Raw genomic sequence first — 70,447 nt, 5'->3', positions numbered from 1 at the left:
AATTTTTCATTGGTACTCATACTTGTGTAATTGCAAATATTAAATTACATTATGTTTTGTCATTGTAACAATATAGGCTACTCTTGTCCCAAACATTGTAAAAATAAAAAGCTGATTGCTTCTGACACACCAACAATGTCAAACAGAGGAAAATATCGCGGAAAATACAGACTTGGTTAAGTATTGTTTGTTTCTCAAGTAGCTTATATACTTTTTTTGATAAACAGTAAACCTTGGGTAAACCGATTAACTTGGATCTTCGGCCAAAACTTGAGGTACAAATGATTTGTAATGTGGTAAGGCGTTAACTAATGGACATCGGTTAACCCGTATCTTCGCCTAATCCTGGCAAATTTTTGGTCCAAACGGGTCTGGATTAACTGAGATTTACTGTTTGTTTGTTAAGTGGTTGCTGTGATTTACACCCATGTATTACATCATGTTTAAGAGATGCTCGAAAAGCAAAATTTCCCCAAATATGTTTGATACTCTCAATTGCCAGATAATTATAGCAAAGTTAAATTTAGTGGGGAATCAAATCCACCTACCTAAAAGTAATCTAAGATAGCTGATTTGGACTGATTTTTTGTTTTAGTGGCTTTTAGGTGTACGTATGACTTTTGAAAAGCCTGTTTGGTGTTGAAAGTGTAATTCTATTTTTTTTCGTAAGAGGTAGTTTACCAAAAACTAAACATTAAGAAACGGAACATCACACATATCAATACAATAAGGCAGATTCAAAATAAGTGTTATAGATTAAGTTTTCATTTTTCTCTCACAAACTCATACTTGGTATACCAATGGCACAGAAAGTGACAACTATGACGACAGCGGAAACCGATATTCTCAACATGACGACCGGACAGGCCCCATAAAGCGGGGCAGGGGTGGTCGCGGCAGATCTCACAGGGGAGGGGGTCGCAGCAGTGGTGGTGGTTACCGTGGAAACAGTCACCGCTCTGATTCTGGGTATCGGGGTAATCGAGGTGGCAGGTATAATAATAACAGGGGCCGTGGGTAAGTACTGAATGTTTAAAGTTGCTACAGAAATGTTTAAATCAACCCCCTTTGTTACCGATTTTGTTCTTTAAAACTATTTCAGACAAAACTAAAAACATGTATAGGGGATTTTAGGCATGTTTTTTTGCAAAATGTTAACAATTTAAAGTCTGTTTAATATGTTGACAATTGACACAAATTTGCTATTGTTTGTATATTATAAACATGAAGGGTTAATGATAGGCAAAAGATTTGCGAAAAGACAAACTAAACTAAAAGTAATAGGACACCTGGCTTATTTAAACTTTTGATTACATTTCGGCTCATAATACAATGACTAGACACAATAGCAAAAACATACTGCAAACTTCACGCATAGTTAGTAAATTTAATAAAACAAAAAAAAACCTCACCAAAATTCATTTTTTAACATTAAAACACCAACCAAAACTTGTTCACACTATTTAAATGTAAAACAAACACACAGTCAATTTTATGGCCAACCCCCCATTTTAACCTGCTCCAATTGGGGTAAAAATTAATTCTCCAGACAGGGAAGGGGCTCGTATTCTCGATACAACAATGCACAAGATGATTACAACCAAGAAGATGAAGACGGAGACGTAAATATGGATGGAGGAGATTCAAAACCAACCAGATTGTAAGTATCAATGATTTTGTGATAAATTTCAATCAATCATCATAGTACGTCAGGCCTATTAAGTCGTTGTACCGAATCAGTTGGTCTCCCAAGCATTCCCATATGGCAAGGCACAGGCTAGAAAATCTAGCCGGCGGTGAGATTCAAACCCACGACAAGAGTCTTTCCGGGACTCGCACTCTACCAACTGAGCGACACAGGCTCAGTGGAGAAACCACCGCAAGTCGAATCACAAGGACTGTTGCCTGCCTTGTATGCTGCACATGTCAGCTTCGTAGTAGGGGATCACCTGTTCAACCGTATAAGCTTTCAATCAAGATATATTTTTTTACAGTTTGTTGTACTGTTTACCAACTAAAGTTGAAATCTGTGTTATTGATCATTAAACAAAATGTGTGATGCCTTGTTGTTCAAAACTTTTTGATGAATATTTATTTGTGTTGTGCCTGCCCAGGACATGGTTCTGTAGTTTGCTTGAATTGAGTTTTAAGCCACATTGCTGCATAGAACACTTGCCTACTTACTGTGTAAAGTTCTGTGCATATATATTGTTTGTTAAATTTTTATATATTTTAATTTTTTTAGCAACCCCTATGCCAGACCTAATAGACGAGGTACCAAGAACCGATCAGATTCAAACAATAAACCACATCAACATCAGAGGCAGGAAAACTGGTACCAAATCACAGTAAGTTACGCAGCATTATTTTAGATTTTTTAAATGGAGTTGCTCGGACATATTGTTTCTGACCAAAAAATATGTCATGTGATATGTCATGGCTCAGATAAATGCAAAGATTTGTTCAAAAACGTTTGTTTCGTTTTGTATGAAAAATTAATTTTCGGTTTTCGTTGTTATGGGATCTATACAGATGGCAACCCTGGCTATATGATACAACAGTTCACACATTTTCTATTGTTTTAGATCGTTGAAGGGGAACATATAGACGAGGGGTGGTTACATCAAGAACTCCAGACTGTCAACATGATACAGTACCAACCAGTCCAAGTAACTTAAATACCAAACTACCAACAACCAGTGGTGGGGTGTAAATTTTTTGTCAGCCAGTTCTGTCACAAAAAGTCCATTGACAGTAACCAGTAACATTTGCTAACCGGTTGGCTGATCTCATAAAATTTCGTGAGACGGTTCTATAGAACCTGTGCGAACAGGCTCAATCCCACCACTGCCAACAACCTATCTAAAACTAATATCTTCCTTATCAACACTCATTTAGCCAATATTCATTTGTTACTAAGGTTTTTTGGTGATGTTAACAGAGCATTTTTCATGTTACAGTATCATTTTGATGGCAGAAATGCTTCCTTCTTTTTGAACGATCGTACCGCTGCAGAAGCAATACGTAACTGTACAAAAAAACTCACATCACCAAATGGGGAAAAGGTATGTTCTAAATATCATAAAAATGCAAGTTATGTTACGATCCTGACTTGATCAAAACAAACCGCACCACAATCACAATGTACTAATGATGACAACATCAAATGTCCAAAAGTTCACAATACAATGTTTTCACTATGTACCAATTCTGTTATGTATGTAGGCTGTTGGGTTCTTGATTAATGTAGATTATTGTACAGTAAATCTTGGTTAAACCAGATTTGGTTAATCCGGATTTTTGTCTAATTGGGACAAAACTTGAGGAACAAATGTTTGTAACATGGCAAGGCTTGAACTATTTGACTTCCGGACTATTTTTTTGACCCTAACTAGTCCGGATTAATTAAACTGAACCCATACTACAGACCAAAATTGTATTGTTGGATTATAATGTTTCACCATTAAAAAGGGCATTTTTATATGTTTTTGACTTTTTTATTTCCCTTTTTCAGATCACGATCATAATGAGACCCTCCATTTACCCTCCATTGACTGAAACCCAAATCACTAAAATTAAGGTTTGTAAATTTTAACCTTTTATGTATTTTATGTGATTCGATTTGAAACAGCCCTACACAGCTGGTACCCTGTGTTGATAAATAAAACAGTCACCTTGTTTGTTAACAAAACAATTTATGAGGCAAATGTACACAATGTCCTTTGAACTAGAGCTATGAAATTTAAACTTTTTGTTAAATGGCTTCCACTTTAACAAGCAGTTCTCCTGTTTGGTTAATATTTTACTTAAATAATAAAACACTACAATAAACATGAGTGCTTTTTATAATGGGTACAATAGTTTATTGCCCAAAGCATGTCTAGTAGCTGCAAGTAAGGCCCATGTATTTAAGTGAAACATGCATTTTTCAATTTTTATGTCACTTGCAAATGATTACATATCAATACCCTGTAATCCCATAAAATCACAGTTTAGGCGGCAAAAATTCGTAAAAATTTAATTGTGGAAGTATGTTTCCCAGTCTGTTGCTTGTTATGGGTCCCCTTCCCTGAAGGGGACACATATTGTTTTTGTCCGTATTTTTTTTTTCTTTTTTCTTTTTTTCTTTTTTTCCGTCTAACGCGGATTTGTTCCCACGTTTTGGTCAAGAAAGAATGGTTCGAACTTTTTCAAATTTACACACATTACAGATATTGGTCAAAAGATGGTCTATGTGAATTTTGACCCCGTTTGATCCGCCGGTTAACCCACAAGCCCCCGAAACGTAAAATTTTTAACGCTGGTTTTTATCGCTCGTGTGGTAAAGAAGGAGTGCTACAAATTGATTCAAATTTGGACATATGTTAGTTATCAATCTGAACTTGATCCTCTAGAAGTTTGACCCCGAATTACCCAGCGTTCACCCACAGGCCCCCGAAACGTAAATGTGTCTAACGCTCGTTTGGTCAAGAAAGACACTGTAGGCAGAAGTACCAAGAGAGTAACTCACTGGTTTACGATAGCGGGAGGGGTCAGCTTGACGTCGGACAGACGTTTTCCGAGACGTCGTTTCAGTGATTAGAAATGAGCTGTTTTGCACAGCAATGCTATGTCGTTTTATTAAGTTATCACTCACATTTTTGGTTTTGGCGAAGGTTTTACACCTATGACGTGATTTAAACCTAATAACCGTGCTTCGGTTTTGTATATGTCAAGCAAAACTTTGTTAATCAAAGTAAACATGAAAAAATGAACTTGACTTTTTTGCAAAATAAATGTTTTTTTAAATGCTCGTTGTCAGGTTGGCCGTCGCATGATCACGGGTTACTTAAGGTCAACTAGTAGGTATTACAAACACTGTTGAGAACTTTCTTTCGTCATAAGGTAGCGTTTTTTTTTTTTACAATCAATTTAGGAGTCAATGCTCAAGACATGTAAAAATTAGGCTTAACGGTATTGTTGAACACTCAGGACGGCGTGCTATTGAAAACGGTGTCAAAAGATCAAACAGTCGTTTGGCGTGTGCACCCTGAGAGGTTACTACAGGTCAATGGTACTTGTTTTGACAAACAAAGTTAAATGAAAAACAATTTGTTATGTATACACTTGTAGCAAATTGCTTTTTAATTTAAAGTGTCTGTAACACAACTGTTACAGCTTTCTAAAAAAAATGTGTTCAAGTATTTGTTACGTATTTTTAATGTTTTTGTAATAAAATGACAATAATAGTGCAAAAAGGATACGAACAAATTTTTTTATTGTTGGGTTAATGCTTTCTAAAAATTTGTCCTTAAATATCTAAGAATCACCGCAACATTTGTTTACTGTCAATCCGCACAAACACGCGTGTGGGGACCCATTTGTTTTTGTGTACAAAAACAATCATACGTGTAGATCAAATGATGTGTATAGTAAATTGGTAAATATCATATAGAATATATAAAATGGAAGTATATCAGAAAGCCACTCTTCTAGTTGTATTTGTAGTTTCAACACTGTGTACTGTGCCCACATTTCCCCTTAAACTTTAAAGTGAAACCCTATTACAGGAAGTATTAAGCCGACGCTTCGATGCTACTACCCATCATCTCGACTGTACATCATTTGCTCTAGATCAAGAGTTACGGGGAGAACGGATTCTAGTAAAACTTTCAGATGCATCTCATCTTTACGTTGTCACAAAAATTATCAGGGACCACATTTCATCAGTAAGTTCATGTTTGGATTAAAATTTTGCTTTTGTTTTGTATGTTTTTATACCAAATTAGGAGATTTTTATATTAAAGCATTGAGTAAATACATGACAAGCTGCAGACAGTGCACACTGTTTTGACCCAAAAGATGTCATCAGTGCAGCTGGTGTCACAAGATCGGTTGTATTAGCTAGTGTAGCCATTTAATTGCACTCCTGTTTGTTAGGAGTAACAGGCTGAAAAGCCATGCCTCTGTTCAAGGACACAAGAGATTTTTGCTTTTAAAGATGAATTTAAGTTATTAAAATCCTTTTTGACACAATCCTTTTTGTTGTATATATTGAGTCAAGTTGCAAAAATTTTGTTGAAAAGCGATACAGCAGGGTGATATGGTTTAAAACGAATTCCGCAACTTTTGTATATTGCATCATTTTTTGAAAAAATTATGTTTAAAAAAAATACCAAGTAATTTGCTATTAATGCTTTACAATTTTTATCTAGCTCACTTCACTGGATTTGTCAAACAACCGAATCGTTCGACTTCAGGGTCTCAGCCAACTTACTAAATACACTCCTAATCTCAAAATCCTGAATCTCTCCAAAAATCTGGTCAGCATGAACTTTTTTATGTTACTTTTTTGTTTCGCTGGAGATCAATCTCGTTAAAAAGCATTAATTTAGTTCTGAAATATTTTAATGTAACCTTTTATCATTCGTGACATAATTAATTGGCCTTTTCTTTTTATCCTTTCTGTGTATATAATCGCTTTTGTTGCAAAATTTTACTCATAAAGACAAACACTTTTGTCTAAACCAGTGATTTTCAAACGCGGCTCTCAGGGCCGCATGCGGCTCACAACTACTTATTTTGCGGCCCGCAACAGACCTCAGAAAACCAACGAAGATTGCTATTTTAGCTTTCAAGGAAATAATCTTTAGTGATTTTCTGAGGTCTCATTTTTTGCGGCTCCTGACACACTTAAAAAACTACCATTTGGCCCCGACAATAAAAAAGTTTGAGAACCACTGGTCTAAACCTTTAACTCCTAGAAATTAGATCTGACTCTAAATGTCTGCATAATAAAAAGTTTGTGTTTCATTATACATTACCAGCAATTTTGTCTTTAGTAAATATTTGAATGTTACTTAAAATTAAATTTTTGACGCAGGTTAAACATGTGAAAGAATTTGAGGCCATGAGACACTGTGACCTTTCAGAGTTGACCTTGGATCAAAACCCGATGTGTAGTTACTATCAATCACAAGCAGAATATATCAAGTATGTTGAAAAGCTGAAATACATTTTTTTAGTTGAAATTATGTAACAAATGTCACTTTTAAAAAGGAAAATGTTACATACATATAACCAGTGGTGGGATTCAAATTTTTTGTCAGCCGGTTCTATCACAAAAGTCTTATTTTTCAGCCGGTTCTGTTACAAAAAGTCCATTGACTGTAAGCAGTAATGCTAACCAGTACGCTGATCTCATAAAATTTCATTAAACCGTTTTATAGAACCGCCGCGAACAGACTGAATCTCACCATTGCATATAACCATTGTATAACTTGTAGTACATACAAAACTGTCTACATATAGCAAAGTTATAACTCATAATTTTTAAGTGTCATTTTTTTCTATTTTTAGTGACATCAGAGAATATTTTCCCAACGTTTTAAAACTGGTAAGTTTATAAATTCGTAATCCAAAGTTACATAAGCATTTTGCCTTGCATTATACATGTCATGTGTTATGCAATGGCTGCCTGGTCACCAGAGGTATTTTATTACTCATCGGCACAATTTTCCTGCTTGGTCTACTTCCTTGTTGGCATCTTTCCCACTTTCCAAAACATACGTGATTCAATTATTTGTTGCTTCTTTACTTGAAGCTAATTAGTTTACATCCAAACTGCAAAGAACGTGGGAAAAGGGTAACTTTTACCAAAACTAAACTTTAATTTTCTTAAAATTTGTTTACCTCAATTACAACTTTAAATTTGAAACCCGTTTGAACTAAAAAAATTCTGGATTAGACGAAGATCCAGATTAACCGATGTCGATTAGTTTAAGCCTTATCACATTACAAATCATATGTACCTCAAGTTTTGTCCAAATTAGGCAAAGATCCAGATTAACTGAATCTGGATTAGCCGAGTTTTATCGTATATTAAAAAGAATGTGTGTTTTAGCTGCTAATGTAGTTGTGGATGTTATTGTACGTAATACCTTGCTCAATAAAAAACTCTTTTATTTATAGGATGGCCAGACTCTGCCACCGCCAGTTAAATTTGATGTTGAAAATGAAGCCTTGCCTGTATCACTGCCTAATTTTCTGCCTGCCCATGGATTGGAAGTCATTAAGAACTTCATTGAAACGTACGAAAATCTAATTTGGGATTTTTATTGTTGTTTCGTCACTACCATATTTATTCGATTTTAAGTCGCGGCTTATGAAGTTTTTTACCCTATGGTTTGTGCAGCTTAAAAGTGAGAGCCTTTAATTAAGTGTGTCTTGTAATCGAGGACGGCTTACTTTTTGATATCATACCAATATTATTTCTACACCTTTGCTTTTTGTTTTCTTCGCGTTCAAAATTCTGTTGCGTGTTGGCTTTACACATCAACATACACTCTGAGTAGAATTATTTGTGTGACTGACAATTGTTGACAAATAGTTGCACTCTCTAACAGCACCTTAACATGCAGCTTACAATCAAGTAAATAGGGGACATAAAGTTGGCAATTTGAATTGCACATTGTTGCACTTGTTAGTCAGTGAATTTGTTAAAATGTGTTTTTTTACATTTTGTGTTTTGGTTAACATTTGGTGTTGGGTTGTGTGCTTACGAAATGCGTTTTCACTTTCAGGTACTTTAAATGTTTTGATACATCTCGATCCAACTTATCCGAGGCATATCATGAAAATGCATTGTTCACATTGAGTATGCCGACTTCCCCAAGAGGTCCACCACTGCGTAATTATTTCGAACTTTCAAGAAATCTTAAAACGATCAAAAAAGCAAGTATGTGAACTTAGCGTTAAAGTAAACTAAAAACTAAAATTCACAAAATGATTTAAAATACTTTGCACCAACCAGGAAAGTATGAAACTCCTGGATGATGTACTTAAAACAGCTTAAAAAAGCCATTTCTAAAAGTTTTGGGGACCAGTGGGTGAATTGCTGGGTCATTCGAGGATTAACTTTGAATAACTAACTAACATCTGTGTAAATTTGAATAAGTTTGAAGCACCCTTTCTTGACCTAACGTGCGGAGCAACCCACTGTTAAACGTTAAAAGATTTTTTTTTTACATTATGTGACAGAATGCATCTTGCTACATTTTCACACTACTGTCAGTATTTTTATTTTTAAGCGTTTCTTAGTTAAGATCTGTTTATTTTCAGCCCTAAAGTACTCGACTATTGCATGTACCCAGAAGAATGTGATTGCAAAGCTGGAAAAAATACCAAAGACAACCCATCATTTCGATTCTTTTTGCATCGATGTACCGCTTGTCACATCATCTATTGTGCATTTTGTAGTGCGAGGAACTTTTAAAGAAGGTACCACCGAGATAGCTTAAAAAGTGCATCTCTTGTGTGTGCTTTTCAAAGGTTTTTTTAGTTGTATTTAAATATGCCTGAACACTTTTAATTTTATTAAACTTGGTGTATTCAATTGGTAATAATCTTGCTGAACTGACTTTTCTGAAAATAGGCAGTCAAAAACGCATACAAGTTGGGGTAATTTTATGTAAGCAAATATAAAAAATCTTGTTCAAACCAAGTAATATAAATGTTTTACAGAAACTTCAGAAAGCAAACCTTTTTGTGAATGCCCATTTCCGGTTTTATTTAATTGCCTATTTCCAAATTCATACTCAAACAATGTAATTTTTACAGGCGGACAGTATGGTAACATTCGTTCATTTTCAAGAAGTTTTATGTGCCAAGTTGCAGAAAGCAGGTAAGTTCAATTAATATATCCAACATCTGCATTACTGGGCAAAATTCTTAGAAAGGCCATAGTTGTGAGCATGTGTTTTTCAATTCAGTTTGAAAATCATCAACGAACAATTTCTAATACGGAATCCGGTTGCAAGTGAATTGGCTGAAGCGAAGAAATCAAAACCACTTCCCAAGCCAACTCCTACTCCTGCTCCTGTAAGTTTCTTGTGATCAGTAAATGCACAATTTAAAGTAATCACAGTACGCCAGGCCCATTGAAGGCGCTATACCGAATCAGCCGGTCACCAAGCATTCACCACCATATGGCAAGGCGTAGGCTAGAAAAATCTAGCCTGCGGTGGGATTCGAACCCACAACAGGAGTCTTTCCGGGACTCGCGCTCTACCAACTGAGCTACACAGGCTCAGTGGAGAATCCGCCGAAAGTCGAATCACAAGCACCGTTGCCTGCCTCGTATGCTGCACATGTCAGCTTCGTAGTAGGGGATCGCCAGATTGACCAGTATCAGTTAAGATGAACATAAATTCATAACTGGGATCAGCCCTGAAGCGTCTATGCAGACCAGCGATCACGGCAGAATTTATGTTCAATTTAAAGTAATGGATTTTAACGGTTGAGTTGAGTTTATTTCGCTTGGTGATAGAAACCTAGCGAAATAAAAGCACTAAAACAATCACCAAGCTGTGCAATGTTTAAACGTTATGGAGCGCTAAATAGTGGAGGGCCCCATTGGTGGATAATAACTAAATGATGGTTTGCCTTAATGCGTAATACTCTGATTGAGCATAAAATATATGTTCTGTTTTGAAAAACATTTGGCCTTTGAGATTTTAGAAACTGAACTGATTTTAAACTCGTTTATGAAGCTAAATTTGTTACCACAAGTTTAGAACGAAAGGTTTTTAGTCAAACCTAAAGAAAAATAAACTTCTAAAAACAATAAATAACAAATAAAATAAAGTATCACAAAAATGTCTAAAATAACTGTAACCATTATGTTTGTGTTAGGTCCTATCTGGTAGTAAGCCACCGAACCACACGCAAATGATTGCAGCGTTTTCCACTGAGTCAGGGATGAATCTTATGTTCTCGGAGCAATGTCTGGCTGAAAATGGGTGGAATTATCAGAATGCTGGGCAGAAATTTCTGGAACTCAAGGTAAAAACTCTGTTTGTTGCTTAGGCATTTTTTGAAACCACACCTAAAAAAGTTCCCGAACTTCACCTAAAATAGGCTATTGAAGTTAAGTTAGTCTTTGTAGCTATTAATTTAAGTCAGTGTGTCCAAACCGGACCACACGCAACACAATTTAAAACAACAGCCGCGGGCCGGCGGGTCCCACTTTGGACACTCCTGATTTAAGTGAAATGTTTTTAACTGATAATATCTAACAATGTTAAACCTTTCAGGAACAAGGATTAATACCCCCTGAAGCTTTTGTAAAGTGAGTAAAGAAGAATTGAAGAAAAAAGAAGATGTGAAAAAAACAATTAAAAAATCTTGATTCAGAAGAGCACCAGGATGAAGAAAGAAGAACCATGTAATGAACATTAGAGCTATTTTCTCTGGAATATTGTAAAAAATATTTGAAAGCTGTCATTACAGGCAAAGAATTAATGTGTTAATTTTTGTTTGACTTTTTTAAATTGGCCTTCTACCAAAAACCAAATTTTTAGGTTACAATACATTTATTCTTTGCCTGCATATTGGTGAATTTTTTTGTTTGGTGTTTTTTTTTTATTGCCAATGGACACTGCTGTTATTTTAGTGAACAATTTGGAAAGCTGGGAAAAAACTGTTTTTTCGATAAAACGCACAAAACACAAACAAAACATTTCTATTCATTTTCCACATATTTCCCATTTTTTAAAAAAAATATGTAACTTTACGTGCTACACAACATTTTGCTGTGGTTAGATTCAAACTATCTGTCACACATTGTAATGATTAGGGCTGGGTGTAGGTTGTATGCCAAATGCCAGATGCACACAAAAAAACTGTAAGAGCACAAAAGTGTCTGCCACATGGTGGTAACAAGACAAAATAATAACAAATGGCTTTACAGTATCCTATATATTCACAAACCCACAAGATGGGTCACTGTTCTGGCATGTATGGCAAGGGTTTGTGACTATGTGTCACTTGAGGGCTCTGAAATGTACAAAATTCTTTGAGTGTTGGGAAGCCACTTATTGGGGAGGATTTTACGGTAAGAGGGTAGTTTTCAAATTCTGTGACAAGATTGTATAAAACTAACTACAGCAAAACTCCAAAAAGTCTGGTTATTGCTGGTGTAATGTTGTTAAAATTCTTATTGTTTTTATTTTTACTGTCACCAAATGTCATTTTTTTGCCAATGTGTCTTGTCGTTTTTGGTTAAAATTGGAACCATTTTCTTACATCATATCATACTTACAAAACAAAAGATATGTTTGGATTATGTAACAATACTGACAAAAAAATATGGCACGGTCATGAAAGATCAAAGTATAAGTTTAAATCTTGGTTTTGAGTGGTGCCCAGTGAACATATACTGAAACGCTTGTTTTCATTGCCCCAAGTTGGATTTATGGTAAACTGTTTATATTAAAGTGTAACTAGCTAACAACAAAACAAACCAAAAAATCATTTTGAAGACTTTTGAAAACCTATCAAAATACAGAAAACAAAATGAATATTACTTTTCCATATTTGCCACATAGTCTACCTGTTTGTTCATACCATCATCTAATATCCCAAAGGTTTATACGCTACAAAACCTTGAAGTATTGCAAATGAAACTAAAAAAATGCAACTGTCATGCAAAAACTTGTCAATTATTGATTACCATTTTTTGAATTGTAGTTCGTTTTTTTACACTGTACATCTAAAAAAATCATTTGTATGTCCAAATTAATTCGTACCTTTTTGGCATAAACTTGCATTGCTGTGTTGAATTTCGATGACTTCGTTTTTTAGTGCGCAACAAAAAAAATCGTGAAAAAAATTCGAGTCATTTTTGTGAAGTCACGCGTAACGAGTCGACCTTTGGCCGGGATTTGTAAACAAGAAGTTGAAGACAAATTTGTTGATAAATTCTTTACAAGTTAGGTTAGCGGGAAGCATGCTTCGATTCGCCGTAAGGAGTCTGTCTAAAGGTAATTTTTTGCTTGTGCTAAAGTTGTTAGTGTGAAATATATGTCTTTTAAAACTTTTGTTATTTTTTATATTTTAAAATATTAAATGTATAAGACCAAAGAATGCCGAGCAAATCAAAAATCTTCCAGTTTAAAACGTATTAAAGGGTTGTAGTATTTTAAACTGTTATATTAAAACCAATAGTCAGTTAGACTCTTGGTGTTTGTTTACTATAGATTTGAGTCATTAAATCCTGTCAAGCACCCAATTAGTTAAATTTTGCTTTTATAGTGTTTTTTCGATTGTATAGCAGTACACAATTACAGACAAAGAAAATTGGATGTACAGGAGAATTTGGTTAATTTCATAGGAATAGTAAATCTTAATCTTTCAATTGGAAAACCTTACGCCTACATTTAGTCGTTTTTTTGCTTTTAGTTGCATACTCAGCTTGGTAAATCAGTTATGTGATTAACTAGGTTTATCTGTAGAACCGAAATGTCTTTGTGTGCACTAAATGTGAGTAAAAATGCCAGATAAAAAAAAATCAATAAAAACAAATTTGAACTAGACTGAGGTATTTTTTTAGATTGTTTTCAGCTAATGAAGTCCATTATTTTTATCTTAATTATTGTGTTGGATACTTTTTCTAAATTTAAAACTTGTTATGTAGTGCTTATGCCTGTATTTCATTTTAGCACCTACTACGTTTGCCAATATCACAGCAGCCAAGATGTCATGCGACACAAATGCTTACAAATTTGAAAGCCTTGCTGTCTCTTCACCAAAAGAGCATGTGCTCCATGTGGAATTCAACAGGTTGGACTTTCCATTTTGCTAATAAACCAAAGTTGTTTGACTAACTTTTTAGTTCAAACATCACCAGTTTAAGAGGTTGGCACAACTGTTTTCCAAAGGCTTAAATCAGTTCAAAACATGCCATACTTTTTAAGCCCAAAAGCTTATGCATCATTGCCAGTGTAAAACCAAGATATTTTATAGATTTTGGTTAATCACATACTTAATATATCAAGTTATTTTTATGCAACTGACTGACAGTACATGATGGTGGGATTTTATATTCCTATGTAGTTAGATAGAAATGCATTAACCCGAACGCCTATTGTTTAAAGTAAGCAAACTATATGGCATTTTTAATTTCTACTCAATTATGTGAAAAATGTGTTGACCTGAATGTCTACTGTTTCAAGATTAGCAAATTATTATCTTACACTAAAAGTAGGTCCATAAAAAAAACTACTCAATTTAGTTTTTATCGAATTGTTTCATATTTTATGTGTTTTCTAGGGAAAAACAATTAAATTCCATGACTGCTGCCATGTGGTCAGATATGATAACTTGCTTTAACCAAGCTGCAAAGGATGCAGACGTCAGATCAATTATTCTTTCCGGCAGAGGACGTGTGTTTACAGCAGGTAATACATTTACGGACTAGAGTGGAATTGTTTTGAAATTGGATGCTTACAACTTATTTGCTGAGTTGAATTTTTGGCGTTCAGATAGGATGCCTAAATAAAATTAATACCACACCTTACCCAATGTATTTGTTTCTTTCTAATTAGCTGCAACTACACATGTTTTGCATATATTATACAAGCCTTCATCAAATGAATGCAAACTTTGTATAATTGTTAACAATTTTTAATACAATGTATTTATCATTCATACAAGTTTACTTAAATAACCAGAGAGTTACTTAGAGCTTACCTAAAACCAGAGAGTCCAGTTTTTGGTCAAGCTGATTTTAAATTCTTGTCCATTGTTTTACAGTCAATGCCAAGTATGTGCTTTAGATTAAAGTATCTAGTTATTGTGGAATACCACATTTAATGTCATTTCAGGACTTGACCTAATGCAGGCAGCTCAGACTTTGCAACCAGCTGGTGACAAAGATGTTGCAAGGAGAGCTTTTGAGTTGAAACAGTTCATAGAACTAGCTCAAAACAGCTGCACTGTCATTGAAAAGGTTCATCTCTTGTTACTGTTTAATGCAAATTTTGTTGTTAACAAGCTTCCTGTGAATGTACATTTAAAGTAGGATGTGTTTTGATGCACAAACTTGTACACTGGCTGTGTATGAATATATTACACAACAAATATATTAAAACTTGCGGTTTTATTCACAGTGTCCAAAACCAGTATTGGTTGCAATTCACGGTGCCTGTATCGGTGGAGGAATGGACGTAATTACTGCTTGTGATATCAGACTATGCACAGAAGATGCTTATTTCTCCATAAAGGTATAACTTGGAATATGTTGCTGTTGACCTATATGTAGTAAGGTTGACAGTGTATTCTGAAATATTCAAACGGCTATTGGTAGTGGTGGAGTTCAGCAGGTTCGCACCGGTTCTATAGAACCATCTCACAAAATTTTATGAGATCAGCAAACCAGTTAGCATTACTGGTTACTGTCAATGGACTTTTGCAACAGTACCAGCTGAAAAATATGACTTTTGTGATAGAACCAGCTGACAAAAAATTTGAATCTCACCACTGGCTATTGGTATAAAAACATAATGTTCTAATATCTAAAAAGTACCGATAAGTCTTCTCAGTTCAGCTGTTGGCATGACAAACAATGTGTACTGTCTGCAGCTAATCTAAAATTTGATTTGTGAAAAGCATTACCATTATTCTGCAAGCACAGCATTGTAGCAAACAGTTTGGTAACAATATAATGTGTGTGTGTGTGTCACCTTGTTGTGGTGAAGTACGACAGCAATGACCTTTTTGAACCTAGGATATCAATATTTTTTTGTTTGTTTCAGGAAATTGATGTAGGTCTTGCAGCAGATATGGGAACATTGCAGCGAATGCCAAAAATAATTGGCAACGAGGGTCTGGTCAGGGAATTGGCCTATACCGCGAGAAAAATGGGGTCTGCAGAAGCAAAGGAGTGTGGCTTGGTCAAGTAGGTTTGACATTTGTAGATTCTGCCATGGTCATCAGGTTATAACATTGTCATGGAACTCAAAATTATGTCAGAGATGTTTAGATGGAAATCAAAGAGTAAATGTTTCATTCAATTAAATTGCTACTGTTTACCAAGGACATTTTCTGACCGAAATTGTCAAAGTGACCTGTTATATAAACATGCAGAGAGCTTTTGTCTAAGACAGGGGTGTTTACACTTTTGTCAAAATGTGAGCTACTTATAAAATGACCAAGTCAAACTGATCTAGCCTCTACTAAAATGCAAAACATACAATGCATGTTGATGTACTTTGCATAACTGGTCTGTTGTATCACCTGTTTGAAAAAAAAAATTGGCAATGCTGCCCTTGTACATTAAGTTACAGATTAGATGATTCTGGTGTTACATATTTAATGTCATATGAACTTTAGAGATCAACTGGTAGATTATGCTTGGTGTATTAAGTCCATATGGTCTGAGCTACACATGGTAGTGTAAATGTTACTGTCAACACTTTTGGTCTGTGACTCTGTGTGTGTAGGGTTTCTTGGAAATTGTAACATTAATTCCATTATCGTTTGCAGCAAAGTATTTAGTGACAAAGATAAGCTGATGGAAGGTGTGATTGAACTTGCCTCGATGATTGCAAGTAAAAGTCCTGTTGCTGTGCAAAGTACAAAAGTGAACATGAATTATGCAAGAGACCATTCTGTGGCAGAAGGATTGGAATATATGGTAAAGATTGTTGCTTAACTGATATTTTAAGTAACTTAAATACAGTAACCTCAGGTTCAGACCTGTTCAAAGCAAAAATAATGTCCGGATTAACCGATGTCGATTAGTTGAAGCTTTACCATAATACAAATCATTTGTACCTCGAGTTTTGCCTGAAATATACATATACAGATCAGTGGCATTGGGTTTTGAGTTGAATCAGCAAGACCTCTCAATGGGCACCTTAAAAATTCTTACAGTATCTCATAACTTCTAGTTTATTACATGCACAGTATGCATGTAGATGCCTTATTTTTACTTTGTGCTTAGAAATCTTGGAACATGTCGATGTTACAAACCGAAGACCTCATGAAATCAGCTCAGGCCCTAATGATGAAGAAAACACCAGCTGATGTCAAGTTTTCAAAATTATGATTTTCCATCCTTTTTTTGCTTGATATTTAATTTTTGACTTTTTTTGCAATAAACAGTTCCAATTATGGAAAAATATACGGAGGATGCAACAGAAAATTAGTTCAGTTTTTGTAAATGTTATTTTTTCTTTGTTTTTTTACGCCAGGTTACTTATGTGATTTAATTCAGTTTCTTCAAATTGAAATTTGATTGCCACAATATCTCATAATGTTGTATTTCATTGCAAATAAGGTGCAGTTTAAAAAAATACATTCTACAATACACATTTCAGAATCAATGATCCATTATATTCCACTTTTCAGCTTGCGTAGGTTGTACTGGATTGCATAAGATCTATCTAAATAGCTCTCCGATGCCGGTGTAGTCTTTAATCCACCTTTCAAATTTGCTTGTCCAGATTTTAATTGTAAGCTTGTAAGGTTTTCTTTGGGGCGTATTGACGACCGTAGATCGAGGCAAGTGTCAGCCTAATGTCATGAAAAAATTTGTTAGCAAATTGTTTTCCAGAAGTTAAAACAAATTAAGAAGATCTTCATTATTATTACATTTTTTCTGTAAAAAAACAGAACTGCAAACAATGCATACTTCATGCAAAAAGAGTCACAACTTCAATAAGTAAAATAACGGCCGAAATAGATGTAAAAAGTGACGATTTATTATTTAAGCATTTTGGCCAATGCTCATGTTATTTTGCATAAATGCAATTTAGGGCGGTATGTTTCGCAGTAAACTCAAAACAGATCTGTGTATAGCCTTCCAAAGAGTCATAATGTTCATGAAAAATTTATAATTTTTGGAAAAAATTGAGTGTTATGTTCAAGCAAAAGTTTAACATACAGTTTAAGCCAGTGGTTCTTAACTGGGGGGGCGCCAGACATTTCCAAGGGGGGCGTGAGCCAAAAGTTAAATAAAAAAAAGTATTTAACTGTACACTCACCTCCCCCTAAAATTAATTTTGCAAGTGTAATGTATTGTTTGTGAGCACATATGTTTTTAAAATAAACGAATATTATAATGCATTACCTTATGGCGTAAGACAAATTTTGAATATTGACATACATGACAAAGTTTTTAGTTTGTCAGTTTAAAACAGGGGTCACCAAGTTTTTAAACTGCGGGTCGGATAATTTTATTAATCATGCTCAAAAGCTGCATGGGTTACAAGGCCTGACGCAGACTTTCCCAAACTGGAACTCGCGAGGCGACTTTGACGAGACCGCAAAGGGATGTCTTCCCACGATCTAATTTGTATTCAGATTGTGCCGCTGTTTAATTGTAAAATTATGAAAAATATAGAAGTGTCACATACCAACTAATGTATGTTTATCTACCACAAAGAACTAAAACGGCAATTGTTCGCAAACAATTACTATTATTTGCTTTGTCTGTGACGTAACAAACTGCTTTTGGATGATACTTATGCCTTGTAATCCTGTTAGACCAGGCAAAATTGTTACTAAAATGTATTCTGCATGTTTGCACAATCTTTAACGCCCCAGGCCTGTAATTAAATGATACCTGATTTACAACATAGGCAAGGGAAACTTCTGGTAGTTCCATTGCTGCATGTGTTCGAAAAAAATGTCGTTTTTTGCCTGTTTCAGGGGGGCGTGGACAAAAAAAGGTTAAGAACCGCTGGTTTAAGCTTTAATTAGTAAACATTAATGTTATACCTCTGACTTGGGCACCCTCTTTGGTACAGTGTTATGCCAACCCAGTGCACAGTGATCTGGAAGAGCAAGAGAGTCAGCTCCATCATGATGTTTTGATCCATGTTTTGGTCTGTATCTAAATAGTAAGGTTGCACACATTGTGGCACATCTTAATTGACTAACACTAAATCAAGGTACTTAGGCTAGCAATTTACATGCAAACATTCTAAAGATTGCAGAAACCATACAGCTTGATAAAAATTTTAACTTTAAAGTGGAAACTCATTTCAGGCCATAGACCACCATTCAATTTGAAAGAATATTGTTAACCATTTAATTTTTAAGTGCTGTTAAAAAACATACACAGCAAGCACGATGGCTTTATACCAGGGGTTCCCAACCTGTGGTACGCATACCACTGAAGGGTTTTCAGGTGGTACGCGAGTAGCTTCTGTTTTGTTTACAAAAACCTCGATTTGCAACTTTATATTTTGTTTATCTGATTTTGTTTACAAAAAAACATTCCCCAGGCCTATTGTCATTGTTATGTAACTATTCCTGTTGTTTCGTATCATTACGATCTTCAAAATACAGATCATGTCAATTCTCAACAAAAATGCTATGAAAAGCCGAACAACGCTGCGGCACAGTGGGCATTAATTATGTCAAATGATTGCTCTTGATAGATATCAATTATCATCTACTGTTTTGTAGCTTAAGCTAGTGTTGAATAAAATATGATTCGAACAAATTAGTTGTTCTGTAAGAAGTGGTACCATAGAGCACAGTGGTACGCGTTGCAGTGCAGAGCGTCCAAGGGGTACGGGATCGTAAAAAGGTTGGGAACCCCTGCTTTATACAGTGGTGGTATTAAAATGTTTTTCAGCCGATTTTATCACAAAAGTCATATTTTTCAGCCGGTTCTGTTACAAAAAGTCCATTTCCAGTTGTTGTTTTTCCAGAACTATTTCCAGTTTATCATCAAATATTGCCACCCAGAATGATAAGTTATCATGATTCAGTTAAAAAAAACTGCCTTAAAATCGAAAAAAAAAAACACTGTAACAAGCAGCATACCTGTATGGGGATATAAGTGATGCTTTGGGAATTGAAACTCTGATGTATCGAGGTGATGAAGTAGTTCCAGGTCTGCCACAGTCATTAGGATCCACTGGAACAGGAAATAATCGCTTGTTTATTGTATAGTTGACAATCCGTGAATCTCTTGTATCACTTGGATCTGGGCTTCTTGCTGACTGCCCCTGAAAACATACAAGAAGATTTGTGATGGGACGGGTACTCGGTATCGCACGATTGTAGTGGTATCGATACTCGGTATCGGAATATTTTGTCTCAGTTTTCAACACCAACGTGCGAGTAGCGAAGGCCGATTTACACCATAAGAATATGGGCAACTTTATGCCAATATTTGCTTCGGACAGTACAAAATTGGAAAAAAGTTCCGCCAGTTTACGTATATCTTTTTCGTTATCGTGTAGAGATTACACTTTTCGGCACATGTGTGTGCCCCCCGACCATGGCAGATAAATTAGCCAATGATATACAACTAAGTACAACACTACACTTAAGTACTTGGTAATTGTACTCGGTATCGAAGGTATATACATGTGGTACTCGGTATCGGTACTCGCTTCAAAACCTGGTACCGTCCCATCACTAAAGAGGAACCTGGTAGATCGCAAGTCCAGTTTGTTAATCTGTTTTATCCAGTAAACCAGAATGTGTACAAGATTGTGGAGAGCAGGGATGTGCAACAATTTTGAAAGGGTCACAATTTGCATTTATAATAATGCTGAGGGTCAGTCAATAAACCGACACATACACTTTGAGGTAAAATTAAAAGTATAAAACATTGGACTACTTGACGAAGTCAGTGCAGGCCACGTAATTGGCTGTCACGGGCCGTAGTCTAGCCAGCCAGCAGGCTGTATCTTTCTTTGCCTCTGAGTTAAATATGTCAATATTTTTTTAGACTCAGACTTTCGGTCGATTCGAATAACAGCCAGCAATAGGCTTTGTTCTTTGATACAAGGGGAAAGGGAAAGTCGGAGTCTGAAAATTATGAACTGACTTCACAGCCCTGATCTGTGAGAAGTTTGGTTTTCAACCACATGCACAAAAGTTACTAGTGATGGGACGGGTACCCGGTACTCGGTATCGAACGATTTCAGTGGTATCGATACTCGTACTCGGTATCAAAATATTTTGTCTCAGTTTTCGATACCAACGTGCGAGTACCGAAGGCCGATTTACACTATAAGAACACTGAAAACTTTGTGCCAATATATGCTTCGGACAGTACAAATTTGGGAAAAAGTTCCGCCAGGTTATGTATTTTTTTCGCTATCGTATGGAGATTACTTTTTTCTGCATGTGTGTGTGCATGCCTGTACGCTGGCCATGGCAGTTAAATTAGCAGGTGATATACAACTAAGTACAACAATGTACTTAAGTACTCGGTAATCGCTTCAAAACCTGGTATCGTCCCATCACTAAGAGTTACCAAACTTTTTTCACTACAGACCACATAAGTTTAAATAATGATTTGCGCGGGTTGAATAGTTTACATGCCCCAGCGTAAATTGTATAATCTCATCTTCACAGCAATGCTTGAATATTACCTCACAAGTAACGAAAGATGGCAATTGTTTGTGCACAATTAACACTTGTAGTCTTGTAATATAAATTCTACATATCGTGACAGGAAAACTTTTAGAAGAAGTAGATTAATTTTTTGATGTTACAAAGTTATCAATACCATTTGGGAAACCAAAATTTGTAGTTGCATGAATTTAGGGGCCAAGGGCCGTAGTTTAAGGAGACCAGTACATGCCAAAAAAGAAATACACAAACAACCAGTGTTTCATTTATTCCGTTGAGATGTATTTCCAACACACACACACATACCTGCAGTTTCATTTGAGGTGACAATTCATGTAATGGAGTTTTTGGTGTTTTCAAAATATCATTCCAACACCGTTTGCTGTGACAATCAGAGCGATTCAATTTTCTAAACTCCTTCATTTCTTCAAGAAAGGATTCTGATTGCTCTGCCCCAGGCTCATCATTCTCAATATTACCAGCAATCCAGTCATATCCCAAGAGCGGAGGTTCGGAGCTACGAAAACAACATTTACCATATGTTTGGCTCTTCATTAGCTTATGTCCAACTCAGAATGCCTGTGCCATTGCATTTCAAGACTGTTTGTTGTTTTAATTTGTTGTGTATTACCGTATTTCCTTTCGTTGTGGTGTTTTTAACACACTAGATTGTGTCATGTCAAAGTTTCTTTCTGAAATTGGTTTGCTAGTTCCAGTTTTAACAAGAATTGATATTGGTTCCTTCATTTGTTCCGTGGCCCTGTATGGTCTGTAAGTGATATGTCAAGGTTAATGTGGTGTTTTTATGACAATATGGTAAAGCAGTTTACCTGGTGTTTCCAGCATCTGTTAACATGGGTTGACCTTGAGGTGTTTCGGTAAAGGTCAAATTTTTTCCTTTGTCCGACTGATGCTTCAAAAAGTTGGATATAATTTCATACTTTGGCGAAGAGGGTGATGCTGGGTTGGGACTTTTTATCAGAGGTGTTGGCAATCTATTAAAATCCCAACCATAAGTCAAACTAAATATTATACAACAGCTTAAAAGCAAACTTAAAATACTAACCTAACTCTTTTCTGCTGTTTGGTTTTCTTCTTTAAAATGCCTAACCATAAAAAATACACAATTAAATAAATAAGTCTGTTGTCCCTTGTGAAATAAAACAAATATACTATGATGACAGAATCCAAAAAGTTTAATTACAGATAGAAACTAATTGAAATGTGTTATGAAACAAGAACTGTGTTGCCATTTTCTCCGGGTTCAAGTCAATTAAAGCAACATTATTACTTTCTGTGAAATATATATATACAGTGTTTTTTAAACCATGGCCAACAAAAAACTGATGTAATATGTTTGTTAAATTGTTTAGCAGACCCACATTTCATCAAGGAGTTATCAAAAACATGATATTACTCTACCAAAGCAATTTTTCAACACATACTAGAAAATCTCTTTCAAGGGACAAAACTTAAGAATCACTAAAAATGTAGTGGAACAATTAATTGATCTAACCTGGTGACTTTGTGAGTACATTTCGTGCATGAGTAAGCAGTCTTCCCGATTTTCTCAATGCATCTCCTCCGTTTCGATTCGCCACAGTTGAAGTTAGAGGGGCAGCATTTATCAATCGTGGGTCTGAGTGTTTTGCAGCGACAATTAACCTTGAAATCTCAACCTGCATAATTATATGAAATTTTTTTTAAATTCAAATCATCCACGTTTCAGAATTTGTTGGCAATGAAAAAAAAACATGTTTTCATGCCACACTTTAATTAAACAAAATCTTGAAACAGCCTTTTCAGAAAATAAACCTTTAAATGCCCCGAGTTCGTAAACAGTAAACACAAAACGTAGTTTTCTGTACAACGGATTTTTAGTTTTGAAACAACACATATCATTGAATATTTTTACCTGCGATTGCTTTAGACGCTGTAGCAGCTTCTTGTTGGCATCGCGAAGTTCAACGTCTTCCATGATGACAACGAAAAGCGATAAAAGTGAAATGAAACAGCAAAACAAACCTCTCAGCAAAAGATGCCCCCAAAAAACTTCAAAATAACCGCACAAGAAATATGACATAGAAATCAAACTTTTACTTGTTTATTTTTTTCGTGTCATTTGACAAAACATAGTCAAAAATGTACTTTGGAATTAAAACTTTACCAAACTTATAAAATTGCACTAATACAATTGACAGCGGTACATTCGTGACAAAATTAAGGCGCCCTTGATATTGATTTTGACACAGTAACACGTGATAGCTGGCCGTCAGAGGTGTGTGACGTCTGTAGGCTTGTTTAACGTCACTATTATAAATTAATCTCGCATTTCTGCGTTGTAAGCAGATCGATGTAGCGGCGCAAAAAACGTCTGCTTTATGTTGTCTTTGCCTAGCTTGTGCGTCAAACATGCAGCTAACACGATTTAAACAGGTATTTGACCAGATATTGAAAGCGAATGTGGAATTTCAATGGATCCAATGTTTAACAATTTGTTGTGGCGTTTCCAGTAATAGCACCACAAATTTTTTAAAGAGTGGTTCTCAATATTTTTAAATCTCATTTACCCTAAAATGTGAAATTACCAGGGTAATTTACCCAAAAGTCAAGAAGCACTTTGTTAAACCGTCTGTTTTCAGATGTTTCTTTAGTTTTTCAAGGATTATCTCCTAAGTAAGCATTGTGTGTAAAGTCAATACAGCAGAAACGGCTCTTCGTGCTGGTACTGTCGATTTCCTATTGTTGTTTGTTTGACACTACACCACCCAGGTTAACAGTTTTAGGCATTTATTTCCACCACGCAGTGACTGCCTCCAAACAAACTTCTCAAACAAGCACAAATTTACAACACTAATGTGACGTCACATACGTTGACAATGGTGCAGTGTTAGGTACATTATCAAATTAGAATTTTAGGAACAATGACTAAACGACAATGGATTGTTGCAATGAAAACGAAATACAACACAAGTGAATTTGGCATAGATGTGATTGCGAAATGAACAAACATTTTTCCTAATTTCCACTTTTTGTGAGAAGGCAAATTTTACTAAACAACAATTAGGCTACAATACGTGTCACATATTTTGCAGTACAATTCAGTAATACTCTCTGTGCAACCGGTAAACGAAATGGAAAAGTTACTTTACTTTGTATTTTGTTATTCTTGTCAATTTTGGATTTGTCATGGCCAAAGGTGGTAAAATGTTTCGTGAAGTAATTTACATCAAATACACAGAAGTTAATACATTTTTTTGTAATGTCAATTAAAATCGTATGAGGTACTAAGATTGAATTGTTTAGTTTGTGAACTTGTAAAAAAACTTTGAAATTGCAATGCAAGCACACAGACATACATATATTAACTTCTACTCTAATGGGACAAAACATTAAAGCACATTTAAACTTCTTACTAGAATAAGTCAATTTTGTGCGAGGCATTCTTGTCCTAGTATAACGCCAGAAAACACATAAGGGAGCAACAAATGTTTGCATATCGCGGGAAATACGAAATGGTGTAGCAATACACACAAAATGCAACATACTTACAATAAATTTTTGCACGCCTATACATTTCAGTCACAGATGGAACAAACGCCAAATATTTTGGAATTAAAACTATACAATTTTTATAATCAGTTCAAGGCATTTTGAAATATACTTTTGAATTTCGGATTGCGCATTTTTAGACCATCAAAACAAGAAGGTAATTTAATACGATTGGGGTCAAAATTGTTTGTGACCAATGACAAAAGCACAAATTATACCCAGTTATATCAAACAATACTACAAGTCGGAAAGGCAGGCAAATTTAAATATTTTTTTGGTGCATGTTTTCTATGGGGCACCGAAAAAGGTAAAATATTCGTTTTGGATTTTGATTGGGTCATTTTGGTGTGCAAAATATTAGCAGCCTTAAATTCTGCTGTACCATGGAGTTGACCAGCGTGGGAAAACCCTTCAGTGACGCAAGCATGGCGTAACAAAGGCGTTTGTGAACAATAAACGGGTGATATCAGAGCGAAGTGGAACTAGTGCAGCTACACAAGCGAGTAAATTACTTTTTTGCCGGTCGCTTACCATAATGGTAAGGTACAGTGACAAAACACAGTTGACAAAAAGGGAAAAAATTCCATGTTTCGGTTTCGGCTATAGAAAGTCAAAAAATTCCAGGATTGAGTTTTAGTCAATGGACTGTTGTCGTATTGATGGTTGAAGAAATAAATTACCCAAATAGTTCTTCTCACAGACTTGTGTTGTACGTAAAACGGGATTTGTGTCAATGAGAATCCATACTAGTTCTTCAGGCGGCCAAAAAGACACTGTGTTGGGGTACAAAAAAAACTACAAAAATACACAGGACAATAAATAAAAGACACAAAAATACGTAGAGAATCGCGGAACTGAACTAAAAATCATATTGCGACGCACATTTTTCGCCTGTGCACTCATCACACTGTGGCCCTGAGTGACAATTTGACTCAGGAAGGCTTTCTGTTTCCTGCAACCTGTCTCTCAGTTCACAAGGCCTCTCACAAGTCTCAGGATCGTTCAGTAATGCTTGTACTGAAGAATCGACCGCCACGTAACATACACAGGACTCGAGACCACCTGAACTACGGCAGGGCTTGCGTTTTCCGGCATGTGATATTCGAGATCTGTGAAATAGTAGAATTTAGTTCAGTGGTGCCAGAACGTTTGATAAAATAAATCACGTCATTTTGTTAGCGCAATCAGAGTTGTAAACAGGCCTGAAATTGGAGCCCAAACCCGGCTAGAACTCTAATCGTTTTTGAGAAGCCCGTTTAGGCCCGAAAGTTTGATTGGCAGCCCAATATATTGAACCCACAGAAAGGACCAAGACGACATACACAATAGACAATTGGTCTTGAACAAGGGTGTTTTAGGGCTGTTTGACATTAGGTCAGGTCCAACAACTGGCTACTTAGCTAGTTTTTTATTCAAACAAATACTGACACAGAGTGTAAAGTCGGGCTCAAATCAAGCCCGTTATTTTGAAGAAACCTAAGCCCGACTTACAACTCTGAGCGCAACAGGGTACATCTGATCAGTACAAATTTAATAAACAGATCCGTATGTAATATGTGTGCGTAAGTTATAGCCTACCCTGTTTCTATAATACATGACATATTACGACAGAAATTTCTGTAATCTATCATCCAAATTTTGCCTCCAGTGGGAAATGGAACATTAACCACGTAAAATCGCTGTGACGTTAATAGCAACGTATTTTGTGGCGATTTCATCTTTTCCTTACATAAGTCTGACGTTAATGCAACCTTCAAAACAAAACCGCTGCTGGTATTTTACACCTTAGGTGAGAAAACAGGTGCTATGATTAAATTTTATTGGATGTATTAAGGGGAATGTGCCCCCAATTTGAGCTCGTTGTTATGTAAAAAGCCTCAAATGTGAATAGATTTGTTTGCATTCTGCCATTTACATAATTAATTTGTGGTATTTACCAATTTTAGTGTAAATGGTTTCCTTACAATCATGTCAAGATTAAACGTTTATGCCAGCTAGAACGGCCAGCTGCAAAATTGCGCATAATTATTAAATTGAAACGACACAAACAAGTTTCTACACAAAATTGACCTACTTACGGTGTAAGGCAATTTCATGAGACTAAACCTAAAATGCCCAATTCTGTAATGTTTTTAATGATGTAGAATTCATCATGACATTCCAAAACAATTTGTTTACTGGACAAAATAGTTAAATAATAATCGGCGGTGTTTTAAATTGGCGACCTTAAAAGTTTGGTTATTAACTTTATATACTAAAAAAGTTAAACCGGCATATTTGTCCGAAATGTTTTGGAAAACCGGCCTTTGTACTGTATATCACTAGTTCGCGACTTTTGTTTACATATTCTCAACACACGTTTCATGTTGTAGGTTATAATCCCGGAAAGTGACATAACAGAGTAGGTTTGTTTATGTTTATGACGTGCGTCACGCGTCATGTGTAGAGCAGTAGACTATGGATGGAATACTGCATAAGTCAAGCATATGTGTTTTAATGTGACAACATCTGGAAATGACATTAGCGCGCCACACATATACCACAGCTAGCAACTTTTAATCCTTTTCTATGTTTTTCCTAATATTGTTTTCGTTCTTTTTGAAGTCAAAACATCAAAAACTATTGTTACACTATTTACAAAGTAATTATAGCAAATTCGTTTAAATTCGTTACCACAATAGATAAAAGTACCAACAATTGTTCTCATATTAACAAAAAATGACTCTTCGATCTCCGTATGTTGTGTTTATATTTAGGCGTCAATACGGTCTTGATGGGAACGGACAGTTGTTCACACATTTTTGTCACGCCCACCACTTTGCACAGTGCACGCATCTGCACTCATGTGTGCAATTTCAACAACATTGGAGATACGGGTACATGAATTCGTGCATGACTTTTCTGCATAATGTGTTTTCATGCAAGCAATTTTGAGGCTTTGGCATTGGTTGCTTGCATGTTGTATTGCAATTTTTGAAATGACATTTTGCAACAAAGCTAGTTCTGGAAAATTTTAATGCAAAACAAAGTAATCATGGCACGAGAAACGTTTAAGTTTACGTCTGTTTGAGTCTTTTTAGGTCTATTAGACTCAGATCAGTGTGCATGGTTTGAAAACAATTACAATTTTCATTTATGCAAAACAATATAACATATGGGCATATTTTCAATATGCAGCCTAATACCATGGCATGAGTACAAATAACATACATAACCTTTTTGCACATAAACTCAATTTTACAGGCTGTGCCCATATTTACATTGTACTGCAACATTGCATTAGCGGTAAAAATAAAGGAAATTGGCACTGTTAACCACTGTATTACATTATGGAGAGCGGCAAACCTTATTGACAGAACATGTGAGATTAAAATGTGGCTGCATTTGACAGGGTTTAAACACATAGCTGCCAAATGCACAGGCAAATGCCATTTAGAGCTGTATATGGCTGCTTTGCATTTTACATTGAGTAGTCTTGCGATTTTACATTCAACGTTTTAGGGATAACTAAATTATGTTTAAAAATTTACTTTCCACCGTTACTATACAACTAACTGACACTTTATTTATCAATATGTTCATTTACTGTTTATACTTCCTTCAGGAAATGACTAGTGGCCCTATTTGACCTGAAACAAATTTACAAAAAAAGAGACAAATTTAAGAGTACAACACACAATATTATTAGATTGGAGCGAATTTTCAATTGAAGTGAATTTTTTTACACGCTTTTCTACTTGTGACACACATTTAAACTAAAATGTGTACTATTCCTGAGAAACACTAAGTTAACATTATATTAAAGATAAAAAGGTAATTTGAATTCATCCTACCTTCCAAATCTTGATCTCTTTCGTAAGAAACAAACCAGTAGAAGAATCAGTAGTAGGAAAGTTACACCACCACAAATCCATAGCAACAAAGCTGAAAAAACATAAAATGCTATTATTGAATTGCAAAAAAAGTATATTTATCAGAAAAAAATATTATTTTGCATAATAGTTTTACTGACAGTCACTGAGAGTTTAAGGCTGTAATTTAGCAAATAAATAAATAAAATTGTAGTTGGTTGCATTGAACTGATTATTTGAGCAAAGCCGTGTTTTAATACAGAGGCAAACTCACTGTATACGTTTGAGGTTTCTTCTGACACTAAATTTGAATTTGAAGTTTTGTCATCTAAAAACAAAGCAAGTATTAGATCAAAACTTACTAAACACATAACAAAGATTTTTCAAGTTTGACTTTTAAAACGAACCCAACATGATTTACCGGCATTTTATCTGGCTTGTGCAATTGTAAATGTTGCTAATTCAAAACAATTTTTTCTAGCTTCAAAATTTTCCAAAAATAGTACAGTATCTTACTGTGGCATTATTATTGAAATCACTTTCAAAATTGCCAAAAGTTTGACCAGTTTTCTAAAAAAAAGTCGACATAATTCGCTATGTTGGTACTAATAAAGCATTTTTTTTTCTGCAGGACATCAGCTATTGAAGTAGTTCATGGAACAGCAAATTCTCAGTATGTGATAATACTGGGCCACAGAACAACCTAACAACAGTTCCAAGTAAAGCACGATTGATTCTAGACGCTTATCAACCACAACACGGTATTGGTTATGCCTTCTCACAGTTATAAAGCAAAAGGATTTTTGTCTGATTTATTGTTCTAAAAGTTGGTAAAAATCTTATTGTCATGAAATACAATAAATTGAACTAACTATTTTTTTAAATAACCATAAAAAAGGATGCAAATTTTTTGGAGAGTGCTTAAAAACAGAAAATTTACTCAACCAGAAATATTTACCCATGTGACAAATATGCTGACTCAATAGGAGCAAAAATAGGAACACTACAAAATGCAATGATGCAGTAAGCCATGGTTGCAAGATTTGCACCATCAAAAAAGCATTAACTATCCCATTTAAGTCTCAAAAAAGCAGAAAAATTGAGCTACTTACACATGACAAAATTTTAAACATATTTAACTGAAAGCTACTTAAAAAAAGTCTGTGCAATCTTTCCAAGAAGCAGTCAGCAACTGGCATTTTCTGTTGGTTTAGTTGCCAATTTAGCACATACCATTTTCAACTGTTGACGTAAAAACAGAGTTAGGTGCTTGGATTTTCACAGTTCGTGATGTTGTTGATTCTGTGGCAGATGGGCTCGCAGTCGTCGATTTAATGTTGTTCCTAAATTTTGATATTTCTGTTGGACTGTCAGCATCACTCTCAATTAATGAATCTCCAGTTTTACCTAGAAACCATAAATTGGGGGTGAAATAAACTTTTTGCGATCAAGAAAAGCTATTTTTATTACAAAAAAATAATTTATCCGTTATACTAGCAATAAAAAGATACTTTTATGTCATAAAAATAAGTGCTACTTGCCTAAGGTCATGTAATTTAACTTATTTACGGGAAAAAGGGAATGATACTATTAAAGGAGATTTATAAAAATACTAGAACCTGATCCAATAGCAAATTATACGTTTTTTACACAAACTTTTAAACAAAACCAATTCAACTTTTCTGTAGTTATTTAAACAAACACACACACACTACCTGGCTGCTTGGAACTGGATGAATGAACTTGTGGCGTTCTTGTCGAATATAGAGTTGATGTAGTAGGTGTGATTGGGGTAGGGGTTGTCGATAAGGTTGAAGCGACTGTAGTAGTACTTGTTGTGCTACTGGTAGTTGTAGGTGGTGTTGTAGTTAAGGTAGCTGTAGGTGCGGTTGTAGTAAGGGTGGATGTAGGTGTTGTTGTGGTACTTGCACTTGATGAACTGCTTGTTGGTTCGCCAAGGTTCGCTTTCGGATTGGCTGAACTTGAGGAGGCTGGTGGGTTCACAGCTAAAACATATGAATACGGTTGGCTAATAAGTTACTGTATGTGATAATTGTTGTAATTGTCTAATATTGTTGTACTACATTTATGTATGCTAGTTGACTGGCTGATTTGCTATGGCACCTTCAATGGGCCTGGTGACTGTGATTTATATTTGAGTATGCCATGATCGCTGGTCTGCATAGACGCTTCAAGGCTGATCCCAGTTATGAATTTATGTTCATCTTAACTTGTACTACTTTTAGGTTTAGTTTACAAATCATGAGTAGTTTATCAATGCAAATGCAAGTCAAAAACAACTTTTGAAGTCTCGTAGTTATGTAAAGACAATTATTTTTTTTGTCTAAATCATTTACAATAAGAAGCATAACAATAATTTGATCTAATGAACATTAATTGCACATGTCACACAAAAAGGACTTTAATACTTCACTGCCACAAATTTTAATATGACGACATATGTAGGGCCCTTATAAAAGTAATATCAAATATTTTATGCACCTTTAGGAATAAAGGTAGTGTGTGCAGCGAATCCACCAAGTGACCTAACGCCATTTCGATTTGATCCAACAGGGTTTATCCACTTATTTTGCACTGTTATTTTCATCACACCACCTGATTTAGTCTAAAAAAATAAAATGGAAATGCTCTTTTTTAAAAATGAAGGGAAAAAATTCTGCAAATAAAGTACAGGACCTGTAAAGACAAAAATGTAGTTACACTAGTCTGACAAGCAAGTGGTTCTAAAGCGACAAGAGTACATGATATAGTCGAAGGTGCAAAAACGGATGTAAGTTTACCACTGTATGTAATAGCTTCACCAGTAATCCAGCCAATATAACAATACACCAAACTGAACACTTTTATCATTATTAACAGTCCAGTAAAGATATACTACTAGCTTTTGCATGGAGTTGATACATTTATGTTTGTCCAATTATAAACATATTAGGGTACACCACCAATACAAATAAATATAGGTATATTTAAGTTCATTAGATGATTTAATTTTGACACCAGACAATAATCATTCCAAACAGTACAAAAAATACATGATATTCATTTTTAGGTGAAAAACTTACTATGACTCCACTATGAATGCCAGCAACACATAAATTTGATGAAGGAGTATAATTGTTAGTACCCTCGACATGAAAAGGTCTGCTCGATAAGCACTGTTCCGGACATCTCACAGTAAATACTGAATCTGGACTGTAAGTTCCGAGCGAGTCGAGAGTAGCAAAGCATGAAACATTTGCTAATGAATAAAAAAAAAATTGTTTCGTTAAAAGTATTTTTTTAAATGTTTAAATTATAATTAGCAATGCGGAACCAAAAAATCACACTATACTACCATATTTTACGCTACAGTAATGATGACTTATCATAGACTGCTTTGGAAAGATAAGTTTAAGAACAGATATAAACTATTTTTTAAAAACATCAAAACAAAGTTACTTACTAATATCAGTTTGTGGAACAGGCAAAGCACAAATTCTTTGCAAAATTGCTTGTATCACTACAATTTGTATAGTGCTTATAATACTCTGTTTGGCAGACATTTTTGCTGAAATGATCAAAGACAGTTTTTTGCCGCTACATCCTTCAACAACTGAAAATATTTGTTTTCAATTCTGCTGACAAAACAGTTCCACAGTAATGTTTCTGTATTGACTAAAGGTATTTCTGGTGATACACAAGGAAAATATTGTGTATAACATTCTGACCATAAAAGCTCAAAACTTTGACCAAAAAACTTTCAAAAAACATACACCCTGACCAAAAATTTTTAAATATATCCTGACTCTAAACCAAATATCTTGTTTAAATTTACCAAACTGAAACCTATGGATTCCTTAAAAAAAACTATAAAATTATGGACAAAGCCAGTAAGTTGCATTTTTGCTGGTAAAAAAATGGTACTGTCACTTGAAAAAACTTAAATATTTTGAAAAGGCTTTAACACACAGTCATACACATATATACATGTTTATCTTTAAAATTTCTAAAACCATGCCATCAAGGTTTCTTAATCTTATGCCCTCATGCCCTTGTACTTTTTGCCCTCCACAACACGCGAACAGCATGCTACTATATGAATGAATGTGGAATGACACGACAGGTTTATTCCCTTTCACTTCAACGACCCGTCACCCGGCAAGTCACGCTCTATGAGCAAACAATCCCCATTATGATAATTCAAGAGATCACGTAGCTTAATCGCGACACCAAACCCTTTTATTTATGACGAGAAATTTGTATTTTTGTACACTAATCTATCTTGCTAAGACGGAACAGATCACATAATTTTGTCCTATAAACCAGCAATTATCAGTTATTATCCACTGAACGTTTCATGTTTATTTGTTTTGGAGTAATTTTCCTACTATGTCCTCATGTCAATATATAGCTCACTTAGCCTACATTACGGAAATTTCTCAACGTGGTATTTGCCTGTCTTTCAGACCGCAGCGGTTGGTATTTTTATCAGTCATTTGAAAGCAGCAGGTAGGTTGCTTTGCTATGTTTCCTGTAAATCTGTAAAAGACTTCCTAACTGCTGCGCAGATTATAACCTGACTTTTACCCCTTTTTCTTGCGCAGCTGACTTGCAAAAACGGCAGTCACGAATAAATTGAGGAGCTTGAAAAATCCACGCCAAAACACGAACATGTAAAAATAGCCCAGTTCAACTTTTTTTGTCAGAAAAACCCTTCAATATTGAACGGTTCAATGAGTTGGCTACACAACGCTTGCAAGCATTTCTAAGTTTTTATAATATCAAACTTCGAATGTAGATCAAATGCAAACCAACTATTTTTTTTCTTTTCTTCTTGTTCCTGAAGAGAAATATGGCCTACAATTTACTTTGTTTAAACAGAGCAGAGTTTAATTTTACTTAAAGGCTGCAGGCTGGGGTTATGAAAGAGGCCGGTTACATTAAAAAGGTTAAGAAACCACATTGTTCAGGCACAGAGTAAGATACGTCCAGTATTGGGCCTCAGAGCCAACGGAATTAGATGTGTTTTTTATCATGCTTACTGCCTAGAGATCCCGTAAGGCGGGACATGGTTTTCGTGTCGGGTTCGGGCTGTAGTTTAAATAAAAAGGGTTTCAATCGGGCTTAACTTCACACTCGCTATTATGTGTCATAACTTCACTAACTTGTAACCATTGTTTTAAACAAACCAGGTTCGGCCCGAGTTTTGGTTTCGTACTTTCGAGTTCGGGTCTCAATTTTAGGCCCGCTTACAGATACAACTCCGCGCCAATCTGTCTTGTTCTTACAACAACAAAAACAAACGTCTTTCCAACAGCACTGGAAATGTATTAATGTGGTGCATAAAACACATACGGCGTACCTTTTATCGCGAGAAAAAAGTGGTTACAATACACTTGCACAGCAGAAGTTCAAAAAAATACAAGGTTTGTAGGGAATAAAATGCCGGGCACCGTAACATGCACGAAATAAGAAATGCCACAATGACATTGTGGTTTGTGATAAAAGTACACAGCAGCAAAAAGGTATAAAAACTGAAAAAAAAAAACAAAACGGGTGGAGATCATACAACACGGAATAAAAATTGCATGTAGACAATTCGGAATGTAAATTAGAAAAAGTGATTTGTTTGTTATGGGTCTTGTGAGGAATGGGGTTGGCCAAGGAGTTTTAGAATTCCTTTAAGTTCAGTTAGAACTTCGGCGTTTAGTTCGCCCTGTAAAAAAACAAGCCATGATGATAAATTGGGATATTGTTTACAGCAGAAAAGTTACCCTTCAAATTAAAGAAATCTTTAATGACCACTTGGTTAAGTGTTGCTTATTGATTTAAATTAAAACATTAAAGACTTTATTTTAAAAATTTTAATATAAGACCAGGTTTTCAACTAAAAAATGCAGTAGCGAACACTAATAACACTAGAAGGGTGGCTTAGCACATATTGCCCTTGCATATACACTATAACCTATTTTAAAACATAAATATATTTCCTATGCTTATTTTGTATTGGGTCCCATATTAGCCATCGTCTTTTATAACTTTAGTCGTTTCTGCAGGCAAAAACTCATGGGTCCCCACACATGCAAAGTTGAAAATAATGCAATTAAAGAGATAACCATGCGAAAGTCGGGTGTTTTAAGGTAAAACACAGTGATCGGCACTGGGCTTAAATAATAATGCTATGTATAATACAAACTACAAAATTAGATTCACCCCAGATATTGTTTGAAGTATGTCCTATTTAACGTTTTAAAAAACTGACCCATTTTAGGGGGCTAGTAGGGCAACTAATTGGGTTCGGCACACAAACTAAAAAATATATAAAAACCACAATGACTCAATCAATAGTACTGCAAAATTTCAGCCCAATCCGCCAATGTTTAAAATTTCGACCACTAGAGGTGTTTTGAGCAGCAACCGTTAATGTTTCTGACGTCATAGGGCTGTTAACAAGCCCCTAACTGCCATGGCGCAAAAACGATTACCAAGCAACCCACCAACGAGCAACACACAACTGGTTGCCCTTTTAACACTATTGCGCCAAAGAAATCTTTCGTTTGTGGTGCCCAGTAACATACAAATACGTTTTACACTTTGGGGGCTTGTGGGGTAAATGTTAGGACTACAGGGTTGACAATCGACACCTATAAATGGCATACTATACAAGAAATCCAAATTTCAGCCAATTCTGACACTTTTTTAAAACTCACCCATTTTAGGGGGCTAGCGGGGTAAATACTGGGGTTATCAACAAAAACAAAGTGGGATGCACATCTACATGAATATATCTACCATCTGTGTAAATTTCAGCCAAATCCATCAAACATTTGATGGAAAAACGAGTCGGACAAACTTCGGGGAAAAAGTACCCATTTTAGGGGGCTAGCGGAGTAAATACTGGTGTTATCAACAAAAACAAAGTGGGATGCACATCTACATGACTATATCTACCATCTGTGTAAATTTCAGCCAAATCCATCAAACATTTGATGGAAAAACGAGTCGGACAAACTTTGGGAAGAAAAAAAAAGGAAGAAAAAACAAAACAATTCGAGTAAAATCAATATGTGTCTCCTTCAGGGAAGGGGACCCATAATAAAGTTATGATTTTGTTATTGTTTGCAACATGCAAATACACTAAAATTAAAGCGATAAACAGTCTCTGACAGGCATAATGTAGTGTTAATACCCTGATAAAGACGACCTGGATAAGAACTTAAATGGTCAATAAAAACAATATATTGCCCAGAAGAGCATAATTTAATTCATGTAACAACTAATACTAACAAAAATTTTAACTATAATATTTTCCTACAAGAATATATTTTGGAATGGTTACATAGGTTTTTCCGGTACGTTAGTTTTAACTATTTATAAATAGGATTCGAAGGCCTTTGACAGAATAATTTGCGCAAGTTGTAAACGCCCTAAACTCTTTTTGTTTGGTAAAAACAACACCCACACATAATTACTCACCTCTGCGGCTTTCAGTAAATGGCTTCTGTAAATGGCAATCGTGTGATTATAATCCTCTTCTGAACTCTGCAGAAGAATAAAAAATAAGTAAAACGAGAAAATTTTCACAAAATATAGTAGAAACTTTAATTCAACGTCCAGTTTTTTTTTTACTTTGATTCAACGTTATTTAGACGTTGAAGTAAAGACTTTAATTCTACGTCCGGTTTTTACTTCAATTCAACGTTATTTAGACGTTGAAGTAAAGACTTTAATTCTACGTCCAGTTTTTAACTTCAATTCAACGTTATTTAGACTTTAATTCAAAGAAAAACGAAAGGAAAATAAGTAAAACGACAGAAACGATATTTTCATCCTACTTTTTCGTACACAGTATTACCTGTATGTGTTTGCACAAATGGTCTAACTGCTTTTGCATTGAGTCGATACGTTTACGTTCAGCGTCGTTAAACTCGTATATTTTGAGCGAGCCGAGTTGGGTAGACAGTTCCTTTTTGCTTCTGCGCAGGGACGACACCTAGCGAGCGAAACAAAATTTAAAATTTTGATCTAATGCACCTGAGGCCCACTGCTTGTTTTTTTTAATGTACGAGAAAAAAGACTCTGATTTCAAAAAGTTATACAAGGAAGAGCTAGGAACGTAAGAACTCATAACACAAAACCGATAGGTGGCGTAAAGAGCACAGTTATTTAAATTAACAATAATACTGGGATATGGTTAGGAACTAAATATAACATTACGAACTTTTTTGAGTTACTCAACCTTAATAGCCCTAACTGTCAGCATTTTCAGAAAACTTTGCTTTCAAATATTCGACAATGCTCTTTGTGCCATCTCTGTATAAGAGTTTTTTTAATTGTAAGAAATAGCTTATAAATAGGCTTTATAACTGCTGGTATCTTACATGCAGTGGTGGGATTCAATTATTTGTCAGCCGGTTGTATCACAAAAGTCATGTTTTTTAGCCGGTTATGTTACAAAAAGTCCATTGACAGTAACCAGTAATGCTAACCGGTTATGCAATTTCGTTAGGCAGATCTATAGAACCGGTGCGAACCGGCTGAATCCCACCACTGGTTACATGTAAAGAAGAAATAAAATTAAATTTACCTCCTCTTGGAGTTTTGAGGACTCTCGTTTCGCTTCAGTGAGTTGCTGTCGCGCTCTGTTGCACTCTACTTCACTCTCATTCCTTCTATTCTCCGCTCTCTGAAGCTCCTCATCCAATCTGGTGATTTTCGCTTCTCGCTGATTTCGCTCCGAACGCATTTCACTCAGCGCCTGAAACGAAGTCACCAAGTTAAAAAAACAAAAAAAGTGAAAGACGCCTTTGGGAAGGTCCGGTGGGATTCGAACCCACAGCAGAAAAGTTTGTGTAACTTCGTGTAGTGGTGAACAACACACACATGAAAACAAAGACTTATGGCAGATGACTAACAAATATAGGTAAAACGTAATCATGTTAAATTTTACATCACATTGTGGCAGACCCATTAACCAAATCAAACCGGGGTTTATACCATTGAAAATGTAGGTCAGTAACACAAAGCCTACATAGGGATTCGAACCCATGTCTTAAGCCCATCCGATACTGGCGCTCTACTTACTGAGTTCGGCGGTAACATAAGTTACCGAAACTCAAATCACAGACACATTTAGTACACGTCAAATCACATTTGCGTTTTTTTCTGGCTAAACATTCAGATTTTATGTCTGCAAACCTGTCAAAGCAAGGGTGCAAAAAGTCGACAAAGCATTGATGTAGCGTTAGGGACAAAAAAACAACTCAAAAAGTCACATGTGTCAGTTCAAACACAAACTCACTTTTTCTAGTTCAGCTTTTGATTTCTCACTCTCATTATATTGAGCAGTGATCATTGTGACGTCATTAAGGATCATTTTCTCTCCCTCCTCTCTCCTCTTTCTCTCCTTACTGACTTCTTCCTCCAGACGTTGGTTGGCATCCATGTACCATAATATCTTCTCCTGGAGGTCCCTAAAGGAAAGGATGTGTTAAGGAGTGACGTGGTTGTTTTCAGTCAATTTATTAGGAGCAAATATTAAAAATCAAGTTTATGGGCCAGAAATCATTAAAATGCAGAGTTTTCTCGTTTAACAGGTATTCAATTGTAATGGTTTTATCAGGGGCGGCTCGTGGTAGGGTGCTGCGGAGCTGCAGCACCCCCTAGATATTTTCACCTAATATTCCTACCACAACAATACAGATAACTTTCATGATACTTATTTTTTTATTCCTAAGTATAATTTTTATAAGTATAATTTCCGCCTTAATCGGCATTTTTTTCATTAAAAAAAATTATGGCATTAATATGTTATCTATGGTGGAACTGCAGCTCAGTTTCATGACGAATCGTGACGTTTTGCACTTGTGCGCATGCGCACTTGGAAAAACTATATGCCGGGCGAAATAGGCGACTGGGTGCAGCGGCTCGCGCAGCTCCACCAATCACGCAGCGTGTGAACCGGCCGCTGTAGTTGTGTTGTCTGTTCCGGGTCTATATTGTGCTCCAAAACCAAACCCGTTTGCTATATTCTAAGTTCGACAGTGAGTACAGTTAAACATTTTTTTGCCATGTTTTAATTTATTTGTTTAAAGGTTAGTCGTGAATTTCTAAGATGACTGTAAGTGGGCTTCAGTTTTTGCAGTTATCATTGAATTAGAAAGTGTATCTACCACCTTGAAAAAGAAAAAAGTCATCTAACACTTTGAAAAGTCACGATTAACCTTTATAATAAAAACCTGAATAAAAAGTTAAGAAAACTGGGATAAAACATCTTCTATTCCAAATATGTCAAGCAGGAATAAGCAACCACAAGAACTACTCACACTGTGAAGTTAAATGCCTCACTGAAATTCAGGCAATATTAAATGCAGAACAAACAATTGCACAAGCAACAGGAATTTTGAAATACCTTAGTGATGGCAATTTCAAGTTTTGGTTTCTTAACACACCATGTGGACAGTATTTGCAACCAAGTGCAATCTTGTGTATTGATATAATGGACATGTTATGTTTCTTTAAACAGTAGCTGCTAATTTGCTTCACAGGAAATGTTTCTTAAGAATGAACATTCTACAGGGGAGATAGTAGCGACCACCCAACATATCCTGTTTTGTTAGAAAAGTTACTGAAACTTTTAAAGAAAAAGCCAGATAGCCAGCAATTTCCACCAGTCTCTCAAAGGCAAAACGGTTCTTGCAAAAGATGTCAACACTGAAAAGGATGCAAACTTTTTGTAAGGAACATAGCACTAAATAGAAAAAAGAAAAATTTGGAAATCAAGGAAGAAGCTATCAATTATTTTGCTTAAACTATAGCTTTATGATTCATTTTGGTTGTAAAATAGAAGCACAAGGTTTAATAATATGTTTTAAATTTAAGTGAGAGTGTTGTAATTTTCAAAGCTTGCAGAGTTTTGTACTTAAAAAAAGGCATTATAAGCTATTTGCCACCAAATAAAGCAGCAAGTTTAGCAGTTAAGAAACTTACAAACAATTAATAGTTGTACACAAAAATTAAGAAAAGATGTTGAATAAACAAGTTCTGACACAAATGTAATGTGGTTGTTGAATTTGTCAGTTATGATACAAATAAAAAGCTTTATGGCTATTTTTGTGTGTGGCAATTATAATATGTGACATGTAATGGAATATGTTGAAAATGCTGGCTGTGGCTATAAGGTACTTAAATGATACATGACCATATTAATGACTGAATAGCAAGTGTGTTAGTTAGTAGTCATTGTTATAACCAGTTTTACTTAAATGTTGTCCAATTGAAATACTTCGACCTTTTTCGACTCATTTATTAACATTTTTTTTCTATATACTGTTGTTGTGTTTTACCGTATTTACAACCGCTTTGTTTCGAGTGCGTGTCACGTGTGTTTTTGTGCCACATTATTACTGCATGTTATTGAGTTTGGCCCGTCGCTGTGCAAGTAAACAAAATTCCCGAATGATACCGTCTGCTGTTTACACCCGTGTACATTATTGCGTAACAAAAATTACGTCACAATGGAGTTGCTAATTAACAATGGAGTTGCTAATTATTAAAGATTTGTATTACTTGTTTTTCTACACAAAACAATGACTAGAAAACTAGAAATGTGGCTTTTCTATATATTGCCAACTTATATTTGTCCAATAAAGGCTAAATATTTGGAGCAGCACCCCCAGAAATTTTAGGCACGAGCCGCCACTGGGTTTTATGAAGTGATAGTGTGGTAAAAAAAAACTTTAAAGCCTCGTACGGACATTTAGTATTGAAGAGAAACCAGTTTTGTCTCAAATTTACGGTTGTGTAAGGCAGGACAGGGTTTTCAGGTCGGGTTCGTTTCATTAAAAAGGTCTTGATTCGGGCCCGACTTCACACTTAGTTCCATACCTTTGTAAATCTGACTTTGGGGCCTTATTCGAGCTAATAAAATAAACGGTTTGGCCAGAAAGTTAAAGTTAATAGTTATATTATGTGTACGTGAAGATAATAACCCGAAAGCAGCCCAAAATTTAGACGAAATTTTTGACAGACAAAAACTTAAAACGTCAGAATAATGGTATTTCCCATTTAAACGCGTACAAATCATTTTAACACTTTCTCCTAAATTGTGTAAACAAGCGATTATTTTGGCGGCGGAACTGATAAACAGCGAAAATTCAACTTACTGTATAAGGGTGGCGCTTTCTTCAGATCCTGCAAGTTGAAGTTGAAGTCTCGCATTTTCACGGGTCAAGCTGTCGATAGCCTGAGCTTGCTTCTTATGAAGGGTTTCAAATTCATCCAATCGCTCCTGTAAGAAACAAAATGTGTCACTTTTGGATGACTTGATTTGACTCAAAGATAAAACATGACGTCACTTTAGTATGACGTCACAAAAGAGCCAGAATTTGCATGTGTGTCCTGCATTAAAATAAGTATTTACAGTTAACATATAAGTATTTAGGCTGGTATTTCGTGTTTAACTTTTATAGCATGCCCTCACATTTCTGTGGCAACACTTTTTACTCCCAAGGTTACAGGTTCGAATCTCAATAAGACCTTGTACGTGACTTTGTATTGACTTAAGCGGTACAGCTCTAATAGGGAATAAATGCTTGATTAAACCAAATCAAAACACGACAAATGCACAATACCGTTGTGCATTCAGAGCTTAAATTGCGTGTTTAAAAAAAATTGGAAAACATTTTTCCAGATTAGGCGAAGATCCGGATTAACCGATGTCGACAAGTTCAAGCCTTACCACATTACAAATCATTTGTACCTCGAGTTTTGTCCAAATTAGGCGAAGATCCGGCTTCACCGAGACTTACTGTATAAGCTTAGGACTTTGTTAGAACAAATGGCAAAAATACCAATAACATAGTTTGAAAAAGTATCCACAATTTCACACCGTTTCGTTCCGGAGCGTCACAACCAGTTTATCGTTTTCCTCTTGACATTTTCCAAGTGATGTTTGGCTTTTTGCGACCCGCGCCGATAAATCCTCCACTTCGTCCTCGCGTTCACGAAGTCTTCGCTACAACGAAAACAATAACCGTTCAAAGGGGGAATCCCCTAAAGCAAAATTTTTTGGCAGCGCTAGTTTTATATCTGGTGGCTGAATGCTTGAAGCTCCGTGCAATAAGTGATTCTTTACAATAAGATCCACATAAGTATACTTAGGAAACGACCAGATATGCTTTTTCGTGCAAAGTTTAGTTAGTCACAACAAACTCTTAGAAGGTATAATCAACATTTTAAAAGTGTACCAGTAGAATTTAATCCCTTATTGCTTTGGTTTTATGAAGAGACCAGTACTTAGTAGTTTAAACCAGTTTAATTTAAATAGGAAATATTTCATAAAAGGCAAAATTTCATCTTTTTGTCCTTTATTTTTACGAACCTAGAGTGTAAGTACTAAATCAACACCCCCCAAAACGATCCACTGCCTTTTTTCAAATAGATCCATAGTATCAATACTAAAACAACACCAGCCGACCACTGATCTATTGAGTACAGCGGACTTACGTGAAAATCAACAGACTCTTAACAATCATAATTAAGTAGGTGTCCCTCGGATAAATGGGCGAAAACCGGCTCTAATTACAGCCCATAGCGTCTCGTCACAGAATGACAGGCTATTACTTAAGGATTGAATGACGGTTTTAGAATGAAAGCGACTTATACGGGGCTTGGAGAAGCGATTGCTTGATTGACGTACGAATTATAACCAGACTTTTTATGGAGAAATGACAGAGGTGTAGGTTCTGTTTTTGTTTGGTTTAAGGTTGGAGTTTTAAATCGAGATGTTTTTTATTAAGTCCAGCAGCACCAAATTATGCTTAAGGTAACACCATTGTACAACAAATCAGAAATCTTTAATATTTTGTTACAACAATCTACACATTAGTTGCATATGCTTTAAGCTTTATACAGTATAGTTCTTTTAGGCGCTTTTGTAATTCAATACTTTCAATGATTTAAAGTTTTTGGTGCCTGATGATATTATGAAGAAAATAACAGATCAAATTGGCATGGACTATTTTTCTACCAAACAAAATTGCGAGGCTAAAAAGATTAAAACCAGTATTCGTGGTCAGTTTATAAAACAGCCGCGGGGTTGTACACGATTTAAAATTAATTAACTTTCAAACGTGCCTAAATTTGCCAACAGTTTTTAGTCTATAGTTTCAAACCTGTTTAAACACAGCAAACATAATAACACGTTTCTGTGGATACACTGTGACAATGTACATGTTTTTAGGCTTGATTTATTTACACTTTAAGTCCAAAAACTTTTATAAAAACATCTGTTTTTAGTCTATTTAGGAGAAAATAGGCGACGTAGCCCACGATAAATGACCTGGTTTTTAGCTTAACTGTTTTAAAACTGTACAAATTCAATTCTTTGCCCTTAGTTTAAAGGTGAAACTTTCAACAAACCCAAAACCTAACTAGAAACAACCATTATAGCTGGACTTTTAACTGTGGTATATGAGGGCACAAAAATGAACAAGTAGCATAACTGCTGTCAGTACTGGTAGGTTTAAAAAAGAATACACTTTTTTTGTTAGAAAACTTACCTGTAACTTTTCCAATTCCACTTTTTTCTGTTCTTCCTCGATGGCGCTTTTCTTCTGCCTGTTCTTGTGTTCCTGCACCGACGGCGTCTTTTTAAACAAACCGAAAGGCATTTCTGCCCCAAACACACAACTCCACAAAACGTACAAACAGACGTACACACACAAAACCTTATCTTTCACCTCACTTATTCACAATCAACCCCACTGTAGCGTCACAACCCGCTATATGACGTCACTATCACACCGTTTTTACGTCACAAACACAAACGCACCTTTAAGGTTTTAAGCAGTAGGAGACTGATGGCATTGAAGTTGGTCTGGGAATCTGTTGAAAAAAGAGAAATGCGAGACCTAGATTATTGCCGTGGGCCAAGAGAGCAACTTTTCACGCTGCTCTGTGGTGAGAAGCTTTACCTGTCGAGTCAGAGGGCTGGTCTACTTCTGTCAGGAGGTTTAGAATGGAGGCGTTAAGAGCGGATAGCTTTGCGGATTGGGTATTATTCGCTTCGGCAAGGCGCTTGTTCTGTGAAAAAGAAACACTTGGGAGTTTAAAGGGGAATGGATAGAGAATTAAACTAATTTCAAATTACACAGTGTTTAGGGTAAAAAACTGCAAATAGAATAAATAATAAAATACTGCCAATATATTAGGCCACATTATTTTCTAAACAATTTTCAAAAAAGTTCAAATGAGATTTTATTGAATTAAAAAGTTACTTTAATTCTTATCAATACATACAAGTCTATTAATAAGTCAATTTAAACTTCAAATCTGAAAAAAACTAAGGCCTTAGTTTTAATTGGCAAAATGAACAAATGTCTAAAAACATGCACATTTGAAACTACATCAAAACAATGACAAAAAAAGTTTGCACAAACAACTGCGTTTCAATCCACAAAAATATACAATAAACCATAATCCGGATCTTCGCCTAATTCGGACAAACTCGGGGTACAAATAAATTGTAACGTGGTAAGGCTTTACCTAATCGACATCGGTTAATCCGGATCTTCGCCTTACCTGAAATTTTTTATGGTCAAAACGGGTCTGTATTAACCGAGGTTTGTATTTTACTGTATTTCAAGTTTAAACCTAATAGGTTGTAAACTTTCCTTTAAAACGCAATTAAGTTTTGCAACGATTATGTGGCCAGAAGCAGTCAAGCGAAACGTTAGTTCCAAGCCGGATTTCCAACACGGGCTGACAGAAAGCTTTTTAAACAACTGTTTCAACAGCTAGGTTTAAACCGTACGAGTCTATTCGGCATTCCTGTGGTAAGAACGATATTGCCTCGCACAAACCGCTAAGTTTTAAAGCTCAGAGGCTTGAAATCCTGTTGGCTGAGATGAAACAATATCAGCTCAGGCCATATATGAATGCTGATGTGCGTTTTGGGCTGCTGCTCATTGTCAAGTGAACTATTTTTAACCCCGGGGTTGACATTTAGGGCATTAAATTGTTTTTTTCCTGAGCTTGGGGGTTGGCATTAGGAGCTGAAATTTTTGAGTGAGTTTGTTTTAGGAATGTAACGGCCAAAGTAGACGTAAATAGAAAACTGTTTTTGTTCAAACGTTTAGGCAGACCATCGTCAGTGATATACACTTCAGTTACATAAAAAGATTAATAATGATACATATTATTTTGGGTTATTTTTTTATAAATGAGCAAGTTTAAACTTGCATTATCCAAATGACAAAAGGTGTGTCTTTACAATACCCACTGCGCAATTAGCAAGTAATGTAGTTATAAAACACTTGAAACCAATAGTAATATATAATGGTAGGGATGGGCCGAGCCGAGTCAGAACCCGAGTACTCGGTACCGAGCATCGCTGTTTTTAATGCTGGCACTACCGAAATAACGGATTTTTATGCCAGGACCGACTTTTCAACAACAACTTGTGCGTTTTGCTGAATGCTTCGTAGTCCTAAACAAGCGTGAATCAAAATAAGGGTTGGTGCAATACCATTAAAATGCGGTTTTGTCGTCAAGAATTCCAGTAGAGGTGTAAGTGCATCGCAATTTTAAAGGCGCGTATGTAGCAACTAGGTGAACAAATCCGAAACTCAAAATAGATATTTACACTTTGCCTTTAAGACAAATTTTTAACACTTTGCCTTTTTTCTCCAGTGATCTAAAAAAAAAAACATACCAACACGTAAAACGGCCCAATGATTTGTAGGTGCAGGACAAAGTAGGAAAAAAAACACTTTTAAAAACTAACAGCTACTATACAATGCATAAAATTATAAAAAAATCTCTTTACAAATGTTTTGTTCGTCAACTTACCTCTTCAGCAAGTTCGGATATTCGTGAATTGGCTTCATTAATTTCTTTTTCCCGATCCGCGAGTTTTTGACGAGTGTTCGACTCGTTCTGATTCGTTTTTTCGAGTTCCTTTTGCAGTTTATGAACTCGTGTTGTAAGTAACTCATTGTTATCATGGAGCTGCTTGCGTTTCGAAGCAAGTGACTTGTTATCTTTTTCAAGATCCTAACAACACAAAATAAATTTTGTTCTTTTATCACAGTTTGATGTGCTGTGATTGCTAAACTGTTATGCAATGCTACTGCAAGGCGTTTGATTTAAAATTTTGACAAAATTGTGTTGAAGGCTTCTGAAGCGTTGATTTCTCAAACGTCAAAATTTTTGTAAAACAGGTTGTACTAAGCCAAAATTGTAGCGTTAAACCAGAAGTTTAAAAAAATACGATTTTTCGTTTTCATTACTTAGCCACTTTGATAGAGACAGTTTTACAAAAAAAATGGGTAACTTTATTCAATGAATGAGTAAATTTGTATCATATTCTCTCCTAGGTTCTTATTGGACGCGTTTGACCATAAATAGAAGTAAACATTTTAAGGTACATGTGCTCGATAAGAGAGTTAAAGAAACTTCGTGGGTAAATTTTACCTTTGAAAGCTAACAAGGGGAAACAAGGGAAAAATGAGTCAAGAAATTATATGCTCTTAAAAAATAGCATAAAAAACATCAATTTTTCTTTTACGCACCTTGGCAACAATCTCCGCTTTTCTGTACGACATTTTCAAGGCTTCCATTTCACCAACGATCGCTTTAAACTCTTTCACTTCCGCCTGAAGGGAGTTAACCATTTCATCGCGTTCCTTCAGCTCATCCGACAATCTCGCAATCTGACGTCTTAAATCCACTGAGGGGGGCGCACTGGGAGGTGACGTCATCGAAGTATCGGCTGTGACGTAACTACGGTTGGTCTGCGAGTCTCCAGTGACGTCGATAGATGATATAGAAGCTAGGGTACTTTTGCTGTCGTACATATGGACATCGCGTTCATAAAGGTTGCTGAAGTTTTTCGAGTCATTGTATAGGGAAAGCACACCGCTGTTGGAAAGGTCCGGCTCTGTGAGAGAAAACTTTAAAGTTTGGATGTATTTGTGACACTAGAGGGCTTTAAAGAGCATGGTTGTGAAGTCAGAGTCTTTTTTCGGAGTTTTATGGTCGAGTCGGAGTAGTTTTTTAATATTTTGAAGTCTGAGTAGGTTTTTAAATATTACAGAGTTAGATTCGGATTCTGGAGTCAAAGACTTTTTCTGGTAACGTCGGAGTGGTTTTTAAAACATTGTGGAGCCAGGGTTGGAAAAACAATAAAAGTTTTATGCGACTCTGGGTGGATAAGATACAGGGTTGCAGAGTCACACTTTGTAACGTTGAGGAGTTGTTTTTTATTTTTCGTGGGTCAGAGTTGTGACATTTTTAGCGACTCTAACTTTCAGCTTTAAAAAACAGCAATAAATTGTCTAAGGGCATTATAACGGCTTTGTTTTGGGTGGAGTCGGAGTCAGTTTACTTAAAATAGGTGAAGTCGTAGTGATTAGATTTTGAAAAAGTCTGATTCGAAAAATTGCCCTGGTAAATTTATCTCCTTACAATTAACAGTTTTTTAACGCAATACGTGAAAGTACATTTAAACGTTGCTCTTGCTTTAGCAGTGAAGTTGGATATCTGCTGAAGTTTTTTCTTATCAATTTAAGCGCGTTTTAGGTCAAATTTAACAACGATACATTTCTACGGTAGTCCATGATCTTCAAACTGTCCAGGTTTTGTTTTGACCCATCGTAGGCAAATGGTGCAACTGTAATGTGAACACACCAATGGAATACACCACAATCACATGTTCTAGAAAATCTACAAGCTGACAAAGTTTCATGCTTTTCGGACAATGTTGGAACATTTTACGCCTTTTTTCAGTCTGCCACGCCTTGATGGGACCCTATAACGTCCAGGTATAGAGGCCGTCCCTTTTCTATACACGGAACCAAAACATCAGTCTCTCAGTATTTTCGTTGTTTAGTTAAAAGCAATCGAAGATCGGCTTACTGTGTTTGTAGACATGTCCTCTTGTTGCACCGTCGTGTTGTTTTGTTGGGAGTGAACGTACCGAACCTTCGTCACCAGAAGGTACAAAGACCTAAAAACCAACCACAATCAATGAGCGACGGTCGTATTGTGCTTTCACTAACTAGTGCGAACGTAATAGTAATGGTACATGGCACATTGTAGACAGAAGTAGTAGGCAACCTGCACAAAACCCAATGAACCTATTACGAAATTTTGGTTTGCAAACAGAACATTTGTAGATTTAGAAAAAATATAATTCGATTTGATTAAGATACAGAAGGTGTGTATTAGTTGGAGAAAAATAGATTTAACAATTTATCCTATGAAATCCACTACAGGTTAATTTAAACTTGTCCGTAGCAAACAACACTTTATTCATACGATTTTTTGCAAGACTTTTTCTTAATGATCAAGTAAATCTTTGTTAAGTTGCCCAAATGACGCTTATAACTTTGCACGTTTAGACAAGAGTAAGTTCTAAAACCTTAACATTTAACAGGGTTCCCGCGCAATTTTTGTTTATAAATTCCATGACTTTTCCAAAACTTTTCATAAAAAAACCCCGAATTTCCATAACCTTAATCGAAAAAAATCGAGCAATTCCCATAGTAAAACTAGAAAAAAGACTTTGGTATATGTAGCCAATTTACCATACTTGCAACGAATATATAAAGGTTACGTAATTTGAAATTCCTATCTCTATCTGGCATTTTCAGGCGCCAAATTCCATACTTTTTTATGGACTTTTGCAAACGTTGGCTTTTTCAAAACTTTTCCAGGCCTTAAAAATACAAATTTAAATTCCATAACCTTTCCAGGTTTTCCATACCCGCGGGAACCCTGATTTAAGATTGGAATTCATTTTACAACGCGCTTTGAATCACAAAACGAAACAGCATGGCGTCTCGAACCCCTGGTAGAAAACGTATGTTTACAGAAAAACATTTATTATGTTGTAACTATGAAAATGACAACTTAAGAATTTATTTTTGCTTTCTGTGCACCAACGTAGAATAACCTGTTGCGATTTACCGTTATTAACATACTTTGTACAGTCATACTGAGTCGTAAGCGTGTCCTAACTTAATCCTAAAGGCGATTTTTGTTAAAGTCCGAATCAGGGCCCCAACGTTAAAATTTGAATTGCCAAGGTGACTTTACCAAACAAATGTAGATCGTAAAGCCCAAAGTCGTACCAAGGCCCATATTACTCAAACGCCTGCAACACGTCAACTCTACATTTGTGTCCTTAAAAATGTCTGCAATCCCACCAGCGTTTTAAAACTTACTTTAAGCAAAATATATCTTTTTCAATTGCCAGCCATTTACAAACATCACAACAGCTTGATGCTCATTTGATATTGGCAAATCGCAACAATAAGTACTTACATCTGCCACTGATTTCCTTTGCATTTGTCTTTCATCAATTTTTTCATTTGGTTTTGTACTGGTGCTGAGACGAGGCCCTTGAAATTCAAAATGCAGTTGTTCAAAATGTGTGTATTATGGAAAGCATAGTTTGGGAATTAAAAAACATAGTAACAGAGGTTTTTGAGTTTAATATTTGTTGTGAATTATGACTTAAAGAGATAATACATGTGTTCTATTGACAATGTAGGTACAGCTACAAAGTCTAATTATACCTTTGTCATTCTTTTTTGCTGCTTCAGTGAGCTGCATGATGTGCAAAGCATCAATTACACTTTTTCTTGATCGACCTCTCGCCACATCCAAAGCATTTCTACCATCTAACAGTTTAGTATCATGATCAGCTCCATTTTCACACAACAATCGAACCTTTAAAAGAAAGAAGGTTAAGATGAACACAAGGTTATATGTTCTAACCCAATCTTGACCTCTGTAATATGTAAACACTTAACCTAAAATGAATTCCTTATAACATAAGCACATTTAGATATTATCTAGCAAGAATAAAGTAGGATAAAATGTACTAACTGATTTGATTGTGTTTAGTATGTATTAAATAGCAAAGAATACATTTTTAGATAATTCTTGAATAAAGTTGAACTTGTAGAGAAACAATGAAATTTTGTTGTATGAAGCTGTATGAAACGTAGCTCAAATCTGCGTTTTAGTATTTGAAGTATATATAATTTAAAAACATTTTTTTTGCATCCCAACAAAAAGTTTCAGTGGTACCCATGATTTAAAAATGTACAGATTTTGTCTCAAATAGGGAAATAATGTCATTCAACGGCCCTTAACCATTGTATAACCTCACCCAATGTTAAAAACACAGGTTCAAATAGAGCATGACCTGACTCGTATTTCTCAAAATCACAATGGGCCACTGCAAAGAACACAATCTGTAAAAGCAGGTTCAAAATAGTTTGTCACCAAAGTTACAACCCACAAAGTATTTCATAAATTTGAAGAATTTTATGACAACACTGGCTTATTAATGTCTTTATGTTCTGAATATTTTGTGACAAGTGACAAATGTATATGACTGGTTTGCGTGGGTTTGTAGCATGTGGTGTCATCACACAAATAGTATGTGAAACATCAGTGCATAATGTCTGATTAATCATTAACTAGATCTAAGCTTGGTTTCAACATGACCGATCTTACTATCAGAATCTTTCATTTGGTGATAAAGCCACACACAACAATACATTTGGAAATTGTTTTTTATGTAAGATTTGACAAACATACAGCCTGTTACTCCAAACAAACTGGATTTCAGTTAGATGACTGTGGTAGCTGGCCTATGTCTTGTCACCAGCTGCCAATTTGAAACTCTTGTTTGTAACATAACATACAATGAAATACTTACTACATCGGCATGGCCTGCTTCTGCAGCAAGTGTGAGAGCGGTGTGCTGCAAGTCACTGGAGTCTTTATGATTGACGTCTACACCACGTCTGATAAGTTCGGTGCACACAGGAAGTCTGCCCATCGCAGCGGCAACCATTAATGATGTACGTCCTTCCTATAAGAATGATTAAAGGTAGCAATTAGGAGCAATTAAAACAGCCTCAGTTTCTTACACCAACTTTGACAGTATGATACCTGAGATGAAATATTACTGATTTCTTTGCGAATGTATTTCGCCACATATAAAATATGACAAAAAAATCTGTTTGACAGTAAGTTATATGATCATATTTTGGTTTCCATTGCCGATACTTTGAACATAATCATTAATTTGGTTTTAGGACCCTTGCCTGCCTAGTGTAGTGTGATTTAAGCATAAAGCTCTATACAAACACAATTATCTTCTGTCATATATTCCCCCTGGGCAACACTGCAGGGCATAAAGTCGAAATCAGACCAAAAATCTTTGACACTTAACCAAGGCTGCCACTAAAGCTTATGCTTAATTCACAACCCAACAAGATATGTTGAGTAACACCACCTTTTACACTACCATACAAAATACAACAAAACCAATTGAAAAACTACCTTGTCAACACAATGTATATCTGATCCCTTCTCATCAGCAATCAGTCTTAGGCAGTCAAGATGGCCTTCAAAAGCAGCAAAATGCAACGCGGTGCAACAGTTATTGTCCCTGGCATTCACATCAACTGTTCTTGATGCCAGAAGCTTAGTTGTTGTGCCTTTGTGTCCATATCTGGCACTTGCATGTAGAGGTGTGGCTCCTGAAAATGTAGATTTGGTGAACTACTATAGCAGTTTGTAAGGGATATATATGTATACCTGTAACATCGCGGGTAGAAACATTGGCTTTGTGGGCAAGTAGCACATTAAGACAGTCGTCAAGTCCTTTTGCAGCAGCATAGTGGACACTTAAAAACAAAAGTTTAATTTCGTTTGCATCAGCAGTAATAGCTAAGCTAAAAATAATTAGTTAAGTCAGTTCATTTTGCTTTGTGAAAGAAAACATACACAGAGACTCAATAGCATTTAAATGAAAGATTTAAGATTTGAAAGTGAGGGAAATTCAAGTCAAGTACATACAGTGTGTGACATAATGTTCTACCATGAAACACATTAGCGGCACTAGAATGATCCTCATTGGGGTCACTAATCAATACTAACCACTTCGATGTATATCATGCGACGGCTGTTAAACAGGCTTTAACAGCCAATCAATCACATTGTAAATTGTATGCATTTGTCTTTTTTTCTAATGACATAAGACAATTTTTTTTTGAAATTCTTACACTGAATATCCAACATCTGGTGATATTTTGTTGACGTTGATGTTTTCGTGCTTGCTTAACTTTGAAGCAAGTTTAACTGGATGATTTACAGCCACTGAATGCCAAACACGCTGGTCCAACTTTGACCAATCGTCCTACACAATACAAATTGCAAGTTGGCCACCGCAATACTTTAGAAATTAGAAAAAAATCATGGATCATTGATATAAAAAGCAATTTTAGCACAAAATCAATGATAGCAATTATATTTTGTCAAATTTGGAAACTTATGACTAACACAATTTGTCCTAAACTTTAGACCCTACATCAAATAAAAAAACATTACACAAGTTTATTTGCCAAACAAAAACCATTGTTTTTCAGTTTATTTGTTGAGCGACAAAAGATAAATACTGCAAAAGTTTGCCCTATAGGAAGTACTTTACCAGTTAAATAAATCAACCAATAGTACATCATATATCTTACCTTATTACTAGGAACACTGTTGGCAGGTTTCTTCAATTTTGCCTTGATACTTCTCATTTTAAGTCCAGTCTTTTCACAGCAGCAAAACTACAACTTGTGCTACTGACTCTACCCGAAAATCCACGCTGTTTTTCGTAGGACTGGCGATGCCTTGAACTTCATAAGCCGGAACATTTACAACAAAGCGTAACAGCACTTCTGCTATCTCTACGAGGGCCCTTACGAGGTGCTCAGACAATAAACTCTATGTGCTACTGTATCTATCGGTCTAAAGAAGAGCAATTGGCGATAATTTAAAAGTCGCGATCGCTCTTGTTTTTAAAAACACGGAACGTTGGCGATCGTACGCAACGGAGGGGCCACTTATAAGCTTTGAACTAACGCACGATGTAATGTAATATCAAACCCGCTACGACACTTCACAATTTCGCCGTGTTTTGATCCGGGCCGGGCAGTCACGTGATCAAATCGTTCGCAGGCTTTTCGTCCACTTGAATATTCAGGACATTTTGACCGGCTTGCAACGACATCCGGTATTGATTAATGTGTGCGGTCATTTGTACTCCATATTACTAATTTTCAACGAGTTGAAATGCCTCGTACATCATAGCTTAAAATGTAACGTTTTGGCCAACATTAGAAAAATTAACTGCGATTTCTTAACCGTTTTTGGTATTGCAATCAGCTTCCTTTGGAAAACTAAACTAAATTTGGTCTTCGGTGTTCAAGTCTTCCTGTACATGTTTGCTGCTAAGTAATGTTGTATCAAATTCTGACATTTACGTTCTAATTTCTTTAATTTAGCCTAGGCTACCCTGTTTGTCAGCCAATTTTTTTAGCAAACGAATTCTGACCAAATGCATAAATACCTAGAAGAGAGCTGCTGTTATTACCATTGCCAGACATTTTCACTACGACGATACAAAAAAGAGAGAGGGCAAAAATACGCGAGATGCGATAATGATAAGAATAGATCATACATGAACGAATATGCGCGAGAAAAAATCGAGAAAAGAAGCGATTAAATACAATGACGGGATTGTCGATTGGTTATTCAGTGGCTATTTGGTGGATGACGATAAGTAGATGATAAGCTATGCACGACAAGCACTTAATCATAGTTTTGTTACGCGACTTTTATGGAAATGCGGGCTTTGTATGTATTGATAAACAATTGGGCTTATCCAAGCGAAAACTATTGTTTGGTAAATTCTTCATTTGTAGTCGTATTGTGTTCGAATTTACCCAGGATCACAAATAAATGTTTGATTTTTTCTTGTTTTTTTTAAACAAAATATGGCTAGCTAAAAGTTGGCAATATTTCAAAAACAATTGACATTTTTTATCTGAATGCCAGTGCTAAGATTGCAGACAGTATTGTCCATAAATTCTACTCGCAAATCTATATGCCCACAAACACAGTTACGAAAATAAAGAAATTGGTATAGAACTATAATAGTGGGCTGTAACAGCTTATGGAACATAAAAATGGAGAATTACCAAATATTTAAGACACTATTGCCCTTTTAAAGACGGAAAATACGCGAAACCAATAGCATTTAGCACGCACGTCAATAAATGATAATGTTTAGTGCTGGCATTGCATTCACACATCATATGGTAATTAGGTTGAAAGTTTCGTCAATGTGTTCGGTCACCTGACTGTCAGTGACGCACAAAGCTCACTTGATGACGTAATAATTAGGTGAGGCGAAAAATCGAATAAGGGCAGAATCGGAAAGAATGATTGACAAGAATTGCAAATTACCGATCTATGGCGACATCTAGCGACAATACGAAACCAACCAACCATTTCAGGACAGTTGATGATGCATTCGGCGTGTCAAAATAAATATTCTAAATATCGTCCATCAAAATACACGCCGTATCAAATTTTTTTTTACCTAAATTCCAGCATCTGTAATTGTTGACGATAGAATTGGTAATAAAGAAAGAGCGCATAGAAAAAGACTAATACACGATCACGGCGCAAGTTACGCAAGACTATTCGATGCAGAATAACGGTCAGGCCCAGCCTATAAGACCAATATACAATAAATGTCCTCTGAAAAGCTGCAGGTATTGCATCAGCGGGTGAAACTTCAACATGACAGGTGGCTGCGTGGACGTACATTCACAAAAATACAAGCAGCACGACCCCATTGTATACAACTGATATCTAATCTACGCACGGCAAAGCTAAATCATCCTTGATAAGGAAAGCCAATATTTAACGAAAAGTGGTTTTTAAGATTGATTATAGCACATGAAAGGCAAAAAATGGGAATTAGATTCGTTATAGGTCTTGTCTAAAAGATTTTATAATTACAAGCATATCTGCTAAAAAACTTGTATTATGTGAATACATATAGGTATTATTTTCATTAGGATATTTTGTAAATTCACCTATTCACACAATCCAAGCTCTTTGGCAGCTATGTTTTGGTTTTAACTGCTTGCACGTACGCGACTTTGTCAAAATAATCTCAAAATTTCATTTTTCAGCGATATAACATAAAAAAGAGCGCCGCGTTTCAAAATTCAACCCAAGTTCTAAGCGCTGAAACTGTCACAAACCGGCCACGCAAGGGCGCCAGAGGACAGTGGGGATAGTGACGTCATCACGAGTTGATCACGTGAGTTTCATGCTCTGCAACTGTTTGTTGATTTGAGCGAAGGTCGGACGGTCGTTGGGGTCTTTGGACCAACACTTAAGCATCAGGCCGTACACGGATTGCTCACAACGTTCGGGACAGTCCATGCGGTAACCGGCCATCACTTTGTTAAGGATGTCCTTCAGTGGCTGTGAAGAATAAATGAAAATGCCATTTGTTAAAAAATCTGCATAACTTTAAAGATGTCTTTCACTGGCTGTTAAAAACAAACAATTTTGGAAATCGATTGTAAAAATTGCAGCCTGTTTTTTAGGCTGATTAATAGGAAAATAACGTTTGATTCAAAATCTGCGTAATAATAAGGATGTCTTTTAATGGCTGTGAAAAAAAAAAAATTTCTGGACTCGATTGTAAAAAAGATGCAGTACGTATTTTTTTAAATTCGGGATTGGTTGAAAGTTTTTAAAATTGTACCTACAATCGCTGCCAGTTCCGATTTTGACCAAATTTTAGTACGTTCTGGTATTTTGTAAATTTATTACCGTTCAATTGCAACGTCATGTAACTGTTACGTCAACAAGCACTGACGTAAGCAGGGCGTTTTCGGTTTAAAAATATACACAAAACCGGGGTTTACGATGGCAATGACAGAAGCCAAAAACACTTTCATTTTTATGAATATCACAAATACTCAAATATTCATACACTGTATACGTGCATAGAAATAGGTGTGACCGGTTTTGTGTATTGTTATGATTATGCACAGCTTTTTACTTCGGTACATTTTTGCAATATTGCATTAACTTTTCTATTCACAGTGGCCCCAATTCATATTTTTTTGCAAAATGCGACTAATAGCGCATGTTTAAGAGCAAATGCGTTTTATTTTCTAAACGCATTAACATAAACATCACATTTAGGTGACAAATAATTTGCTTTTAAAAAATTTCGAGTTTTTAATCCCTGTAAAGTGCAAGAAAAAACATTAACTTGTAGAGCAGCGATCAATACAGTTGTTACTGTGTGGCAAGTAAAAAACGAATGCAAAGGTGCCTTTTTGTGCACGGATTTAGTGAACATATGCGGACCCTTAAACTTCATGATGAGAATTTCGAAAAATTTTGTATTTCGGCAGTTTTAGTAGGAGCAGAGAAACGGTAAATTCGTCGGTTTTCGGTGTTTTATGCCAGACTAAATCAATCAAGGTTGTTTAAGCTGCCGTTTTGCGCCTACAAGACTAAACATTGATTTCTGAATCGATATATACGAGCGCTGTAATAAACCTTGTTTTCGTAGTGGAAGAAATAAAATATAAACGAATAAAATTTATTTCCAGTGGCACGTTATTTCTTTTTCTCAACCATTTCTATAAACAGGCAAATGAAATTTTTGATTGAAAAACGAAACATGAAACCGAAACGTGTGACAGATTTTTGGACAATTAGAGTTATTTTTAAAACTATTGAAAAGCAACACACTAGCTCACCTAACAACTTGCTTTTATATTTATTATACAACGTAACAATCAACAAAATATGAAACTCTTTGATCATGTACAAAAGCCAAAATTGTAATTCAGGCCAGGCTTTTTGGGTGGGTCATGCTTCGGGATTTAAGTTTCAACCAAAAGGGTTTGGTTCGGGCCTGACTTTACACTGGCCCTTTTTACCGCATTTTCACCGCATTTTCACTACTTTCCGGCCTGAGTTTCTTTAAAAAGTGTCAGGTTTCGGACTTGGACTTTCGGTTTCGGGCCCATTTTTAGACGCGTTTACAAATCTCAAATAGCGAACAACTGCAAATTCGGTGCAAGTTTTTAAATACGACTGATACAGAATTTTTTTTTGTACTTTAAAATAATACCTAAATAGTTTTGCAACGGGCCAATTTTAACCCGTTTGAACATACGAAATACGAGAAAAGTTGTAAAAACATTACAAGTTTTGTGTGGCTATATTATAATCCACTTATATAAACAGCAAAATTATCCTAAAAACCGTTGAATAGTACGTAGATCAGTGGTTCTCAGCCAAGATTTAAATCGGACACACTTGAGTGTTCACATAAGTTTTCTAAGTTGAGCAAAATTTCGATTGGGTATTTTACATCAGGGCCCTACTAAAAAAAATGGGCGCAAATTTTACCATCAAAAGTTGCAAAGCAGAAACACGAGAGAATAGAGATTGAAAAACAATGATGTAGACGTATTAGTTAGTTATAAACCTTGTATTTACACTTTGTACTGGTAACTTGTTTGGTGGTCTTTGAAACTGTGTTGTAAAAACCTAGCAACAAGTGCTTATGTGTTGTCAGACAGGCTAAAGTTGCGACTTAGCTTTATTACGACATTATTTAGTGCGCAACTCAATCTGAATTTGTTTAAACATAATTGAGTAATATTTGTTTAGCTTTTCATGTGTCCGATAATAATGCTCATATTTCATAACAAACTTATTTATTATCAAAAAAATAATCAACAAAAATGCAATTTTGAAAGTACTGGTTGATTTCAATATCACACTAGCTTTGGACGAGAAAGGATGACAATTTATGTGATTTTGAAAGCAGGTCACTGTTTTTAATATATTGGACCACCTGGACAAAACCAAAACTAGAAGGGTGGCTTAGCACATATTGCCCTTGCACATACACTATGATCTATTTTAAAACATAAATATATTTCCTATGCTTATTTTGTATTGGGTCCCATATTAGCCATCGTCTTTTATAACCTTGGTTGTTTCTGCAGGCAAAAACTCATGGGTCCCCACACACGCAAAGTTGAAAATAATGCAATTCAATAGATAACAATGAGTAAGTTTGGTATTGTGAAGACAAACACAGTGATTGGTACTGTGCATATCTAAATATGCTATATGGAGTAAAAACTATTTAAATTAAAAAACTCATTTTAGGGGGCTAGTAGGATAACTAATTGAGGTTCAACACACACAAACTTAAAAGTAGGAAACCACAATGACTCAATCAATAGTACTGCAAAATTTCAGTCCAATCTGCCAACGTTTAACATTTCAACCACTAGAGGTGTTTTGAGCAACAACCATTAATGTTTCTGACGTCAAAGGGCTGTTAACAACCCCCGAACTGCAATGGCGCAATAACGATAATTGGCATACTTTACAAGCTATCCAAATTTTAGCCAATTCTGACATCGTTTACAAACTCACCCCTTTTAGGGGGATAGCGGGGTAAATACTAGGGTTATCCAGACAAACAAAGTGGGTTGCACATCTACATAACTATATCTACCATCTGTATAAGTTTCAGCCACATCCATCAAGCATTTGATGGCAAAACGAGTCAGACAAACTTCGGGGGGAAAAAAACATTTTAGGGGGCTAGCAGGGTAAATACTGGGGTTATCAACAAAAACAAAGTGGGATGCACATCTACATAACTACATCTACCATCTGTGTAAATTTCAGCCGAATCCATCAAACATTTGATAGAAAAAAGAGTCGGAAAAACTTCGGGGGAAAACACCTATTTTAGGGGGCTAGCAAGATAAATACTGGGGTTATCAACAAAAACAAAGTGGGATGCACATCTGCATAACTACATCTACCATCTGTGTAAATTTCATCCAAATCCATCAAGGATTTGATGGAAAAACGAGTCGGACAAACTTTGGGTAGAAGAAAAAAAACAAAACATTTTGAGTAAAATCAATATGTGTCCCCTTCAGGGAAGGACCCATAATTACTACAACTCGTGAATAGAACAAGTCATTTGCAGTGCACTGTAACGGCTTTTGTCGGTAATCAAACAAGTTAAACTGTTAGGTTCGGTTGATCTTTTATTGCTTTTGGAGCAGAACACCGGTTTCCCTTTGTATTCTTTCTTACTGTCTAGCTCAGTGGTTCTCAACCTTTTATTCACCGTGGCCCCTAAAAGTTGCTTCTGGGCCTCGTGGCCCCCAATAAGTAATTTCGTAAGACCTATGGCCCCCTACTAAAAATGTATGTAGCAAACTCAACTAAATTGTAAAGTCCATGATCTATCTGGATATTTTTTTTGCTAAAAATAAACCTCAATATGGACAAATAGTGTGGAAATAGTCGATTAAATTAGGAAATTAAATCATTTGCACATTCATTACATAAGAAAATGGCTCACTGCTTTTTGGTGGGTATTTATAGTAAGCCTACACCCTTGGGTCCTATAGTTGAGAACCACTGGTCTAGCTTTTTCAGCCTCCTGAAAACGTTTAGGAAAGTAAACTTACAACTTTGGGGTAAGGAACTCGTCCAAACGACCACATCTCCCATAAAGTGATGCCGTAACTCCACACGTCAGATTTATTGGTGAATTTCTGCGAAACAAAAATGAAAGGTTTTAATGGATAATTTCCACCAGCATTTTTCACTAGGGCAAAGCATGTGTTGTATGTACCAGAGTTGTAAACGGGCCTAAAATTGGAGCCCGAAACCCGGCTCGAACCCGATTCGTTTCAAGAAGCCCGTTTAGGCCCGAAAGTTTGATTGACGGGCCTAAACAATGAAGCCTAAGAAAGACAAAGACAACAAACACAATAGAAAAATGGTCCTGAACAAGGTGTTTTAGGTTTGACATTAGGTCAAGTCCAGCAACTGGCTACTTAGCTAGTTAAATTTATTCGAAAAAAATCACTGACACAGAGTGTAAAGTCAGGCCAAAATCAAGCCCATTTTTTGAAGAAACCTAAGCCCCACCTAGCCCGAGAGGTCCGACCTGACTTACAACTCTGGTAACTTATATATATAAGTTCTGATATTGAAGAAAAACATAGCCTGCAATGGGATTTGAACCCACGACGATAAGAGTCTATCTACCGCTGAAGTTTGATCAACTGAACTAGACGGGCTTACTGGCAAAGCCATCCCAAGGTATTCAACAAATAACACATAAACACTGTAATTCACCCAAAATAGTGTAATGGTTAAGCTATAGTAAGCTGTTTTAACTAGAGATGTACCGAATATTCGGTTTGCCGAATTTATTCGGCCGAATCGGCCGATTTCACAAAGATTCGGTTTCGGCCGAATAATTTGTTGCGATTCGGCCGAAAACGAATCTTTTACGAACACAAATTTCAGGCGTTAAACATGTCTTTCATGCTTAGTACCAACGAAAATCGCGACAATTATCATATTTTTTACCACATTATCGTTTTTTTCCACTGCTGACAAAAAATCCGTAATTCATTGTCAGGTTGGCAATCATGCTTGAAGCAATGTTAAACCCTACAGAACTAAAATAAGTACGAAACACAACCATTCTGCACTAATAGCTTGGTACATAAAATGTTTTCATGCCAAACACGTTGGGTACGACTTCGCGTGACGTCACAAAGATTCGGCTGATTCGGCCGAATTTATTCGGCAAAAGTGCCGAATATTCGGTTTCGGCCGAATCGAAATTTCGCCGATTAGGTACATCACTAGTTTTAACCATTCAATTATTTGGCAACTTACACTTTCTTTCAGTGCTTCAGGAGCTGTCCATTTGACTGGAAATTTTCCACCTTGTTGGTTAAAAGATTCATCTCGAGCTAATCCAAAATCTGAGACCTTAGCGGTGCCATCTTCCGAGATAAGGATGTTTCGAGCCGCCAGATCACGATGCACCAGTTTTTTTTGCTCCACATATTCCATACCTGAGGCAATGTCTCTGCAAAATTGGCCATGTAAAGTTAACATTCTAAAACAAACAATATATATAATTCTTAAACCAGAAAGGTGGCGTTTTTAATATACTTACATTTTATATATTCTATATCCTATTTACCAATTTACTATACACATTATTTAATCTACACATATGATTGTTTTTGCAAACAAAAGCGAATGGGTCCCCACATGCGTGTTTGTGCGGATTTACGGTAAACAAATGTTATGGTTATTTTTATATTCGTAAGGACAAATTATTAAAAAGCATTAACCTAACTTTAAAAAAGTTGTGTCCTCATTTTTATTGCATTTTTATTGTCATGTAATTACAAATTTACAGTTTAATTCTGTTTCTGTTTGACACAATAAACAATTTCATGTCCCATAGTAACATCATCTTGATACATAAAAAAAGAAGTAAACATTATTTTCATATAATTTGAAGAATATCTTAAATAGTTGGGGAAACACTATAAAGCTTTTTATGTCATCAGGAAACAGCTTCATAACACTACATAGGTTACTTGAAAGGCACAGTCAACCTTACTTTTATACTAAGATAAATAGGCACAGGAAGGTGAAGGGTAGTTTATCTACCTTTTTTGGTAGCAAGTGTCTACGTGCACAAGTTTATTAAACACATTCTGCATGTTAGGTATTATCCCTGTAATACATTTTACCTATGTATTATGCTACCAGTAAATTTAAAATCTGGACAAAATACAGACTTCAATAATCTTGGTGACTTCAATTAAAAGTGAAAGTTTATTTAGTGTGTTTATTATCCCATTAATTTGGCTGAGCAAGTCAATATTGGCATGTCACGTTGGCACATACTATTGTTTACCTATCCAATGTCACTATTGAGTTTCAGGTAAAGACAGAAAAGAACCAGTTCCAATTTAGTAAATTAATAACTTTATACATTAAATGTCCTTGCGGAGAAACGAGCTTCCCAAACTGTCCACACTTAATTTATTTTACTTTCTTGTTAAAAAGGCATAACATTCTGTTTTAAAGTTGATTATTAACAACAGTTGAAATCAGTGTTAAGGTTAAGGTCTTATTGAAAATAACCTTAAAATGATAACCTTAATTTTTTTCAAATATCTGGTTAAACTAGAATGGTTAAATCTACAAAAATGCACTGTCATGGTAAATCTGCTTACTTGGCAAACTTGAGAAGATCAGCACTGGAGACCATCGAACGACCTCTGGATCTCAAATACTCCAGCAATGCACCTTTAGTCATAAATTCCAACACAACGTAGATTGGGTCATTAGACAACGCTTCCGGTATCACAACTCCAAGAAGTTGAATTAGGTTTTTGTGGTTTAAAGATCTAAAGATGAAATGGAAATACTTCAGGACCGACAATCATAATGTGGTCACCACTAGATGTCTAAATCGTGTTTTCTGTATATATGTTTAAAATGTACAAAGTAGAGTTAAAAACTTTGTATTTTAAGTGCAAATTTTTTGTCATTTTAACAGTATGGAACATTTGAAGCAAGTTAGCTTTGGAGCGCTATATATGAATCCATCATAAGTTTAATGGTGAAAATAAAGGCATGAGCATTTGCTGAAACATTTAAACAATAAACCATGTCGCTTTTTAGCTCCATTTGGACCTTTTTAGCTCCTTTTTAGCTCCATTTTTTTCCTTAATTAAAGTAGTTTTATTTGAGAGGTTTTTACAAAATGCGTAGGTTAAAAACTGAAAACCCTAAAATTTTAATTATTTGACAAGAATCTGGACAAAACAAACTAAGCATTTTCTTGTGACTAACTTTTATGTGAAATAGTTTCTTGACAAACAATATACTAGACTCTAGAGTCTGTGTTCACGTACACAAGAGCGAAAATTGTCAGCAGAAAAATTTTCATACACAGATGCCACAAATTTCTTACGTCATAACTGATGCCTCGGCAAGAAAAGACTGAGCCGCTTTTGATCTGTCCTTCACTGATTTCACTGCCACTTTTTGATCTCGAAACGTTCCCTCATAAACATCACCAAAATCACCTTTGCCGAGAATTGCACCAAGTTTGAGGTCCTTGAAATTAATTGTCCATCCAGCTGCAAAAATTACAGTTTTATTTATTTTGGTGCTGTCATTCGTAAAGGAATAGCAGTGTATAGAATACAATAAATAAAACAGGTACATATTAAAAATGTCCCTAAGTTTCTGTTTGCCAAATATATTATGCCAAATTAGTGATTTTTAAGAAGATTTAGTTTTGACTGTATAATATGTAGAGTACTGTCCTAAACGGAATCTTTTTTGGCACAGTTTGTAGCATTAAACATGTATTTTACGCCTAAATCTGTACAACAAAATCTTTAACATTTTGTCCATTCCAGACAAAAGATTGGTAGAGCAACAGGCATGAAAATAAAACCCATGAAAAGTTAGATAGTAATGCAGTGCAGCCATCATGTTGTATATACCACTGTTTTGCCTGAAAACAAACCTTAATTTGGCTGGTTCAGTGGATCACTAATTAAAATCCACATTAAAAATTGTAAAATTAAACAGCAAAAGAGTCAGTTTTATCACAAATACAACAAGCAACAAGCAAAACTTCCATAAAGGTTGCATAAAATGTACTTGTTCTACAATTTAAACATTCAACATGTTAAGCTTTTCCAATTGCAATATTGTTCTTAGTAAAGCTGACTTTCCAGTCCATGAGGCATGTTCTTATGTTTTCGAGCTATTTAAAAGTCTTTAATCTCCTAAACCTAGAATATTTTTGTAATTTGCCACAAAACCTATGCTTATGCACGGATAGTTGACCGATCATTTGGCCGGTTGAACCACTTCAGGAAACTATTGAATATGACTTGGCCACATAAAATTGTGGAATTATGACACAAAATGTCAATTTCTGATAGTTCAAATCAAAGTTGAGTTGTGGCTTGCATCACAAATTTATCACATTTCAAAGATAGACATTAATAAAAGTTACTCATAATTATTTTTACATATGCAAACCATAACTTAGTACTTACAACTTAAACCAGGGATGTTATTCTATTAAACTGTACAATCAATGCAATGGTCCAGTTCTATTTACATAAATCTTTGTGTCTACAGCAGGGGTTGGTAACGACAAGGCCGCAACCCAGTGCCGATCCATGAGGAGTTCGTTACCGGGCTGTATACTTTTTCAGGTTAAATGCTTTAAAATATTTTGCTGGGCATAAACTAATTTTAGCAATTTTATTGGAAAATATTTGTAGTGGATTAAAGGCAGGTCCGTGATTAAATTTTAGGTTCAAAACCAGTCTGCAGTGCAAAAAATCTCTTGGTCTCTACAGGAAAAGTTTTGTGATTAGCAAGTTTAAAGTGTGTATATTTTGTACATGTTAATTCCCAAATAAAGTCTACTGTTTCAAAAAGATTTCAACAAATTTTGTAAGAAACGCTAAATGACTAAACTGCCACTCTAGTAAGCAGGGTGCTAAATCACCAAACCGGTGATATGTGATTCATTTACAGACGTCAAGCCATACTGTAATCAGAATCAACATCCCAATATGCAAACATACACATGTACCAAAAGCACAAAATTGTTAATATTGCCAATTGACTTTTTTTGGTATGTTTTCTTAATAAAAATCTCTTGTTAATTTGGGAGCTGAGATGGTAAAAAAACAATTGCTTTTTTGAAATGATATTTAACAGTAAGAATAGAGAAATCACAATCAGCCAGCAATAATTATTTGGTCACACAGACACTAGTCATGCTGTGTCGCAAAAAATCTTACACAACACAGCTGTCTGGCTAAAGTTTCCTCGTTATAACATTTGGCTTTTCTTAGAACGCCCCAAATATGCAAATATGGTACATGCAAAGCTCCAAATGGTGGGTAAGTGAAAATTGTAAAGTGACTGTTAAGAAATGCCAGCAATTTGGCAGAAACATTGAAAAGTATGTTATACTTATGTTGGGTATGATTGGAGCTATGCATAACAACAAATATATACATGCAAAAATGATATTTTAGATTTATGCTTGACTTTGTTTAGGTTAATCAACATCTTATGATCAAAACCCTCAACACACCAGACAACTTTAAAAAAAAAACAGTTTCGAAAAAGTTAGTAGATGTTACATTTATGTATCTTAAGTCTTTACCTTAAGAAAGTTAAAGGGTCATTTGAAATGAAAGCATGACTGCAGCAAAAAAAACAGCTTGTTTGACAAACCATTAAACAACCTAGACAGTGTCAATATTGAAGGTTTGGCACAAGTTGATATCCAAAGTATAATAGTATCACAACTTAAAAGGGTCTGCTGTAACATTAAAGAGATTTGAAGTAGAAAAGTACAAAAAGTGGCAGCACCATTTTAACTCAGTACAGTGTATTGCAAAATTGTAGTGACCTTTGGTACAGATATAAATAATTAAAGAAAATCCTGGTACCAAACATGTCAATGATCATCATTTAATTAATACCAGCTTCGTGCATTATTCACAAAGATCGGAATGAACCTTTTTAGATCAACACCATGCTAAAGTATATAAGGAAAGAATATTTATGCACATTTAATGCAAATAGTTTTAAGGGAAAGTTGGTTTTACCTTTTTTAAAGTCATCTGTGTCCACTGAAAATTCAAGGCCTCCTTTTTTCTGGAGCGGTTTTCGTAGTTTGCACACTAAACCATCTGCATCATGCTCATAATGCTGAAACAGATTCATAAAGGTCGATCACTTATAACTAAAAATGCTATAAAATGACTTGTCACCAGATGCATTGGGGAGACCGTCATATGTAAAAATGTTGTGCACAGTTTGTAGCTTATTTGTTAAGAAATTGATTGTCAATTTAAACATCTAATTAAAATATAAAATTAGGAGGCAAAACTTGTATAAACTTATATGTATAAATACTACTAAATAAGTTGAAATTAGTAAAAAAAACTATAATGTGTACCTGTATTTTATGTTAAAAACAAGAAATGGAAATGTTGAAATTAATTTAGTTTCATATTTACACCCTCACAAAGATGGAGGAACAATTTCCACACACCAGATTTTTTGATATTTTTTCCACCTTAGGATTTCATAGTGCATCTAAATAACTTACCTCAACTAATTTAGTGAGATTTTCAAAGTATTCTTCGTCGTCTATGGTCAGTTTATTGTCCTTGTATATAATCCTATAATGTTCAACATCTGTGCTGTACGCTACACACAATGTGTAGTCTCCCGGGTAATTTGTCGATTCTCGGACAAGAAAAAGTCCATTGATACGAGGTTGAAGCAGTTGTTCGGCTTGTTGGCGAGTGATTTTACCATGAAACCATCTGAAAAACACAATTGCAAAATAGATAAGTAATCTGCAGTCAGTACACACTGTTTCTACCTATTTGGTCTTATAAGTGCAGCTGGTTACAAGACATTGGCTGCATAGGTAGTGCGGTCGCATTTTATTTTATCAAAAAAATGCATAATGCAAGTTTAACCATTGGACATGATTTATTTGACTCATAGTACAGCAATGGTTTGTATTTTAAAAGGTTGAAAAACATAAAAATATACACAAGTTTTAAAAAGCAGAAAAAACATTTCAAAAGGTGTTCAAAATTTAATACTGTTCAACATTTAAACTATGTCATATTTTATTTTGCAATTTTATTCAAAGTCACGTTGTGAACATCGTACATGGCTTCATCAAATTTTAATGTGTGTCATTTTAATTCTCAATGTCATGTTTCAACTACAACAAGGCTTGCAAAAAGTGACACCTTAAGATGTGTGTTACACAAGGAAGGCAAAAATAGAACTGGTACTTACGGCATAGCAGTAAGCTTGACTTCCTGATGTTGTGGCATCTATAAAAAAGGGTCATGAGGAAATAGCAAGGCAGAGAAGTAGGTAGTAACACACTACACTATGTTTCAACTTAAGCAAAAATTCCAAGTAACTATATTTTTAGTGATGCATTGTTATGACAATTAACACATTTTGTACAGCTGGTTAGGACTTTGAAACACTATAAATACAGATCTTCATTAGTTAAATGATGAAAATAACGACCCAAATAGATGTAAAAAAACAACATGCTTTGTTTTTTAAATGTTTTAGCAAATGCTCATGCCATAATCAGTGATATAAAGGCTAGGACTGTTGTGGTATAATTGTCAAAGTGGTACATGTTACACCAAACCTTTCTTAAATACATAAACTAGAGGGTAAAATATTCAAATTTTTGAACCTGTTTGGTATTAATTCTAAAATTAAACACATTTCATCAAAAAGGAACTCTTATTAATAGTGATTTTTTGTTGTGTTTAGAAAAAGTGCTTATAACACAGTCACAAAATAATATATATATTTTGTGATTCCTTTCCCAAATTACATGGCTATATTTCTAATCACTACAAATGAGGATTTTTGGACTTAACAGTACTTACATTGTTAGTGTTGTCAGATCTGTAAAACAATAAGCAACATATGAGATGATTCTATAAACCTAGTTTGAAAAGTGCTTTAAAAGTAGAAAATATTCAACAAAAATTTTGCCCACTTACAATGAACATAAAAAATTTGGAAACATTTATAATGTTTAACATACTTAATAATATTACTGTATGTAAAGCCATAGATACTCATAAAAGTAAATAAACAGTGCTCTATGCTTACTTTTTTATTAGGTAGTTTGCTGGGACCATTCCCTTATCACCAACCAAGTTTTTGGCCTGGTACCAGTTTGGGTCGCGTGTCGTCTGTCACAGAAAACGAACACAACTTTTTAATACAGATTCATTTTTGACAAAAGTAGTAGACTGCTAGCAAAAAATACACATGTTGAAAATATATATTCATATAACTTAACAAGGAAAAGTTAGCTGCAATATATCACATGACTATCTAATATTAGGGTCCATTTTTGAGTCATGAAGTAAAATATGACTGTAAAAAGGTTATTTCTTGCCAAGTTTGAAGACCAAAATATTTAAGCACAAATAGTCCTGAAGAGCAAATGTTTTAAACTTTATAAATCTATTGTTATAAAGTTAAAGTCCAAATGTCAATTTATGCTTAAATGAAAAATGAAATCAAGAATACAACCAGATCATCATGTTATATGTGCACATATATGAATGTATACATATGGGGAAAAAGTTCAACCAACAATTTTTGAATAAACAGTCAACAACAATGCCTTTCCTGAAAGACAACCTATTCACTACTAAATAAAGCATCATTTATAGTCTATTTAAATCACCATTTACCAACCAATTAACTTCAGAAACCAAAACAGAAAACTTATAAAGTTAACTATACGTCAACATATTCAGCACATCAAATTTGCGTACTAGCATTCCAAAAGGCAAGATAAATTATCTAGTACTACTTCCTCTGGTGTATAGGTAACAGTTACTGAACAATACTTTGATGCTGACTGATCAGTAGACACCCACTAAGCTCGATAAAACATCATATATGCAGCCTTTATGAGGGGGTAGATGGTAACACACTGAGTCACAATTGCAGACGTTGTCCTATGCATTTGTGGATGCGTAAACACATCGTTTTTATGCTTGTTAGGAAATGCATAGCTTTGCTAGAATGGTGTTGCTTTCATTAAACTACTTTCAGTATGGTTCTTTTCTTTTTGGAGTACAGTGCATGCGAAGCACAATGCAAATATTTGAGTCCAATAAACTGGTTTAGTCCATTGTTATGTACATTGGGATTTTTTTAACACTGGCGATAGAGATGTCAAAAAGTCATATAAGGTCAAAAATTACTTTCTGTTTAGGTCGAAATTTGTTTAAGTCCAAAACATGTATTTAATGTGTGATACATTAGAACTTTAGGTATGCGCTTTGTTATTTAGTTTTAACTAAACACAGAGTACAGCAAATTGAAATTTTTCCCATATTAGGTTTTCTATTCTGAATTGCAAAAAAAATCTATTCTGAATTGCAAATGACAAAAAAATGTCCAACAGGTTATCCATTTAACAAATTGTCCCCCCTTCTAGTGGAAAAGTATATATATTTGAGTACACACCTGTGTGATGGTAACAATTTCTCCCTTCTTAAATTTTAAATCTCCCTTGTTTCCGCCGGTGAAATCAAAAGCTCCTTCACATACCGTGCCTGGTGGATGCGACTGAATGCAAAAATGTGATTACGATTAGAAACCACATTAAATCATATGGTCAGTGTTGTAGAGTCAGATGCAAATGTCTGACTCGGACTCCCAATCAATGTAGGTTAAACTGACTCTGACTCCAGCCATTTTATTGCCGATTTTTTTAAAACTGGATAATGAGTGTTGCCAAAAATATCATGACTCTTGACTTACTTAAAAAAACTCCTACCTTACCTTAAAAGGTGTGATTAAACGGATCCCACAATAGGTTTTATAACTAATGATCACAACTTTATTTAGAAAGCTTTCTAGTTACTAATCTTTGCATGTAATAAATTGCCATATCTTTCAACTGATGAAATACTACACTGTGTACTGATAAGGCTTTTGCCATTAAGTAGAATGCAAGAAGCCAGAACTGTCTGTATTACATTTAAATGCATAAAAGTGTGTGACTTTAAAGAGTTTTATTAACAGACACAACATGTAGTTTTAGCAATGTTAATGGATTATATAGTAAGATTACAACAGGAATGAGACAAATAAAAAATAGTCTTTCATCTTGTGTCTAAAACCATTTGAAATACAATCTTACTACTTTGGGTGTTTTAAAAAAATTATGTACTGTTAAATCAAAAACTTTTGTGTTTGTGAGTAAAATTGCAGAATGAAGCAAACAGCATTTTGCAAAAAAATAAAATATCACCAACAGTATTTTAAGTGAACTAGATGCTGCATGGAAAACATAAAAAATTATGACACAAAATTGCAGCCATTTAATTGCACATTAATAAATGTGTTTACTGTTTTGCAAGTAAAAGTCTATCACTTTTTTCTAATGATAAAAACAATAAATTCGAAACTTACAGGAGCCTGAACATTATGATTTTCATAATTTGGCGACTTGCTTCTTTGGTCTGGACCAAGGTCAATCAATCTCCCAGTGGGCTAAAAAGATTGCATTTTGCCACGATAATTAAACGAAAACAGCCGGTTGGTAAGATTTTTGCCAGGATGTCAAAATTTTGCACCCAAAATAAGTGTTCAGGCAAAAAAGATTTCATTGAATTTTTTTCCTTTTGTTTGATTTTAAAACTAATATGTACCAGAAAATAAAAAAAATTGGCAAAACTCCAAGCCACTTTCAACAAAATTATTGCAAACTGAAAATAAGCCAAAACGAAAACAGCAGTTTATAATAAAGAAGGTTTACAAATTATGAATACATGCAGCTCACCACTTTTGCCATGATTAAAAATGATGAACTCCAACTTCTAATTTACTTCATTCCGAATAGACACAAAAACGTTACAGGTAAATATATTATGATAACAGGCAATTACTTTATGTGTGATTCTGCAAAGAAAACCATTAACGTCAAATCATAATATAACTTGGCCATAGGTTTGGTGAAAGACTATTATAAACTCCAGTTGTGCAAACAGAATTAATGAAACATCTAAATATTAAAGAATATATTTTCTTTTTGAGATCATGCGAAACTACAAGAACTTGTTTGCAAACAGAAGAGTACGCCACAAAATGATAACACTGTCAATATTATAGTGATTGTTTATTTTTGATCTGAAATTGGACATCGTAATATTTTTTAGGCAAGGAAGAATGCATCGGTCAATATTAAATAATTCCACTTTTTACTCTGCAATTGTACGATACAAACATAAAAGCAAACAAATTTGTGTGCAACATGGCAGATGGCAGTCGCCTAAAATGTTTATATACTCGTTTAAACTGCTTAAAATTGCACACATCTTTCAGATCATAACAAAACGTTTGCAGCTGAATACTGAACAACTAAACTTCTTAAATACAATACACACATTCTAATAGCATTTCCCCAAGTTAACTTAAACTTAAAACAAACACAGACCAAGTAAAAACATAAAATGTTTCGGATGAACGTCTTCATTTCTTCAACAAAT

At 35.2% G+C, this 70,447-nt stretch overlaps 6 protein-coding genes, 1 non-coding gene and 1 pseudogene across 9 annotated transcripts in view; 3 read left to right on the top strand and 5 right to left on the bottom strand.

The window, feature by feature from the left end:
- Positions 1-76, top strand: part of LOC145214911 (NPC intracellular cholesterol transporter 2 pseudogene) — a 958-nt pseudogene extending 882 nt beyond the window's left edge. Inside the window, exon 1 of the transcript XR_013857149.1 lies at positions 1-76. This exon is cut by the window's left edge and continues 882 nt beyond it. The product of XR_013857149.1 is annotated as an NPC intracellular cholesterol transporter 2 pseudogene (transcript).
- LOC145214906 (nuclear RNA export factor 1-like) lies at positions 52-12,605 on the top strand. Its single transcript, XM_080083528.1, has 18 exons — positions 52-175; positions 810-1,017; positions 1,550-1,660; positions 2,246-2,348; positions 2,586-2,669; positions 2,961-3,065; positions 3,515-3,580; positions 5,550-5,708; positions 6,195-6,302; positions 6,863-6,972; positions 7,339-7,375; positions 7,951-8,069; positions 8,562-8,716; positions 9,100-9,258; positions 9,598-9,661; positions 9,750-9,858; positions 10,672-10,821; positions 11,073-12,605. Exons 1-18 carry the CDS (start codon positions 52-54, stop codon positions 11,109-11,111), a joined length of 2,010 nt encoding a protein of 669 aa, XP_079939654.1. The 3' UTR covers positions 11,112-12,605.
- Trnas-gga (transfer RNA serine (anticodon GGA)) lies at positions 9,993-10,066 on the bottom strand. The gene has a single exon. It is a non-coding gene; the product is annotated as a tRNA-Ser (tRNA).
- Positions 12,606-12,666: 61 nt separating the features above from the next.
- LOC145214909 (delta(3,5)-Delta(2,4)-dienoyl-CoA isomerase, mitochondrial-like) lies at positions 12,667-17,130 on the top strand. Of its 2 annotated transcripts, none has more exons than XM_080083531.1 (8): positions 12,667-12,800; positions 13,479-13,599; positions 14,089-14,216; positions 14,643-14,767; positions 14,928-15,041; positions 15,573-15,715; positions 16,303-16,453; positions 16,763-17,130. In XM_080083531.1, the coding sequence occupies exons 1-8, from the start codon at positions 12,767-12,769 to the stop codon at positions 16,865-16,867; spliced, it is 921 nt and encodes a 306-aa protein (XP_079939657.1). In that variant the 5' UTR covers positions 12,667-12,766; the 3' UTR covers positions 16,868-17,130. The 2 variants fall into 2 exon arrangements, with proteins under 2 accessions (XP_079939657.1, XP_079939658.1); XM_080083532.1 differs by lacking the exon at positions 12,667-12,800 and adding an exon at positions 13,190-13,299.
- Positions 17,061-23,214, bottom strand: LOC145214907 (uncharacterized). The gene is made up of 9 exons (XM_080083529.1): positions 23,057-23,214; positions 22,658-22,820; positions 22,208-22,247; positions 21,972-22,136; positions 21,773-21,910; positions 21,448-21,658; positions 19,597-19,781; positions 18,541-18,655; positions 17,061-17,334 (listed from the first exon to the last, which is right to left on the bottom strand). The coding sequence occupies exons 1-9, from the start codon at positions 23,117-23,119 to the stop codon at positions 17,152-17,154; spliced, it is 1,263 nt and encodes a 420-aa protein (XP_079939655.1). The 5' UTR covers positions 23,120-23,214; the 3' UTR covers positions 17,061-17,151.
- Positions 23,215-23,914: 700 nt separating this feature from the next.
- On the bottom strand, positions 23,915-32,239 carry LOC145214908 (uncharacterized). The gene is made up of 8 exons (XM_080083530.1): positions 32,008-32,239; positions 31,628-31,803; positions 31,047-31,170; positions 30,260-30,550; positions 29,778-29,951; positions 28,819-28,872; positions 28,527-28,617; positions 23,915-25,802 (listed from the first exon to the last, which is right to left on the bottom strand). The coding sequence occupies exons 1-8, from the start codon at positions 32,105-32,107 to the stop codon at positions 25,553-25,555; spliced, it is 1,260 nt and encodes a 419-aa protein (XP_079939656.1). The 5' UTR covers positions 32,108-32,239; the 3' UTR covers positions 23,915-25,552.
- Positions 32,240-33,851: 1,612 nt separating this feature from the next.
- LOC145215486 (uncharacterized) lies at positions 33,852-52,461 on the bottom strand. The gene is made up of 20 exons (XM_080084191.1): positions 52,100-52,461; positions 51,635-51,768; positions 51,168-51,256; positions 50,910-51,109; positions 50,281-50,436; positions 49,127-49,280; positions 48,873-48,949; positions 47,463-47,553; positions 46,118-46,485; positions 45,396-45,599; positions 43,520-43,628; positions 43,378-43,430; positions 43,106-43,177; positions 41,434-41,559; positions 40,709-40,833; positions 37,846-38,017; positions 37,132-37,302; positions 36,400-36,537; positions 36,021-36,086; positions 33,852-34,260 (listed from the first exon to the last, which is right to left on the bottom strand). The coding sequence occupies exons 1-20, from the start codon at positions 52,154-52,156 to the stop codon at positions 34,177-34,179; spliced, it is 2,646 nt and encodes an 881-aa protein (XP_079940317.1). The 5' UTR covers positions 52,157-52,461; the 3' UTR covers positions 33,852-34,176.
- A 504-nt stretch (positions 52,462-52,965) lies between these two features.
- On the bottom strand, positions 52,966-69,890 carry LOC145215489 (tyrosine-protein kinase CSK-like). The gene is made up of 13 exons (XM_080084193.1): positions 69,742-69,890; positions 69,372-69,452; positions 68,421-68,522; positions 67,044-67,126; positions 66,815-66,833; positions 66,195-66,232; positions 65,485-65,704; positions 64,979-65,081; positions 62,296-62,464; positions 61,553-61,726; positions 60,189-60,384; positions 58,961-59,047; positions 52,966-54,902 (listed from the first exon to the last, which is right to left on the bottom strand). Exons 1-13 carry the CDS (start codon positions 69,751-69,753, stop codon positions 54,732-54,734), a joined length of 1,455 nt encoding a protein of 484 aa, XP_079940319.1. The 5' UTR covers positions 69,754-69,890; the 3' UTR covers positions 52,966-54,731.
- Between the last annotated feature and the right edge of the window lie 557 nt (positions 69,891-70,447).

This window comes from Phallusia mammillata, chromosome 2 (assembly GCF_965637545.1).
Source record: "Phallusia mammillata chromosome 2, kaPhaMamm4.hap1.1, whole genome shotgun sequence".
Classification (NCBI taxonomy): domain Eukaryota; kingdom Metazoa; phylum Chordata; class Ascidiacea; order Phlebobranchia; family Ascidiidae; genus Phallusia; species Phallusia mammillata.
This window is presented reverse-complemented; position numbering and strand designations above follow the sequence as displayed.

What these genes read in the sequence shown, in the direction of transcription:
- LOC145214908 (XM_080083530.1), bottom strand. Translation starts at nt 32,107, where the DNA reads ATGTCTGCCAAACAGAGTATTATAAGCACTATACAAATTGTAGTGATA. An exon ending in TGTTCCACAAACTGATATTA is followed by an intron (nt 31,804 to 32,007) that starts GTAAGTAACTTT and finishes TTTATTCATTAG; the next exon opens with CAAATGTTTCATGCTTTGCT. An exon ending in AAGAGATCAAGATTTGGAAG is followed by an intron (nt 25,803 to 28,526) that starts GTAGGATGAATT and finishes ACTATTTCACAG; the next exon opens with ATCTCGAATATCACATGCCG.
- LOC145215486 (XM_080084191.1), bottom strand. Translation starts at nt 52,156, where the DNA reads ATGAGAAGTATCAAGGCAAAATTGAAGAAACCTGCCAACAGTGTTCCT. An exon ending in ACAGTGTTCCTAGTAATAAG is followed by an intron (nt 51,769 to 52,099) that starts GTAAGATATATG and finishes TGTATTGTGTAG; the next exon opens with GACGATTGGTCAAAGTTGGA. An exon ending in GAAAGCGCCACCCTTATACA is followed by an intron (nt 38,018 to 40,708) that starts GTAAGTTGAATT and finishes CCTTTCCTTTAG; the next exon opens with GGACCTCCAGGAGAAGATAT.
- LOC145214906 (XM_080083528.1), top strand. Translation starts at nt 52, where the DNA reads ATGTTTTGTCATTGTAACAATATAGGCTACTCTTGTCCCAAACATTGT. An exon ending in TTCCCAACGTTTTAAAACTG is followed by an intron (nt 7,376 to 7,950) that starts GTAAGTTTATAA and finishes TTTTATTTATAG; the next exon opens with GATGGCCAGACTCTGCCACC. An exon ending in ATTAAGAACTTCATTGAAAC is followed by an intron (nt 8,070 to 8,561) that starts GTACGAAAATCT and finishes TTTCACTTTCAG; the next exon opens with GTACTTTAAATGTTTTGATA.
- LOC145214909 (XM_080083531.1), top strand. Translation starts at nt 12,767, where the DNA reads ATGCTTCGATTCGCCGTAAGGAGTCTGTCTAAAG. An exon ending in CTCCATGTGGAATTCAACAG is followed by an intron (nt 13,600 to 14,088) that starts GTTGGACTTTCC and finishes TGTGTTTTCTAG; the next exon opens with GGAAAAACAATTAAATTCCA. An exon ending in AAGGAGTGTGGCTTGGTCAA is followed by an intron (nt 15,716 to 16,302) that starts GTAGGTTTGACA and finishes TATCGTTTGCAG; the next exon opens with CAAAGTATTTAGTGACAAAG.
- LOC145215489 (XM_080084193.1), bottom strand. An exon ending in CTGAAGCACTGAAAGAAAGT is followed by an intron (nt 59,048 to 60,188) that starts GTAAGTTGCCAA and finishes TTTGTTTCGCAG; the next exon opens with AAATTCACCAATAAATCTGA. An exon ending in GAGTTCCTTACCCCAAAGTT is followed by an intron (nt 54,903 to 58,960) that starts GTAAGTTTACTT and finishes TATTCTTCACAG; the next exon opens with CCACTGAAGGACATCCTTAA.
- LOC145214907 (XM_080083529.1), bottom strand. Translation starts at nt 23,119, where the DNA reads ATGGAAGACGTTGAACTTCGCGATGCCAACAAGAAGCTGCTACAGCGT. An exon ending in AGCGTCTAAAGCAATCGCAG is followed by an intron (nt 22,821 to 23,056) that starts GTAAAAATATTC and finishes ATAATTATGCAG; the next exon opens with GTTGAGATTTCAAGGTTAAT. An exon ending in AGAGGGTGCCCAAGTCAGAG is followed by an intron (nt 17,335 to 18,540) that starts GTATAACATTAA and finishes TCATGACATTAG; the next exon opens with GCTGACACTTGCCTCGATCT.